General features: G+C 36.0%; 2 long non-coding RNA genes across 2 annotated transcripts; one reads left to right on the top strand and one right to left on the bottom strand.

Annotated features, from left to right (window-relative positions):
* Nucleotides 1–41,646: 41,646 nt before the first annotated feature.
* On the top strand, nt 41,647–49,884 carry LOC111884705 (uncharacterized). Its single transcript, XR_002847863.3, has 2 exons — nt 41,647–41,846; nt 49,563–49,884. It is a non-coding gene; the product is annotated as an uncharacterized LOC111884705 (long non-coding RNA).
* A 1,275-nt stretch (nt 49,885–51,159) lies between these two features.
* On the bottom strand, nt 51,160–54,710 carry LOC128132053 (uncharacterized). Its single transcript, XR_008229981.1, has 4 exons — nt 54,467–54,710; nt 53,765–54,361; nt 51,649–51,926; nt 51,160–51,316 (listed from the first exon to the last, which is right to left on the bottom strand). It is a non-coding gene; the product is annotated as an uncharacterized LOC128132053 (long non-coding RNA).
* Between the last annotated feature and the right edge of the window lie 17,379 nt (nt 54,711–72,089).

Here is a 72,089-nt window from a genome sequence, read left to right as displayed (position 1 = left end):
TATTATCTTTTTAGGATATTTTATTAATCCTAATTTACGATCTTTGCAGGATATCTAACGATCCTGTCTTATTATTTTTTAGGATATCTAACCATCCTATCTTATTATATTTTAGGATATCTAACGACCCTACTTATTTTCTTTAGGATATATAACCATCCTATCTTATTATCTTTTAGGATATTATATTAATCATAGCGTATTTTATCTACCATTCTAAGGCGTCACTAATTGTAGTCGGGTCTTTGTAATGTGTTACCATGATCCCCCATAATCGACACTATTCGACTAATAATTTCCACACCACGACGCTTCATCGGACGTCAAAATAGTGATTAATAAGAAATTTATCCTACCGGGATTGTAGCTAGCAATCGCAGGTGGGGGTGTTAATCACTATATAGATCTATACATATTTGTATAGATCTTGCAAGATTAACGATTATAGGTACCAGGGAAGCTGAATTTAATCAAGACTATTGGATGAATATTAACAGCTCGCTAACGCATTAACCTTAGGTATTTATCGTTTATCTTTTATCTTTTATCTTTGATATTTCATATAATTATCCTAATATAAACATATTTAGTTTTATATTTGTTAATTATATCTTTTGATCTCATAATTATTTTGTATATATATACCTTAATTATGGTTAATTTTATAATTGGATATTTGGACAGAGTAACAATTGTGTACATATCCCTATATTTGACCATCATAACTTCTAGGTACTATATTATCCTACGTATGTGGTTATTATAACATCTAGGTATTATCTTTTCCTAGACTATCGGACATCATAACACTTAGGCATAATATCATAGCTTACAACTAGGCATAATATCTATAGCTATCTTATGCTAAGGCTTTAAGCTTTATAAAACGATTGATATTTATAGATATAAATAAATTTTGATAAAACCATTTGATAAGCATGTATTCCCACCGTAAAACATTTAAAATAGTAAAATAGGGGCCATGTACTCACTCAAGTAGCATATTCTGAAGCATCAAAGCCATTGCATCCAAAACTTTGCACTATCAAGAGGACTTTCGAAATAGCTTGAGAGATATAGAGACATTATTGGGGATGAGAAAACCAGAAAGTGAGCACCTCTATTTATAGTGGTTTTTTCACGTGGCTCCGTCCAGATCTTGCCATGTGTCACACTTTTGATGGTGTACGTCTCCATAATATTGACGAATCTGGGTGTCAGAAGTGTGCGACGAGCATGGCGCACACTTGGCGTGCACCTTTAAAACTTTTATAAAAATTCACATCTTCCTTATATGAATGTTGTTTCTTAACCTCTTTATATATTTGTGTAGCTCTCTACTAGTATTTCAACTTTCCTTAAGGTTGCATTGCCAAAGTTAGACTTTCATTTTTAACCCGTATTTTATATTTTTCTAAAAATCGTATCTCCTTCATACGAACTCCGTTTTTTTTTTTTACCTTTTTTCCTTTCAAAGACCTTATGTCTCAGAGTACTACGATTTTCCTTTTATTGACTTTGGCCAAAACTCAGCTGATATCTTTATGCTATTTTGACGTTAATAGCGTTATTAACGCGGTTGATTTTTATCGTTTATAAAATCATAACTCCTCCAATCGGAGTCAGATTTTTACAGTGATTATATCCTTGGGATCAATTTGTTGTGTACTTTCCGAATATAGTGACCATTATTAAAAGTGACATAACTCTTTAGTCACTCATTTTTACCCTATTATTATCATTTAACTAATCATATTTTCCTTCAATATGAAAAGTTCTATCATTATCATCGGTCGATGCTAATATCTAGTGACGATTCGTGACATGTAATTCCCAATTGTCACAATGTGATTGGAGGAAAGAAAAAGAAGAAGGACACGATTGATCTCCAATCTTTGATGAGGTCATGATCTCCATTCCAAGTAAACCCTAAGCCCACCTGCACTTGATGTTTGATGAGCCTAGGATACCCCATGTAGCTGTGAATAAGGTTGCTTTCTTTGAAGTTGTGAGGAGTCGTTGTTGTAAGTATGTTAGATCTTTCGTGTATTTGTTTTTTTTCTTTTATGATCATTTTGATGTAGCACGAAGTCCATTGATTTTGACGTTACATATAGATGCCGAGGTCGGAGGTCTAGTCTCGGTGTAGGAAACTATTTGACGCGGGTGGAATCTTGGTAGATGACTGCATTTTCCCTTGATGTTGATTTCCTTTTGGAATCTAGTCATTCGGTGTTGTCGTCAATATGTATTGGCTTTCTGCCAACCAGACTGAAATGCTCGGTGTTCAAAAGCATGTGTGTATTCCGCTTGTCAAGGGATGATAGGTATGAGGGAAGAAATTTCTATTTTAGAGTATATTCCTATAATTTCTATGATGGAGGTACTCAAGTCCCTAGCAAGGTGATGTGAGGTCATCTTGACTCATGCCATTGAGAGTTCAAGGAAGATATTAAGTCTCTCTGATATAAAGCTTGTTAGGGAATATAGCGATGCTTTTCCTTGATGAGTTGTGGGGTGTATAAACACCACGTCAGGTAAAAATTCAATTTGACTTTTTTCATGGTGTGGCTCCTAAAGCTAAAGCATCTTTTAGGTTAGCTCTTTTGAAACTAAAGGAAATTTTGTCGTAACTTCAAGGTTGAGAGATCGAGAGTTTACTGAACCAAGTTCCTCCTCTTAGGGAGCGTTGGTCCAATTCGCTAAAAGGAAAATGATGCATGCGGTTGGGTATAAACTATTTAAGGTTCAGTAGGATCAATATGAAAACAAATAGACATGAACATCCTATTATGGTTTGGGGTGTGAAATGATGCAGCAATGGAAGGTGATTATGTATGCTTCCCAGTAGTCCAAGAGTGTCAAAGTGAAATAATAGGTTTATTTAGTAGTGGGTAGTCGAGGGTTGAGACCTTTCGGGGGTGACTTTGGGTCCATCAGGTTGGTGGTGTTTGTTACACGGTGTTATGAGGAATGCATAATTCGAAATATTTGGTTCACCCTAGGACAACTGAGATGTTTCATGATTTGAACCTGATTATTGGTGGTCAGGGATGAAATGAGACATAGTGAAGTATGTGATTTGATCACAAGACAAGTCATAAAATCAGGAACCGTATGGTAGTTTCCATCTATTGAAAATGAGTTAGAATCAACTAATGGTGTTATTATGGGTATCTACTAATACTATGAAAGCACACATGGTTAAAGTGAGTAATCGAAGTGGTTGAGTTAGTTTCCATTATTCCATTGATGGTGTTTGTTTTCGGTTACTCGAATAACTGTTTCTACAAATAATTTCAATTTTTTGATATTAAATGGAATAAATTAAAAAAGGTGTTATTTAATATCTAAATAAATTAATTGATATTTAATGGGTATATAATTTAATAAATTTGTTTTGAGGAAAATGGGATAAATATAATCTATTTAGATGGAATAAATGATGTTGAGGGGCTGAACTGTTCATAAAATAAACGTAACATGCCGACTTATTAGGGTTAGTGAAAGGAGTACATGGCTGGAAGTTATGGGACCAATTAGCAAAATTTTGGATATAACCCCCATGAACCTAGATCGACAGACATTAAATAATTGAGTCCGTTTGTTTTACTTTGGCATACTACGTATTCATCAAGAGAATCTTCATTTCTCTTGGGCTGTTGTGTAAATCGCAGAACGAGAAAAGAGGGAGACGAGTGGGTGAAATAAGAACGAACCCAATATTTTGGGCTATCTTTTTTTTTTGTTACGTCGATCATCACAAGATGGAACAAAAAAATTGATGATCCAAATCATGCTTGGTTTTTGTTGTTCTGCGTTGACCATGAAGCAATCAAAGAAAAAACGATCGTTGTCATTGGTTTGGTACCCTTCGGCGACAACAAGAGGACGTGAGGAGAGAGAGAGAGAGAGAGAGAGAGAGAGAGAGAGAGAGAGAGAGAGAGAAGCTACGATTAGAGGAAAGAAAGAGACGAGTAACATGATTGATCTTCTATATTTGATGAAGTCATTATCTGCATTCTAGGTAAAACGTAAACCTACATGCGCTTGATGTTTGTTGAGCCTAAGATGCCCCATGTGACTATGAATAGGGTTTCTTTCTGTGAAGTTGTGAGGAGTCCTTGTTCATGTTCTTTTTCTTGTTAAAACACAAATAAGACGCTTATAATACTCCTCTAACCCCATTAATCACATCATGTATATTGGAGGTTAGGAAGGATAAGAGAGTGCATGCAATATTTGGGTTATTCTCTTGGTTTCACACAACAAAAAGAAAAAGAGAAAAGAGTTAATACAAAAGTATATTGCTATATGGTATGAAAAGTAAACAAGTATCTTTAATTTAAAAAAATATTATGAGAGATTGGATAACTTGTGAATTAATTCTTAGACTTTAACATATAAGAACACATATGCTAGTGTGCATAAGAAAGTAAACAGTAGCTATGTATGAGTGTATATATGTAAACACAAGAGAAGAAATTAACAAATAAATAAATCTAGGTATGCATGATGGGTAAATGGTTAAAAAAAGAATTATATGAATATGGTAGAAAGTAATATGGTGGAACGTTATGAACTTACAATCCTTGTTTAAAACCTTAAAGCATATGGTGATGTTTGGCTCAAATTACAAATCTGGATAAACTTGTTCACCTGTCTTGCAAGGTCTGTAGAGGCTATTCTGCTCCAAATTTGAGAAAAGGACCACACGAACAAAGTTACAGGAAATCAAGCCTAGTTTTCAGAAAGTTTGAATATGCCATATTTGGAGTTGTAGATTCTAATTTATGCCCAAACACTAAGCGGGGGTCAATTTGGGAAATCCTAAAATGTTAATAAAAATGGGCATAAGCATAATTGTATTACTAACACCATAGTTGCCAAAGCATTAAACTTGAAAATACTAAGTAATGTGCTTATTTGTGTTGTATCAAGAGGGGGGGTAATGTGCTTATTTGTGTTGTATCAAGAGGGGGGGGGGGGGGGGGGGAGTAGGGCACCTTAAACGCTTATAAAACCTAAAGTGGAGAAAAATGATTACGAGTCAAAGATGATTTAATCTTTGTGGATTTTAAGTACATTGTTAGGGACTTCCATATCTTAGGTGTATTGGAATGAACCTAGGCTGTATAGGTTGAATGTAGCCCTATTGTGTATGATTTGCTATTGGTAGAATTGAATTCCTTACTATGTATGAGAATTTAGGATGCATATATGCTAGCTTCTTATTTTTGATGTTAGAGGCGCGTCATGTCCAAGATATAAAAAGCGTTTTGTGTTGATTATATGTGATGTATGCATGCCATGATTTCTTGGAAGAACTTTTCTATGATGATTATGAAAAGCATGATATGTGCATGGCCTTTTATGTGTTGTAAAATGTATTAACTTGTATTTACTAGTTTGATTGTTTACATAAGAAGTAACTTGGGAAGTAATATGCCCTCAATTATAATCACATTGAGCCTGATTACTTAGTGAGGTTTAAAATGTACCCTTGACTGACAAATAAATAATTAATAATTATTAATAAAAAGGGGAATACAGTTACCAGGTGTGACATCCCCATTTTCACAGTCAGAAAAAAGCTTTTTATTTATGCTTATTTTAAAATAGAGTATTCTTTATATTGCGAAAGTTGTCCCATAAAAAGTATATCTGAAGAAATGTTTTTCATTGATTATTAAATACTTGGGATGTCATAACTGATACAAGAAATAGTGTAGTCGTTACATGCCTTAAAACATAATATTATACTATGGCCTAGCCTCCTCGAATCTCTCATAAGATCCAAACATTACTATCCATGTACCTTCGTACCGCTACCTGTGATATAAAAAAGCTGAGTGGGTCAGGTTGTGAAACCTGGTGAAGAAATATGTTTTTTAACCCACAATATGATTATTAATTTGTTTTAATTGTATATTTCACATCAAACAATTAACCCGATTACCCACTCCTGTTACTTTCACTTCTTGATCCTAAACCGATTATCTCAAGCGATATATCCTAAAGGATCTCTAAGTGGACAACATTGCATCAGGGATTCGTTAGCAATATGTGTTAATAAGACAACCATGGAGTAAACAGACTACCCACATGAATAACTCATTCAATCCTACAGGTTGTAGTCTTATCCGTATGTGGTTCCTTAACGTCAACAAATCGGAGACCTGCCCATGTACAGTTCTGTAACACCTACAGATCGTAGACCTTTCCTCATATAATTTATCGATGCCTACAAGTAATAGAACTATCACAATCTATTAATATCTATAGGTAGTAAACATGCACATGTATGATCAATTAACACCTACAGGTTGTAAACCTGCCTGTGTATGACTTATAAACATCTACCGGTTGTAAGCCTGCCCATGTTTGACCAAAATTGTCTAGAATAGTCAGTGAACCATCCTCTATATCATACTAGATGACTAATTCCTAGTAGTATAATAATACAATGTTGGCTACAACCCCTTATCATATTTAACTCTCTATAACCCTTAACTACCCAATATACTTTACGCAAAATCAACAGTTCAATACTTTATTTAAATATAGTATAACCAAGTAATCCTTATTAAGTACAAGTATTGGAAAATATAGACAATAGGCACACATAACATATAAGTAGTTAAATACTTCATATTTATGTGTAAGATGAAAGTAACTATTCACTTACTTGTTAAAGGTGGTTGACTCGTGAATTCGGCAGCGCTTCGCCTAGCACCTTAGCTTTTCCTTTGATATGACCTAGGTACAAATATCACTAAGCCTTAGTCTTATATTCATTGCGACTAATGATATTCTAGATTAATCAACAATCCCAATATCTACCAATCTATAACTGATAAGGAGAAACCATATAAGATAATATCGAAGGTAGGGACCATTTGGTATACAGAGTATACTGTTTGGAAATCCCACTTTAAACACCTCACTAAATATGGCCTAGACATCACCCCGATAAGTAGATCAATCAGTATTATGACATGGAATCACTAATAAATCTTATTTATAAATTCATAATAATGACTATGAATATAAATATAAGTTACATTTGAATTAAGATGAGTGCAACTTAACTTACATAGGTTTTAGCGAAAATCGAGAAATTTTACAGGCAGAACTCTGAAACTGAAATCTATATTTCTTAAGGCTCCTAGCTACTCTAGATCCTTGCTAAAGTACCACAAGAAGCCAGAAAAAACAGATCTTGAATCAGAAGTGTATGCAAAGAGAATGGTAAGAAAAGGTGTGAGGAAATGAGAAATTTTGCAACATATACATACGGTTCAAGGAGGGGGGGGGGGGGGGCACGCTTCGTTATGGGCACGCCATGCCTCATGGTTGACATGCTTCCATCAACTGATTTCTAGGTGTCATATTCCTAGTGGGCCTTTTTAGTGCGTGCCAGGAACCGCAAATGCTCAAACACGCTCAAATTTTAAAAACTTTGAAAATTCGCATCTTCTTCATACGAGCTCCATTTTCAGCGTTCTTTATATCCACACATAACTATCGATGAGATCTACGACTTTCATTTTAGACTTTGTCGGCTGATTCTGAATTTATTTTTAAAGTTATATTTTTAATTGGCTTAGACTGTTAAAGTCCGTATAAAATTCATAAATTTCTCATACGACATCCTTTCACGATTGTATTTATATTGACGAAATCATATTGATGAGATCTTTAACTCCCATTTAGATTGTTTTGGCTAATAATGACCGATCTAAAATTCGGTTTCTTTGTTAACATAATTGCGCTGAAACTTCAAAAAATCACAACTTCCTCATATGAAGTCAGATTTGGACGTTCTCTATATACATATTCTTGATTTAATGAGTACTATGACTTTCGTTTAGATTACTTTGGCTAATAATTAATTGATACCCCACTCACTTTTCTTGACGGGCACAACCGTTTTAGTTTAATCGCGAAACTTCAAAAAAGCATAACTTTTTTATACGAAGTCGGATTCGAGCATTCCTTATATCTATGGAATCCTTATTACACCTACTATAACTTTGGGTAATATTATTTATCTTAAATAACCAGCCATTGAAATGTCATTTTATGGCTTATCAATAAATTCCCAAAAAGACTTATAATATGTAGTCTGCAGCGTGTAAGTATAGCGATCTCCTTATTCGAGGATTCAGATTATAATAATTATCAGTTATTATATTTTTGATTGTCTAGCTTGAAATTGTGGATGTTTCATCAGGGGTTAAGGGCATAAACCTAGACGTAGGAGTGTACCCTATCCAGATTGTGAGGTGCATATTAGGTTGGAATATACCTATAGGATAAGTGCTTTAGCTAAAAGAGGCATTAGGTGGTTTTTCTAGAAAACCACTCAGGACATGGTCCTTGCGGTGGGTGGACATGATTGATGTTGGTCATGTGGTGGGGGGGGGGGGGGGGGAGGCAACACAAACCACACGTAAGATAAAGGAGGTGTAACACGGTGGAATTGGCATCGCTTGTACCGATCCTTAATGACAATGCATGTACTAGTATATGCAACATCGGATTTGCGAACATAACGAACAGAGAGCAATGTTACGGGTGAGAGTCACGCCTCATTTAGTGCATTGGGTCATTCTAGTCACGTTAGAAGGGAATCTGTAACACCATGTTTCAAATTGTTTCATAATTCAGAGCTGTGATCCAAAGACTAGTTATCATAAGGCTTCGGGCATTGGGGGAAAGAGAGATTTAGACCCATTTGGATGTGGGTAATTTAGATTAGGTGATCCGAGAGTTCGGTTGGTGCTTTGGAGCCCAAGGGTATAACCATAAAGTGATAGTTCGAGCCTTTTATGAATTTTGGATTTAAGTTCATAAAGTTTTAAGGAAAATAAGAGTTTATAGGGTTGTAGATCTTCTTAACACCTTTCTGTGGATATAAAGATCGTCGAAATCAGAGTTGAAATGAAGAACTTATGACCATTTGAAGTTAAGGCAATTTTGGCGTGAGCCGCATACGCTGGGTGTACTCAACATGTACGTTGGGCATACTAGGGCATCCCTAGTACACTAAGCATAACTTCAGTACGCCGTGTATACGCGATCAGTGCCCAAAACCTATTTTTGTGGTTTGAGCCCTATTTAAGCTCCTTAATTCCTTAGACCCATTCCATTCTCAACATCCACCTCTCCAACTCCCTCTCTTGAAACCATAACCCAAGTTTGAGCCTTGTGAGCAAAACGTAGGTGTTTCTAAGTGCTTTGGAGTATTCTTGGTGCACCTTGGAGAATAATGAACTCATTGTAGAAGTGTTGGCTGCATTGGATCTTGTTGATCTAAACTTTGTTCACCTTGATCTTTCTTCCAGAGGTATAAATCTTTAATCTTGATGATGCATTTGTTAGATCTAGCTAGTTTTGGGGTGTTATGAACTTTTGGTCACTTTAGTGCATATATTTTAGATCTTGGAAGTTTGTGACCTTGTTATGGATAAATTTGGAAACTTTATCCATCTAAACATCATATTGATTCAGATCTAAAAGCTTGAGACTTGGACTTAATGGATTAGGTTGGAAAAGATTCACTGGTCCCTTTGAGACCTAAAGACTAGATCTTCGTTGGTTCGACTATTCTAATGTGTAACATCCATAAAAATCATGCTAAATTTAAACTTTTTAAAAACCAACCCAATTCACAAATTGTTACAGACATAGTTTTCAAAAACATTTCAAGATCAGAGTTCCCAAAATCATAAGTCAAAACATGAGGATGTGTGCGGTAATGCCTTCCCCTTCCCGCGGTCATATGAAGTACTTGAAACACAACGTAAAACTATAAGTTAACATTTAGTGAGATCCCCCAAAGTACCAACACACAAACAATAACATAAACAATAACAACATGTCGGGTCTAATCAACCATCAGGTTGGAATACCCCAGTCCCCTTAACCATCGGGTTGGAATGCCAATACACTGTAGGTCCAGTCAACCATCAGGTTAGAATACCCCAGGACCATCAACTATCAGGTTGGAATGCCAATATATAATGGGCCCTGTCATCCACAAGATGGAATTCCCTTGGGCCCACTCAAGCATCGGTTTGGAATGCCCCCAGTCTGTTGGGTCATGCACAAAGCAGTGAAGTCTCAACAATCCACCAAATATGTGCATATATACATAATAGATAAACATATATTCAGCCAACATACAACAGAAAGATCGACCGATCACTAAGCATAGCAACATCCAATATACCAGGATACCGATCTAACAGATTGCTACAACACTATAACATACATAACAAGATATCAAATCCAAAGGGTCGTCCTTGGTGCCTTCGACTCGCAAGTACAGTGAGGAAAACTCACCTCACAAACTGAATAAAAGGTAATGAGGTCCCGACTCCGAATCTCAGCTCTCTAACCGACACCTAATCCCACCAGTGACTAATTTCCATCAAAATCTAAAATACCCAAAATACCCTCAAGGTCAAACTTGGTCAAAGTCAACTAGTCAAACCCACTATGTCAACTGAGGACCCCTCTTAGGGTTTGAAAGGACAACTCAAATCGTCAAAAACATGCCATGCTAAAGATAAGACATTTGGGACCAAAAAGCATCACTAAAATACCCATTTCTAGATCTACATGATTGAAAGAAAAAGTTGCGAGCTTTATACCTTTGAAGGGTTGCAAATGAAGAGTAAGTCCCAGATCCAAAGTGCTTCACTCTTCCAGGATGAGTTTGGCTTCCTTCTTTCTTCTTCTAAGCACACAACCACACACTTTAAGGCTAGAAATGGCTTCTTAAGGTGACCTAGGGTCATAAACACGAATGAGAGGGTGGAGGCTGATAAGGTGAAGGGAAATGAGGCCATAAGGATGCTTAAATACCAGCAAAACCCTAAAAATTAGGGTTTCCTCTTTTTGAAAGTACAACCACCATACAATGTTGTACACCCAACATACTAGGACGCAACCTGGTACGCTCAGCTCAACGTACAACATATACGCATGGTGTACTATGAAGGCTCAAATTACAATAAATGCCATTAAGGCCCTTTTGCGTCTACTTCTTGAACTTTTGGATCAAATGCAATATAAATGAATTAAAGGGGTTTAATTTGGAAATACCTCACATCTAGAAGTTACATAATGGATAAAGTTGTAAACTTTATCCTAGGAACTATAAAAATGTCTATTGATGGGTTTTGATGAATCATGCGGAAGATGATGTTCATATTATAAGTTTAAATGGATCAAAATGGGTTTTAGGTCTCATTAACACATGAAAAAGCATAAAGTTGGCAATTTTATGGATTACTACGTTTTATGGAGCCTAGATCTGAAGTTGGACGTTATGTCTTAACCGATTAAGACCTAAAAAATGGAAGTTGATTATCTGGGGCGTACACATATGTACGCTGCGCGTACATGCCAAAGGTCCCGATGTTGTGAGGGTTTTGAGTACGCCGGACATACTCAAAACGTACACTAAGCATACTCATCAGAGGGAAGACTTGGCCTTTATTTTAGGCCATTTTGGGGGTTAAGGACTTTGGGCCCTTGTTGGACCGTGAGTTTTTCTATGATGGGCTTTTAGACTTGGACCCATTTTTGACATGACATATCTTTTGGGCCTTGGGACTAATTATATGTGGGCCTTGGTGGGTTAGGCCTAATAAGGCTAGGATTAAGTAACTTTTTTCCCTTAAAGATATGATTTAAGGTTGGGACCCTCGTGGTGGGCTATTGACCTAATTTATAATTAGGGTTTATTTTACTTGGGATTTAGAGTGAGAGGATTTGCGAGTCTGGAGCTTGGGTGTAATTTGATACCTTCAGTCTGATGTGGGGTTCCTTCACTGTATTCATTGGTCAAAGGCAGTAATGTCAGCCCACTAGTTTATAATGTAGTATGATGATTGTCTTTGGGACATTTTTTAGTTATGCCTGTATTTGCTTGATAACTCTTTGATTTTTTTTTAATGATACTATGTGGTAGTGAAAGGGGTGAAATAGACTCGATACCAGTTAAAATAGACCGAAGGGGATTGCAAGCACCCATATATGATTGACTGTATCCGATTGAAATTTACCGAAGGGGATTGCAAGCTCCCATATATGTTTGACTATATCTGGTTGAAATTGAAAGAAGGGGACTGCAAGCACCCATATATGCTTGACTATATCCGGTTGAAATAGACCGAAGGGCATTGGAAGCACTCAAATATGCTTGACTACTATGTAGGTATGGTATATGGTATTTTGGGGGAGATCACTAAGCTTTGTGCTTATGATTTTCAGTTTATGTTTCAGGTACTTCTAGTCCAAAAGAGAAGGGCTCGACTTGATGGCACCACATATGCCCATGTTTTATGCATTATGTGATTTTGGGATTTGTACTCTGATATTATTTCACTATGATACACTTTTGGTTGTTTTGACATGGTTACTGGGTGCTTTAAAATGAATTAAAAATGAAATTTTTGTTGGATAAGGCGTCTAAGTCCATAACTATATTTGGTATGTACTTGACCCGACCCGGCATGGTCCATTTGGGTTGCATGGCATCATGCATTTGGATAGACTAAATGAGAGAAGTAACACTTGTGGTTTATTAATATATTATAAGTTCTAATATATTAATAGTATTATTTAATTAGTATTGATCAAGAATTAATTCAGAATTAATTAAGTGATCAAAAGATGACTAATTAAATATATGGGTTGATTATGTAAATCATTCATAACTTACATAATGGGCTAAAGGCTACATGGATTATCAAGTTGAGTTAAAACCCATAGGATGCTCCATGGATGCTCCATAGGAGTTACAAACCCATGGGTCATGGAAATGAAGAGTCATGTCACATTTGGGTTTACATGGTGTAACCCTAGATGTGACACACTATATAAAGAACATAATGCACACCAAAATCAGCTACACTAAGAACAAGAGAGGGCAAGCCGATTTTCACAAGTGTTATAGATTCTCTCAAAGTTATTCCAAAGCATTTGGTGTTGTGTGAAACATTTGAGGCATTACACTTGGGGTGCTAGGCTCTTAAGGTTTTCAAGGAATCAAATCAACTGCAAGGTATGTAATTCTAGCCATCTTTTATATTAAAAGTTCCCCATGTATGCTAGATAGGATTATGAACCTTGGAAATAAAATTTTGCATGTATTTTAGACAAACATAGATCAAAGGTTTTCTAGGGTTGCATGTATACTTAGGGATGTTAGAATGCTCGTAACCCATTAGTGGTATCAGATCCTAGGCTTGTTTGTTAATACTTGATGCAAAATTGCATAAAAAATCGAATTTTTGAGCTTTCTGCACTGGGGACTCGACGAGTCCATGGGGGGACTCGACGAGTCCAAGTGAAAATGCAACCAACTCGGCGAGTCAGTTCGTGCACTCGACGAGTTGGCCAAGCAGAGTGCAGAATTTCGATTTTTGCTGCTGGAAATGGACTAGAAACATTACCCTAAATTGTTTTGGTGTTGTAAAACTTGTTTTAGATGGTGTAATCGTTGTTCTAATCCATTTACAGTGGCTAATATCAAAATTACATGATTATATGTGTTCATATGTTCTTGAAATTTTGATATGAATATTCGTGTTCTTATGAGTTCTCTATAGATCATAGGAATTACTTGTTTAATGCTTAATTCATGGTCTTTATAGGTTGTAATGGAGTCCATAACTTGTCCTCAAGTTATGGATAACCAAAAGTCTCTTTGTGTTAATCCCATTAAAAGAACACATAAGTTACAAAAAATGAAGAGTCTTCATTTTAATAACTCAAAAGAATCTACGAATTTCTAAGAACCAATTAAAACCTAATAATTTATATTTCGGTATTTGGTGGAAATTGGTGAATCGTCATTCACTTACCTTTCAAAAATGTTATAGCTTAGATTACGACGTACCTCTTCTAAGTTATGATCTATTGTGATTGCTTCCTAACCTTAATATTACATTTGGGTGTTTTATTAAGGACAATCTTTATATCTAAACTAAATTTGTTCTCTTCTTTTTCAGATGTCTTCCAACAACACTGCTTCTGGCTCAAACCCTACTAGCTCACTTTCCCTCATGAACTTATGTGGGAGGGTAATCTTCGATGGTTCCAACTTTATGGATTGGATCCGGAACATCAGGATGGTGACTTGCTACGAGGACAAGGAATATGTCCTCGATAAGGAGCTAAGGGAGATCGATGAGTCCACTGTTACTCCCCAGGAGATCGCTGACTTTCGGACTCATGAAAGAGATGCCACCAAAGTGGCATGCATCATGATGGTCACCATGACAGCTGAACTCCAGAAGTCCTATGAGGACTACTACCCTTTTGAGATGCACCAAGATATGATGGAAAGATACCATCAGAGTGCTCGTCAAGAGCGGTATGAAATAATCTCCTCCATGATAACAACTAGGATGAAGGATGGAGATTTTGTCATGAGCCACATGTAGAAAATGCAAAGGTATGTGGATCGTTTACTGAAGCTTAATGTGAACTTCCCCGAGGAGCTTGCAATAAATATTATTTTGCACTCTTTACCCTCGTGTTATGATCAATTCCGCATGATATACCACATGAATAAGGAAGAAGTCACACTCATCAAACTTCAGGGACTCCTAAAGACCGCAAAAACAGGTCTTAAAGGTAAGTCGGTTGTTACCACTCCTACACCTACTCCAAAATCCGCCCTTGTCTTGGCTATCGGGAAAGGTAGAGGGAAGAAGAGGAAGAGCGCTTCGAAGGGTACCAAGGGTAAGAACCTTGATGGCTCTTCTTCAAGTGGAACGAAGAAACGTTTCGTCACTCCTTCTTTTGACCCAAAAGAGGCTGAATGGTTCTATTGCCATGAAAAGTTGCATTGGAAGCGGAACTGCCCAAAGTACCAGCAAGATGTGAAGGATGGGAAAGTCAAACCCAACCATGCAGGTATTTAAACTATTCTATCTAATAACTCACCCTATTCTAATTCTTGGGTCCTTGATACCGGTTGTGGTATTCATATATGTTCTGATTTGCAGAGAATAAGAAGAAGTGAGAATGTGGAGCATGGAAAGATAAACTTGATCATGGGGAATAGGAAAGCTTCACCTGTCACCAAGATTGGAGTTTATTCTTTGTTGCTAAGTAGTGGGTTTACTTTAGATTTGAATAAATGTTGTTATTCGCCAGAAATGGCAAGAAATATTATTTCCTTTCATGCTTTGTACAAACAAGCGTTTACCTTTTCTTTTAATAATGAAATTGGTGCAATAAATGCTTTCTTTAATAATATTCTTTATTTTAAAGCATTACCTTGTGATGGTGTGTATGAAGTTGTATCTGTTGTAGATAATCTAGGAAATAATGTGTTGTGTATTGATTCGTCTAGTAATAATAACTTGGATAAAGCATCATTATGGCATTATCGTCTTGGACATGTGAGCAAGAAACGCATAGGCCAACTCAAAAAGGATGGAGTCTTGGAGTTATTTGACCTAAAGTCAGATGATATTTATGAATCATGCTTACTTGAAAAAATGACAAAGTCACCCTTCACTGGTTCTTGTGCGAGGGGTAAAGGTTTGTTGGATCTGGTACACATGGATGTGTCTGGACCCTTCAAATCTGCCACAAGTGATGCTAATCGTTATTATTTGACTTTTACCGATGATTATAGTAGATATGGATATGTCTATTTAATCAAGCATAAGTCAGAGAATTTTGTAAGTTTCAAAGAGTTTAAACAGGAAGTCGAGTATCAATTGGGCATGAACATTAAGATGCTTCGATCCGATCGTGGTGGTGAGTATCTTAGTACAAGGTTCCTCGACTATCTTAAGGAATGTGGGAGTATCTCACATATGACACCTCCCAGGACACCACAGTTGAATGGTGTGGCTAAGAGGCATAATCGAACCTTGTTAGATATGGTTCATTCCTTGATGAGCCGAGCTTTGCTACCAATCTCATTTTGGGGGCATGCCTTAGAGACAGCCGCCCATATCCTTAATCTGGTCCCTACAAAGAAAGTTGCCAAACTCCTCATGAGATGTGTACTGGTAAAGGTCCCAAACTAGACCACATAAATATTTGGGGTCGCGAGGCTTTCGTGAGGCGGGAGACGCATGATAAGCTCGAACCTTGAAGTGAGGGGTGTATTTTCATCGGTTACCCATCTAAATCCTTTGGTTACCTCTTCTTCAGACCTAGTGACAATGTGGTCTTTGTAGAAAGGAGGGGTGTCTTTCGATAAAGAGAGTTCATAAGCCAAGTAAATAGTGGGAGGCAAATTGACCTTGAAGAAATTCAAGAGTCAAGTGGTTAAGGAACTTCAAACCCTAGCACTCAACTTGAGAAGGAAACTCTTGTTGAGCTAATTGACAATTTTGTACCTCTGAGGCGTTCCACAAGGGTTAGGAATGCACCTGAGCATATTATGGTTTCCATATTACTACAGAAGGTGAGACACTTATCAGTGATGAGACATTGGTAAGTCTGGATGAACCTAACAGCTACGCGGAAGCCATGGCAGGCCCTGAGTCTGCCAAAATGGAAAGAGGCAATGGACAGCGAGATACAGTCCATGTATGACAATCAAGTTTGGAACTTGGTTGACAATGTACCAGTTCGTAAGACAGTTGGGTGCAAATGGATCTTCAAGAAGAAGACCGACATGGATGGTAATGTACACACATAGAAGGTGTGACTAGTTGCAAAGGGCTTTTCTCAAACTCCAGGAGTTGATTATGATGAGACCTTTTCACCAGTTGCAAAGATTAAGTCCGTTAGGGTTCTATTAGCCATCGTTGCATTTCATGATTATGAAATGTGGAAAATGGATGTCAAAACCGCCTTCCTTAGTGGAAGCTTGGCTAAGGATGTTTACATGAGTCAGCCAGAGGGTTTTGTCAGTATAGAATACCCTAATAGAGTGTGTAAGCTTGAGAAATCCATTTATGGATTGAAACAGGCACCTCGCAGATGGAATCTTTGCTTCAATGAGAAATTCAAAGAGTTTGGCTTTTCGAGGAGTGAAGAGGAATCTTGTGTCTATGTCAAGGCTAGTGGGAGTATAGTTAGCTTTTTGGTACTGTATGTGCATGGCATACTACTCATAGGAAATGACATCCCAACCTCGCAGGAAGTGAAGTCCTAGCTTGGGAAGTGTTTCTCTATGAAAGACCTAGGAGAGGCTGCCTATATTCTAGGGATTAGGATTCTGAGAGACCGGAGTAAAAGACTAATTGGACTTAGTCAGAGTACCTACTTGGATAAGGTGATGAAGAGATGTAGCATGAAGGATTCCAAGAAAGGAGAATTACCCATCCAGAGTAACGCCAGACTGAGTAAAACTCAGAGCCTGAGTACTGAGGCTGAGATAGCAGAAATGAGTCAAGTACCTTATTCTTCTGCAGTAGGCTCGATCATGTAGGCTATGACCGACACTCGTCCTGATGTGGCCTTTGCCTTGAGCATGGTTAGCAGATATCAGGGGAACCCTGGCAAGGCTCACTGGACTGCGGTAAAGAATATCCTCAAGTATTTGCGGAGGACTAAGGACTGGGGTCCTTATCCTCGATGGGAGTGATGACTTGAGAGTTGTAGGGTATATTGATGCTAACTTTCAGACTGATAGGGATAATTCCCGCTCTCAGTTAGGCTGGGTCTTTTCCTTAAAAGGAGGAGCAATCACTTAGAAGAGTTCCAAGCAGGAGATAGTGGCTGATTCAACTTGCGAATCAGAGTATATGGCAGCAGGCGAGGCAACAGAGGAGGCGATATGGTCTAGAACTTCATTGGATACCTTGGAGTTGTACCGGCTATAAAGGAGCCAATGGAAATTTTCTGTGATAGTGAAAGTGAAGTTGCCTTAGCCAAGGAACCAAGGGTTTACGGGAGATCCAGACACATCGACATAAAATACCATTTCACCAGACATCGAATAGAAGAAGGACTCCTCGTGGAAAATAGGGTATCATTGGATGAGAATCCGGCAGATCCCTAACGAAGGGACTGATTCGGGTTAAGAATCTCCAGCATGCTCGGAGCATAGGGATGAAGGATGATATTAGTTTTAGTAGTTAGATAATTTTGAAACTTGTAAAGTGTAATTGACATTTGATGATGAATAAAAGTTGTGTTTATTTATGAGTAAAGTGTTGCTATCTTTTGTCAATCGTTTACTATATTTTTTTGCATGTTTTGACTTCCAGAATAATTATGTTTGGTATATCATATTATTCAAATTCTCCATAGTCTGTCATATGTTTGAAGTAGGTATGAATCAAGACTGTCATGAGATGGTTCTAGAGGTCTAAGTTGTTGGACATGACTACAACACTCATGAGTGCTCATAAGTTCTGAGCAGTGGATTCAACCCACGCTCACTGATATCACTTCATGGAATTTATATCGAGTGATCATGAGACGGTAATATAATATAAGTCTTCAAACCTAGAGATATGACTTTGTTGCCTATGAGTTGGTTATGCATTGATCGTACGAAACCGCATTGGTAACTCGATGTTATAAAATGTACTTTTGTGTGTGATTCAACAAATAGTAGAACAAGCATATGACTCGAAGTTTATCTGTTCTTTCTTGGATTAGAAGCGATATTTGGGCCCCTCGATGATTTTGTTTTGACCTATGTACCAGGCCCGGTCAAAACTAAGTTGATGGGTTCAATTAAGTTCTTTGTCAAACAAATCAAAAATCGAGAAACAAACTGTTGGACAATAAGAAAGACATTGTTCCACGTATTTGTCCGGCTGATATCTAGAACAGAGGATTATATGATCACTTATCTTAAATGGCGTATCATCATCTTCTCAGTTCCGAGAGACCTTGAAAGAGCTACGATTGTTGATCGGTTCCTGAAGTCATACTTGCAGATATAGTTATTAGACTTATGCAAGTTGGAGACTGTTGGATAAGGTGTCTAAGTCCATAATTATATTTGGTATGTACTTGACCCGACCCGACATGGTCCATTTGGGTTACATGGCATCAAGCATTTGGATTGACTAAATGAGAGAAATAACACTTGTGGTTTATTAATATATTATAAGTTCTAATATATTAATAGTATTATTTAATTAGTATTGATCAAGAATTAATTAAGTGATCAAAAGATGACTAATTAAATATATGGGTTCATTATGTAAATCATCCATAACTTTTATAGTGGGCTAAAGGCTCCATGGATTATCAAGTTGGGTTAAACCCATAGGATGCTCCATGGGAGTTACAAACCCATGGGTCATGGAAATGAAGAGTCATGTCTCATTAGGGTTTGCATGGTGTAACCCTAGATGTGACACACTATAAAAGGAACATGATATCATCCAAAGTCGGCCACTAGAAGCATAAGAGAGGGAAAGCCGATTTTGCAAGTGTTATACATTCTCTCAAAGTTATTCCAAAGTATTTGGTGTTGTGTGAAACATTTGAGACATCACACTTGGGGTTCTAGGCTCTCAAGGTTTTCAAGGAATCAAATCAACTACAAGGTATGTAATTCTAGCCATCTTTTATGTTAAAAGTTCCCCATGTATGCTAGATAGGATTATGAACCTTGGAAATCATATTTTGCATGTATTGTAGACAAACATAGATCCAAGGTTTTCTAGGGTTGCATGTACACTTAGGGGTGTTAGAATGCTCATAACTCATCAATAAGAGTATGGGTAACTTGGGGTGTACTTTCTTGCTCCGGCTGATCGTACACATCGCATCCTTCCTTGGTTACCTTTGAAAACCATTTTAAAATTTTTGCAGTTCCCAAGTTTGAGTCTGGATTCACATGAATGTTCCTCCAATTCTCTCAAACCAAGGCCTTGATACCAAATTGTAACGTCCCCAAAAAAATAAAAATTTAAAATTTTCAAAACAACCCATTTCATCCATAAAGTGTTTACATAACCACTGTTTCAAAAGTATTATTGAAAAAAGTGATCCCAAGGTCCAGTGTCATAAAATCAGGAAGATGTGCACGATCATGCCTTCGCTTTCCCCCGATCCTCTGAAGTACCTAAAACAATAAACCGAAACTGTAAGCCAAAGCTTAGTAAGTTCCCCTAGAGTACCATCACACAACACAACAAACAATAGCATGCAAAAATAAGCATTCAGCCTAACTGAACCGCCTCGTAGGGCCTACAAACTATCTGGATCGCTCTACGGGTCTTCGGCCTGACTGGATCACCTGGAATGGCCTACAGCCTATCCGTACCACCCCGGGTGTCTTGGCCTTTAGCACAAAGCAGGACCGCCTCAACCTAACTACAATATGTCAACACATGTAATAAATAAACATAAACAGAGTACCAACAAATACAGATAATCATACAGATCTACTAATGAGTCATATACTAGCATAATACTATCCTATAACCAGGATAAATAATCTAGTGGGTCAGCATTGGTGCCTTCGACCCACAAGTACAATGAGGAAACTCACCTCTTAGTCCGAAGAGTAGTAGAAAGTACACAACATCGAATACAACTCCAACATCGACTCTACTAATCACCTTAACAAAACCATGACCTAATCTTAGTTAATAATCCTAAAAGACCTACAATACCAAACTATCCTTACGTCAAATATTGGTCAAAAGGTCAAGGTCAACAAACCAGCCAAGTACTCTGGGCGTACTCACCTGTACACAGGGCGTACTCCGCTTGACCAATAAGTCATGGATTTGACCAAGTATGCACAACATACCATTTGGTACACCTAGCGTATGCACCTGGTCACCTTAACATCTTATTAAGAGCTTAATACATCAATTCCTTACGTCCAAATCCAGATCTAAGCCCAAAATATAATTATAAGTCATAAAGTTTCCAACTTTATGACTTTGCATAGTTAGAAGTGCATAAATCTAACAAACCCAAACTTCTTAATCCATTAGGACATCCTAGCACATGCATGGGGAAGAACTAAGAGCCAAGATCATATTTTTATTCTTCTAGACCTCTCAAAACGTCTCAAAGGACAATTTATATGGGCTAGGGCATGCCATGCTCATAAAGGTCAAGACTTGGGACCAAAATGATTCAAGAATCAAGAGCTAACAAGATCTAAAGAAATACATGCCAGGTTCAAAACTTTTTACCTCTTGGAGGTTGCTATATTGTAAGTCCCTAAACTGCCCGTGTATCAGTCAGATCCGTTTGATGGTGCGGAATCCCAATCAAACGGATGATGTAAGATCAAAAATAGAAGAGAAGGAGAAGAAGAATATGATGAATCTATGTATGAAATGATTAGAATTATGATCCGGATACAAAAGATTCACACACACAATTTCTCTCTCTCTGGCCGTAAACTACTTCGTGTTCATCAATCATCTACTCCTCACCCTAACACCTCTATTTATACATGTTGGATATGGGCCGGAAACATATGGGCCGTAAATGAGTTTACGGCCGTAAGGTGTTTACGGCCGTAAACTCAGCCGTAAACTAGACCAAAAACTCCACAATTATTACACAAAAATACAATGCCCAGAAAAGTAAAGTATAAACCATATTTTGACCCAACAATCTCCCCCTTGGTTTATAGCTTTTTTTTCTTAATGACCCAACAAGCTCCCCCTAAAAGGTAGCTAGCTCTTCTTGTCAATCTTTAATGAGAACTTGGCTTCAGCATTAAGCTTCAAATTCTTCACAGCATCAGGATGAACATATGAATCTTCCATGAATGACTTCATCTTGAGCAGTTGGGCTTTTCTTCAGAGTTTGGCTTTGAACGCACGTCGGGTGAGGAGGCTTCTTGTACTGATTCTTGAAAGATAGTGCTTTCAGCTTGAAAATCTTTAGAGAGAACATCAGAGAGAACAAATCTTCTAGATCACTTCAGCAGGTTCATAGATAGCAGCACACTGATTGAGGAGGCTTCAATGCAATCCGTCACATAATCTTCAATTGCAGCTTCACCTTGCTTCTGGGGTTGAAGGATTGAATGTTGAAAGAATAATCTTCATTTCTTGCTCCTTCGAATGCGAATTCTTCGATGCTCACGGACGAGGCTTTGGCTCAGAAATCTTCAACACAAACTCCATGAGTCTTATCTATACCTGAAATCACTATTCAAGACAAAACAAAACTAAAAGAAAACTTAGCACACAAATTAAAACAGAAACAAAAATATTTTTGGATTTTTTTTTTAATTTTTCTGAACAAGAAATAAAACAGAAATAACACTATTTTTGCATTTTAATTTTGAATTTTTTATTTTTTTTATTTTTTTTTATTTTCATTATTTTTAATTTTTTTAATTCTCCCCTAATATTTAAATTAGAAAAAACTATGACAAATTTAACAAAAACAAAATTGATATATTAACTTTAAGAGAGATTTGGGATCAAAGTTTTTAGACAGCCTTTATCCACTTGTCGGTACCTTCCATATTCACATCTTTGTCTGGTCGATCGTCGGTATTGTTGTCCACTTAAACATGAAAAATTGTGACAAATTTAGGACATACTATTTGTTACAAGACATGTGAACTTAAGTTCCTAAAAAATTATATCTGATCCTAATTTCTTAGATACTATATCTTAAGGTCCATTCATCTGACGACGACCATGGATATTGTTGTCCACCTAAATTGAGCAGCGAGATCTATAGACAATCTGTATGAGTTCAATTTTAAGTGTACTGGAACGTGTTTCCCGCTTCCTGATATGCCCCAGCCATCAAGAACTTCCAGAGTACTCCTTACACCAGGTTAGCAGACAACCATTCAGAGAGAGAAGAGATTCAGAATTCTATTGCTAACTACTTCAGAGGGGTTGAGAAGAAGAACGTTGCATATGCTGTGTACCAGGTCGGATTAGAAGTCGCGCAAAGGAGACAGCATATGGCTAACAGATGAGAAGTTTTTCACACATATATTTCACACACATATATATTTCCTACATAGAAATGGAGTTGCATATGTTGTGTACCAGGTCGGATTAGAAGTCGCGCAAAGGAGACAACATATGACTAACAGAAAGAAAGAAAGAAAATGATATTCTACAGACCTAATTTATCGGAATTTACCAGTCGCCCCATCCAACCGGAATTAAGGACAGAATCCGCACATCGGGGAAAAGTTAAACCACGGTTCCAAGTACGGGTTCATTTAATGTGACGAGTAGATTCCCATATATATCTCCCTGCTCAACCTATCCGAGCGTCGTATTGTCAGGCTGAATGGATCTAACTAGGTCAAGATTTGTCAAGTCTATAAATTTCCTAAGTTCAAATCTGCCTAGTCAAGTCCATTTAGAATCTTTTCGTGCCTACCGACACATCAAGTTAGAGCATAGACCCTTCAACTTCGGGTACGTTACGCAGAATCAGGTTGCCTGTTATCACTTGCTAATTTCATTTCCCAAAACATCACCCTCAAGCACATTTCATAACCAACATTATTTTTTTTTTCTGATTTTCTAATGTTTTTTGATTTTTTTTAATTTTCTAATTTTTGTTTTTTTTTTATTTCTCCCCCTAAATTTGTGCATAGGAGAGAAACGAAAGTAAATGCGCAAATTTAAACTATCATAAAACAAAAATTAGTCTTTAAAACGAATCAGGTTAAGAAAAACTTAGGAGTATAGAGAAGAAAACGCAAACCGTAAGTCACCGATTGAATTTGCATCCAGAAGGTCTGAGAATAGCATGCGTAATCTCAGAACAGATCCGAAAATTCTTTACGTCATTAAGCACTAACCCCGTGAGTGATCACTTCTTTTCTTCCCTTCCCGCAGAGGACACATTCTCTTAAACAATGTTCTGAGTGTTGTACAGTTGAGAGATGTCTCCTATCATGTGCCTGGAACAGCCACTACCAACAAACCGAAGTATGATGATATACCTCCATGGCTGCTCTGACACAGAGCGGGATTAGTTGGTCTTTGGAACCCAGTCCATTTTGAAACTGGGTCGACCTTTGTCATCCACGCACGATACTCTCTCCCATGACATGTCCTGCTTATCACAAACAGAAGATGTATAAATATTAGAATCGTTAGTTGATTTGGGAGATTGAGCCTTTGGAACCCATTTGTAGTTGGGTTTAACCCATTTCTTTTTGGATCGGATGGGTGCCTCGACACTTGCTTTGGAAATTGAAGCCGGTTGCTGAGATGACTTTGACCTAACCGGTCTTTGTTTCACTGGAGCATCTCTTGGATTGGACTTCTTGGCCGACATTTCCTTCTTTCCCTTGGGATTCGGATTCTTTGCCTTGTGGGTTTGATGCTTGGCCTTGGGAGTTGAATTCTTGGCCTTCTTGGCATTCCAGTCGTCAATGTCTGATCGTGATCTCGAGGGGTATCTTTTGGAGTGTTTCCCTCTTGACACGTTCTGCCAGCCTTGTGCGTAGTAGGGAACATACGCGCGATTAGGACAATTTCTGGCAATGTGTCCAGGTGTTCCACAGTGAAAACATGTCATTTTCTTTACTGGGGAGTTGTCTCTTCCTGCCCCTGGTGGCGTATCCTTGCCTTGTCTCTTGCTTTTCCCACACGCACAGTTGCGACAGGCACTCTGTTGCGTTGGAATTGGAGGCCTGTATTTCTCAACGACAGGTTTATCAGAAGCAGCTGAGTTCGAAGCAACAGATTTAGAGTTCAAGGAGTCATTGGTTTTTTCAGAAGAACTCTCCTTGTTCTCATCCTCTGCTACTTTACCTGCACATGTAACAAAAACATCAATATTTTCAACATTAATAACTCCTCCTGACACAAATCCAGCTGGTTTTCCGTATTTAAGATGTTCCTCCCTGTCAATTTCTTCTTGTTTCATAGGGATGGATGTGTAGTTATGATTGAAAGGAGGAGGTACACTATCATACCCTAGACCCTTGTGTTGATTCCTTTTAAACTGCATGCTTTGGTCTATCATATTTGCAACCACCTCACTTGAGAAATCATATTTTCTAACATCAAGTTTGGTGGTTTCAAACTTTCCTTTCAAAGATTCAACTTCAGTCACTAGCTCAGCATTTTGTTTGACTACATAATCATAGTTTTCACATTTGTTACTGTAGTCTTCCTGAAGTTTCCTAAAGTCCTTGGTTTTTGCTTCTAATTCAACCTTCAGGGGTTTCTGTCCTTTCCTGAGTTGATATCCTTTATATCCCAGGTCCTCAACTTCCCCTTTTAATAAATCAATTTGTTCCCGAAGAAATTTAATCGTATCTTCACATGATTGAGAACATGAAACTTCACATGAATGAGAACACGACACTTCAATGACCGGAAGGTTTGCTGAACTCATTGTTTTTCGACAATTCAAAGCGTTAAGTTCTTCAATTATATCAGCCAGACTAAGACGATTGAGATCTTTTGTCTTCTTGATGTCAGCCATGTCCATGTCCCACAATTTTGGAAGTGAATTCAACAGCTTTTTGTTGATCTCGGACTTAGTCAAGAAGATCCCGGCTATATTCATCTCAGTAGTAAGTGTAGTAAATCGCTGCAACTGAGCTTTCAGGGTTTCTCCAGGGATAAAATCGAAAAAGTTGAAATTTTGTCTTAACGTCTCCTGACGTCTCTCTTTCATGTTTTCAAATTCCCTCGTAGACCTTAAAATCAATTAATTAAAAAACAACTAGAAGCAAACGTCAAATTTAAAATGTTTTTTTTTTTTTTAAACCTTAAAAGTCAAATTAAAAAAAATCAAACTCAAAAGTCGAACTTGAAAAGTCAAACCGAAAAGTTAAATTTGAAAAATTAAAAATTAAACGAAAAAGTCAAAGTTTAAAATCAAAATTTGAAATAAAAAGTCAAAATTAAAAGTAAAAAATAAAAGGTCAAAAATAAAGAAATAAATAAAAACAATTTATTATTATTATTATTATTATTATTATTATTATTATTTATTAAAAGAAATTTTATTTATATGAAAGATGAATTTAAAATTAAAAGGAATTTAGTTTTGGGGTAAAAAGTGTAAAAAATGTGAAATTGGTACCGAGAAAAACGGGTTATATTTTTATTTTCGAAAGAATGGAACAAGGAATCAGCTAGACGAGTTGGTAAGGCGCTGGGTCAATGACTTAGAGTTCAAGGGTTCGATCCTTGCAAGACGCGAAGCTGTTCTTATTTTTATGAAGCGCATGCAGGAGCCGCAATCCACTGACCGAGCCGTGATCCGAGCCGAGCCGTTATCCGAGCCGCACACGTTCGATCCGCAAGCCGCCGAACCGAGCCGAGAACTTCCAACTGAGTCGCAAAGCCGCCAAGCCGTAATCTCAGAAACCCTAGCCGTAAACTCCGGCCGTGAACAGTTTCCGACCGTAAGCTCCGACAGTAAACTCTTCCAGATTACGTGAAAATTCGACTTTGAAGCTCCAAAACTCAATCAAAAACCTTTTTTTTATGAAAAACACAAAGAACAAACCCCCCTTATTTTTGCGAGATCTATCCAAAAACGTAAAAATATCTAAGATCAAATAATGCCCCAAATAGAGTTTACGGCCCAAGAACTCGGTGTTTACGGCCGTAAGCTTGGACTGTAAACACAGAATATTCAGATTCCAAACGAAATGTAAAACTTTTTTACTGATACAACTTGGCTCTGATACCAATTGTAAGTCCCTAAACTGCCCGTGTATCAGTCAGATCCATTTGATGGTGCGGAATCCCAATCAAACGGATGATGTAAGATCAAAAATAGAAGAGAAGGAGAAGAAGAATATGATGAATCTATGTATGAAATGATTAGAATTATGATCCGGATACAAAAGATTCACACACACAATTTCTCTCTCTCTGGCCGTAAACTACTTCGTGTTCATCAATCATCTACTCCTCACCCTAACACCTCTATTTATACATGTTGGATATGGGCCGGAAACATATGGGCCGTAAATGAGTTTACGGCCGTAAGGTGTTTACGGCCGTAAACTCAGCCGTAAACTAGACCAAAAACTCCACAATTATTACACAAAAATACAATGCCCAGAAAAGTAAAGTATAACCATATTTTGACCCAACATATATAGATGAAGATTCCAGATCCAAAGCTTCTTCAAGCTTCCATGGTGGTTCTACTTCTTTCGTTCTCCTCCATGGCCACTAAAAATGCACACTAAAGGTCAAGAATGCCGAAACAAGGAACTAGGGTTTACTAAGGTCGAATGGTACGATGGAGGCTGGTGACAGAAGAGACTTGGAGGCCATAAAGATGATTAAATAGGTTCCAAAACCTAAAACTTAGGGTTTGAGACCTTGCCACATATGTACAACATAGTATATGTACGCCTAGCGTACGTGCCCTACGCCCAAAGATTACAAAAATGCCACTATGAGCTATCTTGCAACATTTATCATACAAAAGGGATAAAATGCAATAATCTTCATACTTAGGTTTAAAATTTTAAATTACCTCAAAATTAAGATGTTACAATTCTCTCCCACTTGAACTAGACTTCATCCTCGAATTCAACTATCATGAACAAGTTAGGGTAATTATCCCGCATCTTAGACTCGGGTTCCCATGTCCATTCGGAACCCTTCTGGTGTTGCCATTGCACCTTGACTGAAGACACCACCTTGTTGTGCAAGGTCTTTTTCTTCCGATCTAAGATCACCACTGGTCTCCATAGTGCAGGAGATCATCAACCTGAATATCCTCTAAAGGAACAACCGCTGAATCATGAGCCACATAATTCTGAAGCTGCAAAACATGGTATGTGTTGCGGATCTGGTTGAGCTCCTCAGGCAAATCCAATATGTATGCTACCTTTCCAATCCTAGCTATCACCAAAAATGACCCAATATATTAGGGCCCCAACTTTCCCCTCTTCCTGAAGCGTATTACACCCTTCCAGGGTGATACCTTCAGCAAGACCATATCCCCGGCCTAGAACTTTAACTTGGATCGACACTTGTCGGCATAACTCTTCTGCTGACTCCTAAGCTGTCTGAAGTCTCTGCCTAATTTGTTGAATGAGCTCTGTCTTCTGAAGAACTACCTCGGTCCTTCCCTTGACTCAATGACCAACCACTCCCCAACAAATCGGGGTACGGCACTTCCTCCCATAGAGAAGCTCGAAAGGCAACGCACTGATATGGCAATTGGCACACTACGATCCGCCTTTCTCGATTTGGACCTATCACATTCTCCATTTAGTGGGTTTCTCCATTGATACTATTGGAGCGTGGAAATGCTCTACAAATTGTGAGTGATAAGTTAGGTTATTTTATTACCCTTTATTGTTTGTAAGGTACCTCTCTTTATAAATAGAGAGGGAGTGGTCATTGTTTTAGTGTGCACCTAAAATGTAGTCTTTTGTTTTAGTTAGAGAGAAAATCTTGGTCTCTCCCACCGAAGTGTTCTTCAATCTTCATACTGTAACCTCTATTTCTATTAATATCATCAGATTACTCATCTTATGTTCTTCATTTATATTTTTTTTATCTTTAAATCACAAGATCTTATTATTCCGCACCTAGTTGATTATCCAAATGGGCTCCTATAATTTGTATCAGAGCTCTACATTGAAGATCTAAGCGATTATTTCAGTGGAGCGACTCCCGATCGACTACTTTCATCTTGTATTTTTCAATTTTCATACAAGAATTTATGCGTTCGCAATCAGAAATTGTTTTTGATGACTTTTTGACTTTTGAAGTGTTGATTCAAAGCTTTTTCAATCTTTCAAGAATAAAATGGTGTTTCTGTCTCATTCATATTTCTACTGAAAATTCGGGTGTATGAAGACTTTCTCTTGCTGTTGAATAAAAAGAAAAGAAAGATTATATTTGTGGTCTAAAACTCTTGAAGATTTTACTCCAGTAATTTTTTTTTACTTTGGAATCAAGACAAAATATCATTGATATTTGTAGAAGGTATCTGCAAACCTTTGAAGATCATACTACGGATATTGGAGGTATGCTTCTTTTTCCAAATTAAAAGAATGATAATATGCATGTCCATACGTCACCATAAAGTCTTCCCATACTCTCCTGAGAACTCCATGTGACAAGAAATCTACACTCATACTTTTAATTTAAACCCATACCTTATCCATACTTTTTGTCTTTCTCTCTCTCACACTTTCTGCCACTTTTTCCGATTCCCAACACCCTACCTTATCCTCACATGATTTAGAAATTATTTCCATAAATTAACACAAAGTTATAGCCTCTACAGTATCAAATTTACTGAAAAATGTCCTTTTTCGTCGTCATCATGCTCCACCTCGGTGCCCAACACCGAAGACCAATTTCTAATCAAGAAACTACCCATACCGAGGAGCTGTGTGTTACCGGAAAGCTGTTGAATTGCTTGCACAGCCTCTGCGGTACACCTTGCGCAACATTGGTGGCTTCGATCGCATACTGAAGACCTGTTATTACCCTTCCGTGTACCGAAGACTAAAGCATACCACAGATCTCTTCGCAACCTCCGCTCCTCGCTATTACCTTCCGCGCATACCGAAGACCCCCTTCTCTTCATAAATCCCTTCACTCTTTGCAATCCACCCGCCTAAGCCTCACTACAGACCCTAATCAACTTTCTTCAGTAGCTACCATCTCTTTGACATCAACTCTTCTCATTCAATCCTCTCACCAGAGACCTGCCCTTCTCTCACCTCCTCGGGTTTTACCCTCCTCAGCCTTATCTCTCATCGTAGTCCCCCATTTTCTTTTTATTTTAAAGCCTTTTTTTTCAACACTCCTTTAACCTATTTTATTCATCAAAATTTTTTTATTAGCCTTTTTTTCTGAAACCAAACAAATACCTTAACATTTTATTTTATATTTAAAAAAAAATAATTATTTTTTAATGCTGATGTTTTTTCACCAATTTTTTTAAAAATCAATTATTTTTATTAACATCAATTTTTACCACTGCAACCCATGATTGGAAACACTTTTATGAAGAATAATTTTTACAATACTCGATTTATTGTTTTCGCAAAAGAGATTATTATTGGATATTTATTCAAGCTTTGATCATCACGATGGATTACTTCTTGTTGATTATATTGTAAGAATTTTATTCTTTCCATGAGGATTGCCCTTTAATAAAGGTTTGTCGACCAAAATTCCTTGGATCATTGTCTTAGGACCAATGATCCTCCATATTGCAGTCGGAGATCATATTCCTCTTCGCGAAGTTGGCAACGTAGTTGTGTCTGATCAACAAAATTGTTTCGCAATCTTCGCTCTACGAAGACCTTTTATGACTTGTCACTCTTGATCTTCAGTTAGCGAACCATGTGTCTTGAGCAAGTGGACTTTATTTATTAAAGACCGCTTGAGGAGTTCCGACACTGTAGTTTGGTTACATCAACATTTTTCAGCAGAGCAGAGATTTTTCACAGAGAGTTCTTATTTTTTACTACGGTACTTGTTCAAGAAATTTCCAGCAACATGATCAACCGGCTACTTATGACCTTGGAGGTATTAATATACTTTATGTTTTGTATTTTATCGAGACCCTTCATACATCTAAGGAGAGCATGCGAAGCTCTTGGTATCTAACACTCTTCATCATGACTGGTTTATTTATTTTTGATATCCGAGCATTGGTTATCAAAAATAGGGAGAGAATATTATGAGCATCCAAATTATTGATTATGTTTTTCAGAGTGTGGATTTTGAAGATATTTGGGAAAAGGATATTATTTAGTATTTTGAGGTGCTAATTGATTTTGGCTTATCATCTACTTGTTTAGTCAAACTGACACCATGATGATAGTTCTGATTGAAGTTTAAAGTCCGATCCTTGTACGAATCACTACAACTTCTATTCCTGGATCCAAACTTGTTTATTATTCCAACTCTACCACATGATTTTTTCATGTTCTTAGCAAGTTATTCTTTTGAAGAATTTTGGGTATTATGATTTGAGAACAAGAGTTGTTTCAGACTTTTGAAGTCGAAGTGTGACTTGATTGTAGGACGTTCAGTTCAAGAGTTATTGGTACACTTTTTAAGTTGATCAGCTTGGTTTACTGATCACATCTGTATATTAGAATCTCACTCTTCAACACCGGAGTTACTTGATCCTCAATGCTTAGAAGACTTTGACTATAGAGATTTCATTCTCCAGTTTCAGACATCACAGACACTTTAGAGTTTCAGAGAAATTTCAGCATTTGGTTCTCATTATGTATCATTTTATTACCACACTTGCTAGTTGGTTACTATGTATATTAGCCTTTTATCACTGTATTTGTATCCCTCATCATTTGCGAGCATTTAGGGAGAGATTGTTGGAGCATGCAAATGATCTACAAATTATGAGTGATAAATTAGGATATTTTATTACCCTTTATTGTTTATAAGGTACCTTTCTCTATAAATAGAGAGGGAGTGGTCATTGTTTTGGTGTGCACCTAAAATGCAGTCTTTTGTTTTAGTTAGAGAGAAACTCTCGGTTGGGATCTCCCCTACCCAAAGTGTTTTTCGCTCTTCATATTGTAACCTCTCTTTCTATTAATATCATCATATTACCCATCTTATGTTCTTCATTTATATTTTTGTTATCATTAAATCACAAGATCTTATTATTCCGCACCTAGTCAATCGTCTAAATGGGCTCCTACAGATACTACACCCAAGCACTTATTTTTTTTTAAAGCAAATGGATCTAAACCCACCTCTAGACTGACATCCATGACAATCAAAATTTCGTACTCCTTCTCATGATAAACTCCTTTGGAGAAATAAGACTGCAATTTCTTCCCATCTTATCTGTTGGGGTGATTTATCTTAGTACATGTTGACTAGCATTATCGTGTATGGTTCTTCCAAACCATACCTTGTATGAGTTCATAATATGGGTGGCCCTAAAATAATGGCTCAAAACACATGATGAAATCGATATCTAGGAGCCAATTCATAATCTCACATATAGAATCTCCAATCATTTCCCTGACTCTCTCAACAATCTATCTCTTCTTTCATTGTTCCTACCCTTCTTTTGTTGGCAATATACGAAAGCCGGAATGAAACTTAGAAATGTTTTCGACAACTAAATTGACATAATCAACATCTTAAAACAAGATACTAAAGGTAAGTATGCGTGTTCTATTATTCGTATGTTAGTGCTTACAGGTACCGTCTACCACCTATATTGAAATAAACAACATGATCTTCAACAATAAATAATGACCCATAATACATTGGTGTAACAACGGAAATTTTAAAACAAAATTTTCATTTCTAAAAATGTATTTTTATCCAAAACAAGGCATAAATATCCAACGTATCATGTCATAATACAATCACATAAATCCCAAGATCATAAATCATCCATCAGTGTGTACAGATCACGTCGGCGCCTTCCCACGGTCCTCGCTAGTACCTGAAACACATACGCAACAACTGTAAGCATAAATGCTTAGTGAGTTCCCCAAAATACAACTTACGCACATACGCCTTTCCAGGCCCTGACCTTCCAGTCCATGTGTCTCAGGGGACTTCCGTCCCTGCTGGGTAAACCTTCCGGTCCTATCCACGCCAACCTTACGGTCTACATTACAACGCCTTCCGGCCCATAACAAGCGTATCATACATAGCACATATAACAATTAACTTATCACACATACCACATACGTCTCATACCATATCCGACCTTCCGGTCACACAGTCAAAACCCTTCCGGGTATAGTATAGTGAGAAGACTCACCTCGTGAATATCGATAGCTAGCGAATCCCGAAATCACACGTGCTCGATCCTCCAAGCTACAATCTCCCTATATCATCATACGTCTCTTATTAACATTTTTACCACTAAGGTTGACTACCCTTTTAAGTCAACACTAGTCAACTCTTGGTCAACGGTCAACGGTCAACTTTGACCGGACTCGACGAGTGCACTAGGGCGACTCGGCGAGTCTAGACGTTTTCACCAATCTTTCTAGGATTCCCTTTTGACACGTCGAGTACTCCCCCTGACTTGACGAGTTCCATCTGGAAGAATCGCGGGGCCACCCCGACTCAACTCGCCGAGTCTCAAGAACAACTCGGCGAGTCCCAGCTCAACTCAGACCACCTGCCAACCCTCTCTGACTCGCCCTGACTCACTGATTCAACCTATGACTCGACTGGACCACTCACTGGGCGATCTGAAGGCAATCTTCAAGCTACTCGCCGAGTCTGATTATCAGACTCGGCGAGTCCATGCCATGCAATCACTCAAACTTGCTTCTAAGGTCAGATCTGTCCCAACAATTCATAGATCTGGCCTTCCTAGACTGAATCAACACGTAAAGTCCTTATCTTGGTGTTTAAAACACACCCCATGGCTCATAAATGGCATTTTGACCTAAGGCATAAGGATTCCAATCCAAAACCTCCATTGATTCACAAAAAGCTTGGGCAAAGGGACACTCTAGACCTCCAAGGGTCCAGATCTATGGTCTAAATCGCTTAAGGGACCAAGGGAGCACTAGATCTAGCCACAAAAGGGCTCAACAAGCCCTAAATCAATGAAAACATCAACATAGCAGAGGATAGCTCGAAGATATTACCTCAAATGCGGTGTTCTGGACCCCAAACTCTCAGGAAGTAGCTCCTCTTGCCTTTCCTTAGCTGATCCTCCCTTTCCCTTGCAAGATGACACCTCCAAGATCAATAATGGCCTCCTTCTATGCTCCAAACGCTCACACTCGATTAGGGTTTCACTCAAGGGACTGGTGAGCACAAATGACGGCCATAAGGCCCTTTAAATAGGTCCCAAACCCGAGAAATTAGGGTTTCATTTAAACAGCGCGGACTCACCGAGTCCATACCTTGGACTCGCCGAGTCCAAGCGCGAACCCACGTCCCGACCCGCGATCCTACTCGGCGAGTCTGAGCTCCAACTCGCCGAGTCCCCTCTCAAAACACCAAAAACATAAACATAAAAGATACCTGGAAATCCAGGCTGTTACAACTCTCCCCCACTAGAATTAGACTTCGCCCTCGAAGTCTTGCTCTGAAAATAGTTTCGGATGCTGCTCACGCATCTCACGCTCCTGCTCCCAGGTCATCTCCGATCCCTTCCGATGTTGCCACTGAACCAACACCAGAGGTACCTCCTTATTCCTCAGAACCTTGATCTTCCGATCTCTGATGGCCACTGGTCTCTCAGCATAATTCAGGCTCGCATCCACTTGAATATCTTCTAATGGAACCACTGCCGACTCATCGGCTATACACTTCCTCAACTGCGACACATGAAAAGTGTCGTGAATCTGCCCCAACTCTGCTGGCAACTCCAAACGATAGGCTACCCGGCCTACCCTCGCAATCACACGAAAAGGTCCAATATACCGGGGTCCCAACTTGCCCCTCTTCCTGAATCGAATCACTCCTTTCCAAGGAGAGACCTTTAGGAAAACGAGATCGCCGACCTGAAACTCAAGCTCGGATCAACGTCTGTCCGTATAACTCTTCTGTCGGCTTTGGGCGGTCAACAACCTCTATCTGACCTGCTGAATCTGCTCTGTCGTCTGAAGCACGATCTCTGTACTGCCCATCACTCTCTGCCCAACCTCTCCCCAGCAAATGGGGGTCCGACACCTCCTCCCGTACAACAGCTCAAAGGGCGGCATACCAATGCTCGAATGATGGTTGTTGTTGTAGGAAAACTCTGCCAAGGGTAAATATGCATCCCAGCTACCCCCAAAATCCAACACACATGCTCGGAGCATGTCCTCAAGCGTCTGAATCGTCCGCTCACTCTGACCGTCTGTCTGGGGATGATATGCAGTACTAAAATGCAGTCTAGTACCCAACTCCTCATGAAATTTCTTCCAGAATATGGAAGTGAAACACACATCACGGTCCGAAACAATCGAGATCGGCACCCCATGTCGAGATACCACTTCCCTCACATACACCTCTGCCAACTTTTCCGCTGAAGAACTCTCACTGATGGCAAGGAAGTGAGCGCTCTTCGTCAACCTGTCCACAATCACCCAAATTGCATCAACTCCCCTGGCAGTCCTCGACAATTTGGTGATGAAATCCATGGTGATTTGTTCCCACTTCCACTCGGGAACCTCCAATGGCTGCAACTTGCCATGCGGTCTCTGGTGCTCGGCCTTAACCCTACGGCAGGTCAAGCACCTCTCAACAAACCATGCGACGTCCCTCTTCATACAGGGCCACCAATACTCTTTCCTCAAATCCAAATACATCTTCGTAGCCCCCGGATGGATCGAAAATTTCGACCGATGAGCCTCTTCCATCAAAGTAATACGCATACCGCCCATAATCGGTACCCAAATCCGACCCTGAAAAGTCATAAGCCCTCGCCCATCCGTAACGAACTCCGGAACTAACCCAACGACTCGCTCCTTCTTCTGCATCTCCGATTGCACAGCCTCGGCCTATTCCCCAAGAATGGCATCCAATACCGGAGCTATCACGGTCAATCTCAAACATATATCCCGCAGTGGAGTGCTCTCCGCCCTGCGGCTCAACGCATCGGCTACCACATTAGCCTTGCTTGGGTGGTACAGGATCTCACAATCATAATCCTTGACCACATCCAACCACCTCCTCTGTCGCATATTTAGGTTGGGTTGATCCATCAAGTACCTCAAACTCTTATGGTCCGTGTATATCGTACACCGAACCCCATACAAGTAGTGACGCCAAATCTTGAGGGCGAACACTACTGCCCCCAACTCTAGATCATGAGTGGGATATCTCACCTCATGAGGCTTCAGCTGCCTCGATGCATATGCTATCACATGCCCCCTCTGCATCAGTACCGCTCCCAGCCCCAAAATCGATGCATCACAATATACTACAAAATCCTCCATCCCTTCCGGGAGAGCTAATATCAGGGCTTCGCACAACCTTTGGCGAAGTGTCTCAAAGGAGGTCTGCTGCTCGGGACCCCATGAAAAAGCAACACCCTTCCGGGTCAACCTGGTGAGTGGCACTGTGATCTTGGAGAAATCCTTGATAACCGATAATACCCTGCCAACCCAAGGAAACTCCTGATCTCAGAGGGTGACTTCGGCACCTCCCAATTCATCACCGCCTCAACCTTGGCCAAATCGACCAGTATCCCTTCCTGGTTAACATTATGTCCTAAGAACTGGACCTCCCGTAACCAGAAATCACACTTGGAGAACTTTGCATAAAGCTTCTCCGATCTCAGGACCTCAAGGACCTCCCTCAAATGCTCCTCATGCTGCTCTCTAGTTCTCGAATATACCAGAATATCATCGATAAATACAATCACCGATCGATCCAACATCGGCCTACATACTCTGTTCATGAGATCCATGAACACCGCCGGGGCATTGGTGAGCCCAAAAGGCATCACCACAAACTCATAATGTCCATAACGCATCCTGAACGCTGTCTTCTGGACGTCCTCATCCCGCACTCTCACCTGATGATATCCAGACCTCAAATCGATCTTGGAGAACCAAGATGTTCCCTGCAACTGATCGAACAAATCGTCGATCCTCGGTAATGGGTAACGGTTCTTGACCGTCAGCTTGTTCAACTCCCGGTAATCAATGCACATCCAGTGTGAACCATCCTTTTTCCTGACGAACAAAATAGGTGCTCCCCACGGCGAGCTGCTCGGCCTAATAAATCCCTTCCCCAGCAGCTCCTGAAGCTGCGAGGATAACTCTTGCATCTCTGGAGGTGCAAGATGATAAGGCGCCTTAGCGATAGGCGCGGCCCCCGAGACCAAGTCGATACTGAACTCCACTTGCCTCACAGGAGGCACACCCGGCAAATCGTCGGGAAAGACATCAGGAAACTCACGCACCACCGGAACCTCCTCAACTGAACTCGGCCTCTCGGAAGTCACTCGTGTATCCATCACATATGCCACAAAACCCTTACAGCCCTGCTGTAGACACTGCCTCGCCCTAGCGGCCGAACAAAAAGCTGATCCCGAACGTGTACCCTCGCCGTACACCAAAAGAACTCCCCCACTAGGGTCTCGTATAGTCACCAACTGACGCTCGCAGTCGATAACCGCGCCGAATCTGCTCAACCAGTCCATGCCCACAATGACACAGACATCACCCATCGCAATAGGAACCAGATCAATCGGAAACTCAACCCTGAAAATCTCTAACACACATCCACGGAGAACCTCCGTGGCACAAATCACTCTCTCGTCATCTATAGAAACTCTCAGAGGCCGACTTAACGACTCACGGCTAACACTGATATGCTGACTAAAGACCAAAGATACAAAAGACCGACTCGCACCCGAGTCAAATAACACTAAAGCAGGTACAAAGTTCACAAGGAAAGTACCTATACATAACATAACATAAGCATAATATCTCAACATCAAAATAAATACATGAAATAAAGCATACCTGCCACAACATCAGGCGCAGCGCGGACCTCTTCCGCAGTCAACTAGAAAGCTCTCCCACGAGCCCTCGGGGCCTCGACCTTCACTGGTCGAACCTCAGTAGCCCTGGCAGCAGGTGCATATCCCTGATGAAGCTGAGGGCACTCGGCCTTCCGATGGCCGGTCTGGTTGCAATGAAAGCAAACCATAAACCCCTTGGGGAAATCCCTAGCGATGTGCCCCTCCTTGCCACACTTGTAGCAAGTACCTGCTCGACATGTCCCCTCGTGACCCTTGCCGCACTTTCCGCAAGTGCGGCCCTTCGAACCTCCCGTCCTCGAATCGGCGGACTTAGTCCGCTTGGCTGCTGGCTGAGACTGAGCCGGCCGCCGATCCACCCGTTGAGACTCGGCCTCCTCCCTGGCCTGGGTCTCCAACTCGATCTCGCGCTTCCTGGCATTCGCCTGAAGCTCAGCAAAGGTATGATACGTTGAGTTCGACACGAACTCCCGGATATCCCTCCTCAACACACCCAAATACCGACTCATCCGAGCCTGCTCTGTGGACACCTGCTCGGGGCAAAACATCGCCCTCTCATGAAACTTCCGCGTGATCACCGCAACTGAAATCAGTACCCTGCTTGAGGGTCAAGAACTCCTGAACCAACCGATCCCTCTCCACCGGGGGAACGTACTCGTCTCTGAACATAGAGGTAAACCTCTCCCACGTCACAGCTGAAATCTCTGCCAAAGTGAAGTTTGCCGTCACGAACTTCCACCAATCCTTCGCTCCCAGACGGAGCTGGTTCAAGGCGAACCGTACTCTCAGATGCTCCGGACATGAACAAGTGTAGAAGCATCCCTCGATATCAACAATCCATCTCATCGCAGCGATCGGATCCTGCGTCCCGTCAAACTCAGGTGGCTTCGTGTTGCTGAACTCCCAAAACAGCAACGAGTCACCTCCCTGAGGTCTGACAGCGGCCACAGCTGCGGTAGCTGCAGCGGCTGCAGCCTCAGTCAACGCGGCGTACCGCTCATCAAAGGTCTCCATCAAAGTGGTCTTAATAGACCCAAACATCTCCGGAATCTCAACCCGGATCGCTACAGCCACCTCCTCATGAATCATCTGACGAATCTCCTCGTCACTCACACTGCTCGTACTCGGTCTGTGGCGTGGTCCAACCATGATGCCTCTGAAATACAACATAGAACTATCAGAGACTCTATCGAGCATAATCGCACTCGATAATGCAACCCTACTCAGTCTCCGATACCCAGGGATTCTTACTTGTGTCGCCCACTGACCCGGTGTCTTCGGCAGTACGGGCCCAATACTACCGACCACACCGCATCAGCGTTCATCCCAAGTCCTCCTCCCCAAACCCCGGATCCTGAGTACTCTACTCTTGTTATGCACTAACCACCCGCTCGCTCACAAAGCATCTCATAGCAACAGACTTCCCTAGACTAAGGCATCATAAATCAGGCCACTCTAGTCCTATCATGAATACCTAGTCTTCTAGCATGCATATCAATTCATATCATATCATATCTCTTAACACATCATTGTAAGGGTATTTTGGGGATCTTTACCGTTCGGGCGCTGGCTGATCGTACACACTGCTTCATTTTTGTTTACCACAAAATCCTTTATAAAAATTTTATGCCTTTGTTTTTTTTTTTTTGTTTTTTTTTTTAAAAGTTTTCCTCAAATCCTCGGTTTGAGTTCAGTTACGCCCGAAGGTGTACCCGAATCCCTTAAACCAAGGCTCTGATACCAAATTGTAACAACGGAAATTTTAAAACAAAATTTTCATTTCTAAAAATGTATTTTTATCCAAAACAAGGCATAAATATCCAACGTATCATGTCATAATACAATCACATAAATCCCAAGATCATAAATCATCCATCAGTGTGTACAGATCACGTCGGCGCCTTCCCACGGTCCTCGCTAGTACCTGAAACACATACGCAACAACTGTAAGCATAAATGCTTAGTGAGTTCCCCAAAATACAACTTACGCACATACGCCTTTCCAGGCCTTGACCTTCCGGTCCATGTGTCTCAGGGGACTTCCGTCCCTGCTGGGTAAACCTTCCGATCCTACCCACGCCAACCTTACGGTCTACATTACAACGCCTTCCGGCCCATAACAAGCGTATCATACATAGCACATATAACAATTAACTTATCACACATACCACATACGTCTCATACCATATCCGACCTTCCGGTCACACAGTCAAAACCCTTCCGGGTATAGTATAGTGAGAAGACTCACCTCGTGAATATCGATAGCTAGCGAATCCCGAAATCACACGTGCTCGATCCTCCAAGCTACAATCTCCCTATATCATCATACGTCTCTTATTAACATTTTTACCACTAAGGTTGACTACCCTTTTAAGTCAACACTAGTCAACTCTTGGTCAACGGTTAACGGTCAACTTTGACCGGACTCGACGAGTGCACTAGGGCGACTCGGCGAGTCTAGACGTTTTCACCAATCTTTCTAGGATTCCCTTTTGACACGTCAAGTACTCCCCCTGATTTGACGAGTTCCATCTGGAAGAATCGCGGGGCCACCCCGAATCAACTCGCCGAGTCTCAAGAACAACTCGGCGAGTCCCAGCTCAACTCAGACCACCTGCCAACCCTCTCTGACTCGCCCTGACTCACTGAGTCAACCTATGACTCGACTGGACCACTCACTGGGCGATCTGAAGGCAATCTTCAAGCTACTCGCCGAGTCTGATTATCGGACTCGGCGAGTCCATGCCATGCAATCACTCAAACTTGCTTCTAAGGTCAGATCTGTCCCAACAATTCATAGATCTGGCCTTCCTAGACTGATTCAACACGTAAAGTCCTTATCTTGGTGTTTAAAACACACCCCATGGCTCATAAATGGCATTTTGACCTAAGGCATAAGGATTCCAATCCAAAACCTCCATTGATTCACAAAAAGCTTGGGCAAAGGGACACTCTGGACCTCCAAGGGTCCAGATCTATGGTCTAAATCGCTTAAGGGACCAAGGGAGCACTAGATCTAGCCACAAAAGGGCTCAACAAGCCCTAAATCAATGAAAACATCAACATAGCAGAGGATAGCTCGAAGATATTACGTCAAATGCGGTGTTCTGGACCCCAAACTCTCAGGAAGTAGCTCATCTTGCCTTTCCTTAGCTGATCCTCCCTTTCCCTTGCAAGATGACACCTCCAAGATCAATAATGGCCTCCTTCTATGCTCCAAACGCTCACACTCGATTAGGGTTTCACTCAAGGGACTGGTGAGCACAAATGACGGCCATAAGGCCCTTTAAATAGGTCCCAAACCCGAGAAATTAGGGTTTCATTAAACAGCGCGGACTCGCCGAGTCCATACCTTGGACTCGTCGAGTCCAGGCGCGAACCCGCGTCCCGACCCGCGATCCTACTCGGCGAGTCTGAGCTCCAACTCGCCGAGTCCCCTCTCAAAACACCAAAAACATAAACCTAAAAGATACCTGGAAATCCAGGCTGTTACAATTGGACATGATTATTACCAATGATTTCTTTGGAGATTCTTGCTCTTGATCCATTCCCTAGAGCCCACACTTATTGTTGCAAAATCAAATGTCACTTAGAGTCTTCATTTTCTAAATAAAGATATCGCCACAAGACACCATGTCTTAACTTATCGTCCAAAGGTTAAATTTTGGTGTTTTTGTTAGTTTCTTTATGTTTTCGTATTTGGGATAAGAGCTTCTTCCAACCTCCCTTAGCTGGTTTGTTTAATGTGTATTTTGTTGTTTTGGCTCATGGGGCTCACAAGGTTTTTCATAAATGCAAAGTTTCCAATTTGTTATTGTATTATATATATATATATATATATATATATATATATATATATATATATATATATATATATATATATATATATATATATATATATTAAAAAGACAAACCCCCTTATGAACAATATTTTGATCCTATTGGTCTAAATTTATTTTTTATTTTTTATTATTTGATCTGCCGGTAAATTTTTTTGTTTAATAGTCTACCCCTTTCGTGTCCTTGGTTTGGGAGCCCCCTATACACGTGGTGGCGTTCGAAATTTGCTCCACTCCTTATCCTTCCATATTTTCATCATCACTTTCTTTTTTCTTCACCGCTTTCTTTACAAGTATCCTTCTTCCACATACTCCCTTCACACAGAATAAACCCTTTTCCCCTCTCTCTCTCTCTCTCTCTCTCTCTCTCTCCATGCTTCCTCGTCTCGCCACCACCTCCCCCATCCATGGACCGAGAGATTATTGTCGCCAACGGCGGTCACGTCCATGTAAGGTTTCTGATTTGTTGCACGATTTAGGTTATAATTAACTGTTTGTATTTGTATTTGGGTTCGATTTTAAGAATATCAAGGTCTATTATGTTGGTGGTGTCTAATTTTAGTTGTTGCGTGTTTTGATGTTGGTTTTGGGTTTTTTGTTAGTTGTAGCTATGGGGCTTTGTCACTGGTGCATAAAAATCCCGATGGACCATCATCGCCATAGTAGGTATCTCAATTTGGATTTCAGGTGCGTTTACCATCATCACTTCTCCCCCTCTTTTCTGAAATTTCGATTAAAATACATGGATTCGATAGATAATAGAGTAGGGAGATAGTGGAGTGTAACATGTCGTTGTTTTTAAACCCAACTTTGAAGTCCAGAGAAGGTAAATTGGAATTTAGCATTCATACATCCAGCACTTCAAGAGCATGGTATTAGAATCTGATGGTCAACAAATTGGATATTTTTTCTCCGAATTATTCTTCTTCAATTCTCTGTTTTTAGTTGTTGCTTCAATTTAGACATTGTATGTGAGTTCGACAATGTGGAAGAATCTAAACGCCATGTTTCCTCATCATCCATAGAACCAAAGAGGTATATCTGTAAAACCTAACCCCAACTCTCAGTTCTTAGTTTTGAATTCAAATTCAGGCCTGTTTAAATTGGATTTTTTTAATGTATTTTTTATTATTAAAGAAAACATTAGAAATCTAACATCTTTTTCATTCGTTGTTGACAGAAACTGATACCTTTTACTTTAGTAGGACTGAACTTAGAACATGAAAGATGCTAATAGAATTGCCCATTTGCCCTTCTCATATTAACCACTAATTATCATGAGTACAACTCGTCTTTTATTTTCTTTATTTTATATGGTTTGGCTATATCATAAGGTTCTTTTACTCTTTATTCATTTAGACAACTGATGCAAGGATATTCTACAAATATTTCTGCAACTTTGCAGCAAATTCAAGGAAGAACTCACTTAATACAGTATATTCCTATAAATCGTAGCATATGGTAAATTTTTATCTATTGCAAACTTCTCATCAACTTTTATATTTTTCACATGGAAATTAATGGTTATTTTAATTTATATCTATTTTCCTACTTATATTCCTACATAACAAGGAGTTAAAATATCTATTTTCCTACATATATTCCCACATGGTTCTACACCTAAGTGTCATGGGCTCCCCCATGGTCTTTAGCTGGAAAGCCATGGGCTCCCCCACATGGCCTTACATCCAAGTGCCATGGGCTCATCCCATGATCTTTACTTGAAAAGCCATGGGCTCCCCCATGGTCTTCCCTACAAGTATCACGTATATAGCTAGAATAACACTAAGCATAACTAACAATCATAACACATATCTCTACAACAACGAGTGTACCATATATCACAAAATGGGCCGACTTTGGTTCCTTAGACCCATTGGTATGGTGACGAGACTCACCTCTTGTGAATGCTGAACTGACAAGCTAAGATCAGGTAAATCCCATGCACTGCTCCAACTTAACTGCCTATACTTATCATGTGATTAACTTGTCACATTCCCGAATTACCATAAATATCCTCAAAGTCAACCTTGGTCAAAGTCAAGGTCAACAGTCCATGTTTCGCTCAACTCATCGAGTGCATCCAGCAACTCGTCGAGTTACCTGAGTAACTCTTCAACTCGCCGAGTTACCTATGTAGAGCTCCTCAATGTCCAGAAGACCAAAAACCCATGCAGACCGAAAACCCCAATCCTTCACAGAAATCACTCGGAATCTCGAAAACAGGTAAACCCTACTCGACTCGTTGATTTGGCTAAGGGACTCGACGAGTTCCTTTAGTCCTTTTTGTGTTCATACGTTTTTAGGCTACCCTAAAGCTCCAGATTGCAGATCTAGCCTCCTAAGGCATGGTTTCCACGTAAAGTTGCAAACTTTACGTGCATGGAAGCTCTTAATCGCCAAAACCAAGCTAAGTGTAACGCTCGCAGATCCGGGCTAGTCAATTTAAAGACAATGAGCATCAAAAATGATTTTTTGATGGAAGATTATTTAGAAGGAATAATCTTAACCAAATGGTAGTATATGTTACAAGGGTTACATACATATAAAGAACGCCGAAATCCGAGTTATAACGAAGAAGTTATGGCCCGTCGAAGTTTTACGGCAAAACCGGCACGACACTGGGAGACGTAAATAGTGAATTTATGATAGAGGACTTTTTAGCCTTAGTGATCTAGACAAAAGTTGTAGTATACGTTAAACCGAGAACATACAAAAAAAGAATGCCCAAATCTAACTTCGTATGAGGAAGTTATGAATTTTCTAAGATTTGGCACAGTAGTGCACGACCCGAAACTCGAATTTTAGTTCGAGTGGTTTTTGGCCTACGCGACCTAAATGGGAGTTGAATATCTCATTAATAGGAACTCAACGATAAAAATACAGACAAAAACAGAGTCCGTATGAAGGAGTTACGAATTTTTCGCGGTCATTTTACAATCTAATCTCCTCCAGCTGTTAAATTTAAGATCGGTCGAGAATTAGCCAACGGAGTCAAATTGAAAGTTGTAGATCTTATTTTTACCTACGCATTGATATAAAGAATGTCGAAAACGGAGATCGTATTCGAAACTTACGAATTTTTGAAAATCGGCTGATTTACACCATGTGTGCGATGCCACGTGTCAACACCAGGCTCAAACTTGGAGCCCAAGTTGGCTCACGACGTGAGCATTATAAAACTCACGACATGAGTGACCCTCCAGCCCCCTATAAATAAGAGGTGAAGCCCTCTTCATTCCTCACACCTCCTATCATTTCCCCCTCTCTCTAGAACCTCAATCTAGCCCCGAACGCAGATCTAGATCCCGATCCAGATCTAGATCCCAATCCTGATCCCCCTGCTCCAAATCGTGTCACCACCATACTCCTCTGAAAAACCATAAAACATAATGATCAGGATGTCTATAGAGGGGATCCTCCCACACCGTTCCTCCTTAGAGCTTCCAGGTCTAACATTGGTTTGGGTACAGGTCCTCTGCTTTCAGTAGTACGAACTCAATACTACCTTCCACACCTACATGTACCTTCCCAAAGGTTCTACCTGATAACTCTAATTAGTTCCAAAACAAATCCTATCTCACAAACTACCGCATAACTCAAATCCTAGGCTAACCTAAGATTTCCTCCATCCATATCAAACTAGAACTCAATCATAACCGGTTGCCTTATGCATACAAATTATACATAAAGTAGGATCAAATACACTTTTGAATAATAGACTCTACCGTAAGACCACAACTAGACAAGGAACATAAAATAAGGCAAAATCAATCATTCTGAGGCTATAGGACCCCAACCGTCAACAATTTTGAAAGCATACACATATCAAGATTCATACGATTATCATAATTCACATATCAGTATAACATGGCTAACATATTGGGGGAACTATTTACTTGGCTCGGCCGATCGCACGCATTGCACTCTCCTTTTTCTCATTCTAAAAAGTTTTTAACCTTTATTTTTGAAAACAATTTTGCCATTTCCTTAGTTTGAGACCTGACACACCTGAGAGTGTGCCCGAATCCCTCAAACCAAGGCTCTGATACCAACTTGTAACAACCTACTTTTCAAAAAAAAAATATTTTTAACTAGACAAAACACTTTCCATAAACCATAAAATCTCAATACATTTGTTTTCAAATTCTCAACAATAACAATATTATTCCAATCATCAGAGTGTCCCATAAAAATGCCTGAGAGAGAGTGCATGCTGCGCCATCAAGCCTTGTCCTTGCCCTTGGGCTCAGATGTACCTGAAACAAATCCACAAACTATAAGCTAATGCCTAGTGAGCTCCCCAGAGCGTGCCCCACATACAATCCACATAAACACATATCATATTAGCTATAACAGCTGCATATACCACATAATTCATGCATACAAACATATAAGGATGTCATGGGCTCTCCCATAGTCTTTAGCTGGAAAGCCATGGGCTCCCCCACATAGCCTTACATCCAAGTGCCATGGGCTCATCCCATGGTCTTTACTTGAAAAGCCATGGGCTCCCCCCATGGTCTTCCCTACAAGTATCACGTATATAGCTAGAATAACACTAAGCATAACTAACAATCATACCACATATCTCTACAACAAAGAGTGTACCATATATCACAAAATGGGCCGACTTTGGTTCCTTAGACCCATTGGTATGGTGACGAGACTCACCTCTTGTGAATGCTGAACTGACAAGCTAAGATCAGGTAAATCCCATGCACTGCTCCAACTTAACTGCCTATACTTATCATGTGATTAACTTGTCACATTCCCGAATTACCATAAATATCCTCAAAGTCAACCTTGGTCAAAGTCAAGGTCAACAGTCCATGTTTCGCTCAACTCATCGAGTGCATCCAGCAACTCGTCGAGTTACCTGAGTAACTCTTCAACTCGCCGAGTTACCTATGTAGAGCTCCTCAATGTCCAGAAGACCAAAAACCCATGCAGACCGAAAACCCCAATCCTTCACAGAAATCACTCGGAATCTCGAAAACAGGTAAACCCTACTCGACTCGTTGATTTGGCTAAGGGACTCGACGAGTTCCTTTAGTCCTTTTTGTGTTCATACGTTTTTAGGCTACCCTAAAGCTCCAGATTGCAGATCTAGCCTCCTAAGGCATGGTTTCCACGTAAAGTTGCAAACTTTACGTGCATGGAAGCTCTTAATCGCCAAAACCAAGCTAAGTGTAACGCTCGCAGATCCAGGCTAGTCAATTTAAAGACAATGAGCATCAAAAATGATTTTTTGATGGAAGATTATGTAGAAGGAATAATCTTAACCAAATGGTAGTATATGTTACAAGGGTTACATACATATAAAGAACACCGAAATCCGAGTTATAACGAAGAAGTTATGGCCCGTCGAAGTTTTACGGCAAAACCGGCACGACACCGGGAGACGTAAATAGTGAATTTATGATAGAGGACTTTTTAGCCTTAGTGATCTAGACAAAAGTTGTAGTATACGTTAAACCGAGAACATACAAAAAAAGAATGCCCAAATCTAACTTCGTATGAGGATGTTATGAATTTTCTAAGATTTGGCACAGTAGTGCACGACCCGAAACTCGAATTTTAGTTCGAGTGGTTTTTGGCCTACGCGACCTAAATGGGAGTTGAATATCTCATTAATAGGAACTCAACGATAAAAAGACAGATGAAAACAGAGTCCGTATGAAGGAGTTACGAATTCTTCGCGGTCATTTAACAATCTAATCTCCTCTAGCTGTTAAATTTAAGATCGGTCGAGAATTAGCCAACGGAGTGAAATTGAAAGTTGTAGATCTTATTTTTACCTATACATTGATATAAAGAACGTCGAAAACGAAGCTCGTTTTCGAAACTTATGAATTTTTGAAAATCGGCTGATTTAGACCATGTGTGCGATGCCACGTGTCAGCACCAGGCTCAAACTTGGAGCCCAAGTTGGCTCACGACGTGAGCATCATAAAACTCACGACATGAGCGACCCTCCAGCCCCTATAAATAAGAGGTGAAGCCCTCTTCATTCCTCACACCTCCTATCATTTCCCCCTTTTGGCTTGGGAACGTTGCTCCAGCGGAGCCCGGTTTTGAGAAAAAAACCCGCTGTAAGTAAGCTACGCCTAACCTATCTTTAGTATAGCTTATGTTACAATATAGTAATATTATTAGGACCTTATAATAAATATTTGGTCTATTATTACGAGTCATATAAGTGTCGTTATAATATCTTTTTAACCACTTGCGGTACAAGGAATCTGGTTTGGAGGGTCACATGGGTTGCTGAATTCAGAAGTGCTATATGCCAAAAGGATTCTGCCCTCCGGTGTTCCATGTCTGGCCCCTGTCTGTACATAGTGGGTGAAGAGTATTTTTAACGCTTATATAATAATAATAATAATAATAATAATAGATAGATAGATAGATAGACTATTAATTAGTCTCGTCAAACATTAGACTAAACTGTAGTGGTAATGATACTAGGTTTTGTCCGAAGGAAATTGTTTTAACAGTAACGAAGTGCTGTCCGAGTGGCGAGTCACCACCTTATCAAGTGAGTGCATAGTTACTTTTATCTTACACATAAATATGAAGTATTTTATATAAACTATGTGCTATGTGTGCATATTATCTGTATACTTGCTATCTATGATGGATGAACGATTTTATACAAATTTTAAATGATTTAAACTGTATATGTATTTTATATCTACAAATATATTGGGTAAAACATGGGTAGATGAAAGATGAGAGATGAAGGATGATATGAGTGAACATAGGCAGCTATAGACTTAGTGCCTAACAAATAACATTGGCAACTATGGACTTAGTGCCAATTGAATAAACGTTGGTAGCTATGGACTTAGTACTTATCGGTAGCTATAGACTTAGTACATATTTGATAAACACTGGTAGCTATAGATTTAGTACCCTATGAATGAACTTTAGCAACTATGGAATTAGTGCTTTACTAACACTGGTAGCTATGGATTTAGTACTCGATGAATGAACTTTAGCAGCTATGGAATTAGCACTTTACGAACAAGCATTGGCAGCTATGGACTTAGTGCCTATCATATAAACCCTAGAAGCAATGGGCTTCAAAATGAACGAATGCAGGATAGATGATTCTTAGGGTAGATCCTTAAAAGTAAAGAAGATAATGGGGATGGGTAGTTAGGTTGATTGATGATGTTTAAACATAATAATTATATTATTTAGGGTTGAAAACCCTATGTACTCACCAAGTTTCCCAACCTGACCCACTCAAGCTTATTTGAATAACAGGTGTCGATACGAAGTTACATTATACTGAGAGATTAAAGAGGTGTAGATCACTAGTGTAAATAAATGTATGTGTAGTTTATGCTTATGTTTCTGTATTGAAAATGACATCCCAAATGTTTTAAAATGAATAAAAATACATTTCTTCGGAAATGATTTGATAACGTATTTATCATGTTTTACTGGGAACAAATTCCACAACATTTTTATTTAAAGAAGTACTCTGGTTTTTATAAAGCATAAACAAAATCGGTATTTTCTGGCCGTGAAAATGGGGATGTCACACTAAGGGAGGGGTTTTAGCCAAAGAAAAGGACCAAGCCTGATAAATTCAACAACTTTAGAACTCTAAGGACTTAGAGGAGTCCAGATCGGAAGTTGCAACTCCAAATCATACCCTACACCCGAAATGCTTCACAAATATACTAGAAATGGCCTAAAAACCCAAGAAAAGGGGGATTTAATGCTAGAATGACCAATGTAACAACTTGTTACCTTCAAATGGGTGTCCAAACGTTGTAGATGCTGGATCTACAGTCTCATTCCCGCTCCAAGCTTCTCAATCTTATAACTCCTTCAATTAAATGCACCAAAAACTCTTTGTTAGCCTCTTAATCACAAGGAAACAACAAGGAACGACTTAGGGTTTCTTCTCTGGGTAGTGAGGTGGTAAGGGAGGCCACAAGAGGCGAATTAAGCCCATTAAATATGGTGCAAACCCTAAAAATTAGGGTTTTCCTTTACAACGCCTACTCGTCAAGTCGGGGTCTTCCGACTCGTCGAGTAGGATCTGAATCCCACGTCCTCATAAATGATCTCTACTCGACGAGTTGGAGCTCCCCAACTTGCCGAGTCCATGCACAAAACCCTAAAAATTAGATAAATTAAATGATACCTGGAACAGTTTATACCTATTTTTTTCTTTTTTTTTTCATTTTATTTTGATTTCTTTACATTAGCAGTTTGACGGTCAAGATTGAGGTGAACTAGATAAAATGTTGTGTTCATATTTTTGTTAAGTAAACAAATAATATATAATAACATTAAATGTAAGTAGGATGTTGTAATCAACAAACTTAAGAAATTATGTTGCTATTTCTCGCATTTAACACTTGATTTTTCTTCTTACAGCTTGCAAAATCCCATGTTTCAATGGAAAAAAAAACAAGAAAAAGTTTGAGGAAATGGAAAAGGCGCATCCAAAGTAGAAACTATTTTATGTTACTTATTACATTTTTGTTCAATAAAAACAGATAAACTTATACATCTATAAATGGAACCATTTGTTATAACTATGTTTTTAAATATAATCTTTGTTTATGTTAAATGACATTTCATATAAAGGCCAAAAACTTACCTTAGGGTAGATGCTATAGCATTGTACTTTGCTTTAATTTGGAAACAATATAATGCAAATCCAACCCCTGCAAAGCGGGGAATACTTCACTGGTTATTATTATTTTCTCTTTCTATTAATCATCTAGAGATGTTGAATTCTTTATACTTTTTCTTATTGATATGTGTTTTGTTTTTTTAGTACTAGTTGATACATGCAGAATTATTTGTTATTATATTCGTGATTCTTTATAAAAAAGAACAAAAACAACTAAAAGTTGTAAAATCTTATATTTATATTTTATGATCTAAACTATTTAGCAAGACAAAGATATTAAGTTCGTGATATTTTTTCATATCGATATGTATTTTCGTTTTGTGGTTTAACTAAAAATACAACTAGTCCAGCTATCTACCTTTTATTAGTGAAATATTAAAATTGTTTGTTAGGTATTAGGTTATACCACAGCGTCTTTGACCTATCAGTAAGGAGTGACTCTTAAATAAGAGGATATGTGTTCAAGTCTCATTAGGAGACATATGTGGTGTTTAGGATTAGATTAGGAGGAAGACAGTTTGACGTTTAAAAAAATGAATATTAGGTTATTATAATAAACTAATATTAATTAGTTTGACATTTTTAAAAGTTTTTCTCAATAAGTTTTAATATTTTATACTCGTACCATTTAATTTATACTTTTTGAATACAAACATATAAATACGAATGGTCATTGTTATTATATATTTATATTTTTTTGGGAAGCGGAAATCTTTTTGTACCATAAAAGTTATATAATTTGACATGAAGTTGCATAAGCCAATAGATATTGGGCCATATATTTTAAAGGCTATTAATTGTGAATTATTTGTTGTTATATTAGTCGTCCTTCATATATATATATATATATATATATATATATATATATATATATATATATATATATATATATATATATATATATATATATATATAGGGCTAGGTTATTTTGTTTTTACTAAGTATTGTGTGCCAGAATGCACAGATCTAGACCAATGGATGAAATTAATCAATTAATATGATTTGAGAGTGTATGATATTACAATGGGGTAACATGTACCATATAATCACACAATTTTTAGCAAAAGGGTATTTTGGACAATTAACTACATTTATAAAAGGAAATTTTTGGATTTTTAGGGATGACTAATTCTCCTAATTTAAAAAAATCTGAATTTTTTAATTAATTCAATTTCATTTTTTACCGATTATATTCTGTCAGAATATTTTTTGTTAGAATGATGCTATTTCAGAATTTTATTCTAATAGAATATTATTTTGTTAGAATGATGCTATTTCAGAATTTTCTTCTAATAGAATATCATTGAAGAAAAACGAAATCGTTGAATCAGATGTTGAAAAATAACAAACATTCTAATATATTCTTATACATCCGAACTTAAATACAAATTCATATATATATTCTTACAGACTAAAATCCTTATACATTTTAATATAATTATACATATTCTAAAAGAATATCAAGGTCTTCAACGCCTTCTTCCAGCCATTCCTATCACAAATACAACAAAAATTAATAATTGTTAAAAACATGTTACTTGCAATTAACTATCACTTAATATATTTTGGTAGAATAAATAGAATATGACAGAATACATATAATACATTCTGGCAGAATACATCGATTTTATTCTGGTAGAATACATAAATTCCAGCAACATATTTGATTTAGAATGCATACCACAAAGTTCAAAGAGTAAATTAATTTGTGTTGATGAAAAATAAAAAGCCACAAACAACTTAGAATTATATTCCTTGTCACTCTACTTTCTTCCAAATACCCAGAATAAAGATGATACATGAATAAAGAAGATAACATGATACCTGAGATGCCATTTACGATTCGTGGAGGGAAAACGAAGCAGAAGAGCTGTTGCAAAAAAGGAGCGGACATCTCTTCTCGTTGGTTGTCTTCTAGAACTCCGACAGGTAGAAGATAGAATAAGAAACAGGGACATAATAGACTTACCAAACGCGTAATATGCCTTAGACCTTCCAGCCTTTCTTCTCTCCGGTTGTCTTCTACAACTCCGACAGGTTGCTAAAGAAGGCCGCAAAAAAGAAATAGATGTGCTAGGGTTGGAACGGAACAATATGCACGCCTATAAATGAGAACACAAATGACTAGGTCAAATATATTACTTTATTTTCTTAATTGCAAGATTTAAATTAAATGATTTCCTTAATTAAAAGTATAAAATGTCCACAATACCCTTTAATGATTTATTATTTCTTGAATTCTCATTGGTGCATTTAGGCACACAATACTTACTAAAAACATTTGAACCTAACTCTCTCTCTCTCTCTCTCTCTCTATATATATATATATATATATATATATATATATACACTAGGTTATAACACGTGGACACCACGGATAAGAAAAATAAAATTAATTTTATATAATTTTAAGTTAATTATTGACCAATAGTAATAAAAAAAAATAATTTGTAAATATAGTTGTTTTGTGTGTAATTTAATAATGATATAATGATAGGTTGAAACATAAAATCATAATGGTTTGAATATCCGATCGAGAATTTATGTCTGTAGATATGTAAGAAAATTATGATTTTGTATAATGCAATAAATTATGAATATAGCTCTAAAAAATAAAAATATTCATGAAAATGACATTATATGCAATTTAAAAATATATTGTAATATAAGAAAATAAATACATAAAAAATTATATATTCAAATGGGGAAGTACTTTACCCATGTGTTTTTACAGTTTTAGTTAACTTTTCCATTCTACCCTAAAATACTATTCTATTTCATAGTGCATTGCTAAAAAAAATACAAAAATGCTCCCTATGTTAATCAATCGACAAAATAGCCCATATTACTAAATTTACAAAACAGCCCTTGTCTTAATAAATTAAGTGAAATCAGGCCCCTATGTTATTCAATTGACAAAACAGCCACTGCATAACTAAATTTATCAAAACAATCCCTATGTTAACAAAAATTACATAATAGCCCAATTACAAATTTAGCAAACAATTCAAATCACAATTCTACTAAACTTTTTGAACCAAAAATTTTCAAATTACAAACATTTTTGAAGCCTTTAAACAAAGTTTGAGTTTTAAGTTTATTAATATCTTATTTATATATAAGAAATGAATGAAAGTAGAATGCTATAATGCACAAAGTTGATAAACCAAACAAATAACTATTGCAATTGGAAAAAATAATGTTTGAAAGTTCGGTGATATACAAGAAAGGAATGAAAGTAGAATGCTATAATGCACAAATAAATGAAAGTACGATGCGATGCAAGGAATTGGCTAAAATTCAAGAAATTTGAAAGAATAAGAAAACAATATATGTGTTTATTTTTCTTATACACAATATTAATTGGGGAAAAGTATCGAACAAATAAACAAAGAGTGTTTCTTATCAACATCACGACATCAATTCTCCTGCATATATAAGATTGTGTTTCAACAAATAGGGTGATTCTTAGATAAAGAATTGAAGTAACATCGGTTCATAAATAATTTAACATGCATTAAAAACACTTGTAATTATAATATCATTGCTACTTAAATCTACAGTAAAATAATTTTAATAGATCAAAGAAATATTGACCTTGTTAAAAACCTATTGTTTGAATAGTAAATTCAATTGTGGATGAAAGCTAGTTTAATCAAACGTCACTAATAATATCTCTAAGACTATCTTTTACCCTATAAAGGAATAGTTTTTTCTAACTAACGGTGACCCATGAGATTCATGCCATGTTATTTGAATATGAAAACTAATATCCAAAATCAATGAATTTGCTTTTCTGGACCGTACTCAATTATAAAAAATGATTTTTTTTTAAAGTTTTTACTTATAACTGAATTTGTATTATATTTTTATTTTTCTTTATTAAAATAAATATAATGATGTATTTTGGACAACTAATAGAAAAGATGAAGAATGGTACCTCGGTAGCAACATTGAGTTCCCTTTCTCCCAGCTTTGATGTATTCAAACCTTAACTGAGGTGAAATTACAGGTGGTTGCTATGGTTAATCCTTGTTGGTCCGTTTCCTTCATACATACCTTATATCATCATTGTTGTTTGTGTTGCCTTTTGCTCAAGTTCAAATTTCATCATACACATGTTGCTAAATAGCAATTTTAGACATGCTCTCTTAAGTCTATTAGTAGAGATCAGATTCATTAACGTTTTCCATCAAAAAAAGGGATGCATCTCACTCTAGTTGTTTCAAACGGTCATATCTCATTATTAGGAAGAGAAATTAAGTGGTTTGAAAGGTTCAAAAGGGGACCAGTTTCATTAAGGCATTCCATCTAACACATGGTGTGCATCTTAATAAAGACCAACTATAAAACAATTAAAAACATTCTTCAAACCCAAGCTCAAGCATCAAGATTAAAAATGGGTAAAGGAGAAAAGAAACTGAACAATTAGAGAGAAAAACAAACATTTTAAGTGGATTAGCAAAGAAATAACCTGCAAACCATAAGTAGAAATCGATGGTGGTTTCTCTTCTTGGAAGCAGAGATGACCTGCAATCTTTAGAGAAATAAGGGGAAGAGTTCAAATTGCATGAAAAGTTTTCTTATTATTTCATAAAATTACTATAAAAGCTCTTCTATAAACAAAGATGAAAGAACTCACAAGGGGTAATAGAACGCAAAATATATGTAATCGTTGAAGCAGATCATAGAGGTTAGGATTAAACCCTTCAAATCTATGCGGGAATGGGGTGGAGGAATATTTGTAATCACATTACAGATGCGATACTGGATTATTCTTGGAAACAATTTTCTTCTTAAAATTCTGCTACGAAAATAACTGATTTTTTGGGTTAGACATAGAAAGTCTATGAGAATCTCCACGATATTAAAACTAATTTGCTTAATCTTAGGAGATGAGGTAGTGACGACTGAAGAATTGAATGAGCGGAAAATCAATGCAAGAGTTTCTTAGGTATTGACACATGGCATAGAGTAGAGATATAAGGCTACCACGTGGCTCTTTAGGGAGATATTTATTAAGAGTAGATATATAATAAAAAAAAACTAAAAGTTGTAAAATCTTACATTTATATTTTATAATCTAAACTATCTACGAAGCGCAAAGATGTTAAGTTCTTAATATTTATTTATATGATATGTGTTTTCATTTTGTGGTTTTAAAAAAAAATATTGGTCTGGCTGTCTACCTTTTGTTAGAAAATGTTAATGTTGTTTGTTAGGATATTAGATTATTATATAAAATCAATTTTAATTAGTTTGACATTTTTAAATTTTTTTCTTAATAAGTTTTAAAGTTTTATACCATTTAATTTATATTTCTTGAATACAAATATATAAATATGAATAGTCATTGTTATTTTTTTAGGAATCCATAAAAGTTATATAATTTGTCATGAATTTGCATAAGTCAATCGACATTTAGCCCAGCTTATATACTTAGATAGCTATTAATGGAGAATTATTTGTTATTATATTCGCCATCCTTTATAAAAAAGAACAAAAACAACTAAAAGTTATAAAAACTTATATTTATATTCTATGATCTAAACTATTTAGCAAGTCAAAAGATATTAAGTTCTTGATATTTATTAATATCCATATGTGTTTTCGTTTTGTAATTTCATAAAAAATAAATAAATAAATAAATACTGATCTAATTATCTGCCTTTTGTTAGAAAATATTACAACTATTTGTTAGGATATTAGGTTATTGTAAACAATTAATATTAATTCGTCTGACTTTTTTAAAAGGTTTTTCTCAACAAGTTTTAAAGTTTTATACCATTTAATTTATCTTTCTTGAATACAAATATATAATTATGAATAATCATTGTTATTATATTTTGGGAAAGGAAAATCTTTTTGTAACATATAAGTTATATAAATTGACATGAAGTTGCATAAGCCAATCCACATTGGGCCATAGCCCAACTTATGTATTTAAGAGAGCAATTAATGGTTAATTATTTGTTATTATATTTGCCGTCCTTTATAAGAAAAAAAAGAAAAACAGCTAAACGTTGTAAAATCTTATATTTTATATTTTATGATCTCAACAAGCCAAAAGATGTTAAGTTCTTGATACTTATTAATATCGATATTGTTTTCGTTTTGTGGTTTTACTAAAAAAATACTGGTGCAAGTGTCTATCTTTTGTTAGAAAATATTTTAACTGTTCGTTAGGATATTAGGTTGCTGTAAAATATTAATATTAATTAGTTTGACATTTTTTAAAAGCATTAGGTTTGGGTCACGTTATAACATCAAGTTCATATGCCACCTCATCTATAACACCAAAGGGGAAATGGTGTTCTCCATGTTATAAATGTTAAGAAGTAGAGAGAGAAAGAAAGAAAATGATTTGATTGGTTGATAAAGGCAACAACCAATTAAACTTCCCGTTGCATTTGTGCTCTTCACAACAAGATATGCCATAACATAATCTTAACAAGAAGGAGGGGTGGTGATCATCTTGTTATGATTAGGTTATGAGGTGCCACATCAGCAAAAGTAGCACTTCTCATTGCCCATACCGTATGCTCTAAACCCTCTCCACCTACTTCTTCGTCACAAATAGTAAACCTGATAATCTGTGTTTGCGTGTCGTGTATTCGTGTCAGACACGAATTTACACAACACGAATTTGCTAAACACGAACACGACAAGAATTATAAAACGTGTTTGGGATATCAAACACGAACACGACACGTAAAAAAATCGTTTGACACGTGACACGACACGAATAGACATGTTTTTTAGCCGTGTTATACGAAAACACGAAAAAAGATGAATAGACACGTTTTTAATGACTTTTTTTTAAGTTATGGCTATAGACTAGTTATTGACTTTTACAAAATTGGTCCATAATATATTATAAATACAAAATTTAACCCTAAAGTATATATGTGTATATACGTGTTTATATGTGTCACGTGTCAACACGAATTTCTATCGTGTCTTATACGTGTCGAAACAAGCAAATTCATGTTTGACACGTGTAAGACACGAAACACGAATTTAAAATACGTGTTAGACATGAATAAACACGAAACACGAATCTATAAAACACATACACAGAAAACTCGTATCGTGTCCGTGTCGTGTATGAAATTGTCAGGTCTAACAAATAGTCATTCCCTTCTTCATCTAATTTTCGTGTTGATTTGAATTAAAGTTTAGAATAATTTAAACTTGATTGTTAATTTATCTATTTGTTATGAGTGTTCTAAATATATTTTGGATCCAGAGTTGCAGGGAATAAAAGAAACTTAAAATACACGATTTTCATCATTATTTTTCATAATAACTAAATAAATGAATGAAAATTAATTGTATTACAATATAAGTATAAAATTTTTGATTACAAATAATTTATACATATGTGTGTTTATATATATATATATATATATATATATATATATATATATATATATATATGTATGATTAAGGTCGTGAAAAAAAATTATTAAAACCGTCTTTAAATCTATATTACCATAACACCATCCAATATAAACTTACTATCTTTAATTTATTGCTAACAAATTTAATTTTTTATAGTACACGTGTTTGATTTTTATAAGATAAAATTTGTTTTCGCGTTTCAGTAAGATATTTATGTTTTCACATGAATCTACTTATATATATATATATATACACACACACACACACACACATATATATATATATATATATATATATATATATATATATATATATATATATATATATATATATAGGTTTATGTTATTTTGTTTTTACTAACTATTGTATGCCAGAATGCATAGATCTTGACTAACGGATGAAATTAATCAATGGATATGATTTAAGAGTGTATGATATTACAATGGGATAACAAGTACCATATAATCACACAAATTTTAGCAAAAGGGTATTTGGGACAATTAACTACATTTATAAAAGGAAATTTTCGGATTTTTAGGGATAATAAATTCTCCTAATTTTAAAAATCTGAATTTTTTAATTAATTAATTTTATTTCTAACATAATTTGTAAACATAACCGATTTTATTCTGTCAGAATATTTTTTTGTTAGAATGATGTTCTTTCAGAATTTTATTCTATTAGAATATTATTGAAGAATAACAAAATTCTTGAATCTGAGGTTGAATAATAACAACATTCTAATATATTCTTATACATCCGAACTTAAATACAAATTCATACATATTCTTACAGACTAAAAACATTATACATTTTAATATAATTATACATATTCTAAAAGAATATCAACAAAAATGAATAAAATTCTTAAAAAATAACAACATTCTTAAATTGTGAGTATGATCAAACTTAATTCATTCTTCAAGTTATTCCTATTAGGTCTTCAACTTATTCTTCCATCTATTCCTATCACAAATACAACAAATAGTAATAATGGTTAAAAACATGTTATTTGCAATAACTATCACTTTATATATTATGATAGAATACATAGAATATGACAGAATACATAAAATACATTCTGGCAGAATACATATAATTTATTCTGGCAGAATACATTCTGATAGAATTATTAAAATACATTCAAAACTATCATATTTACTGCTAATATAATTTTAGATTCTAAATATACAATAACGAGAGACAATATAAATTTGAATTCAAAATCACAAACCAAACCAAAATAAACATCATAAAGTTGAATAACATTATGTGAGAATGCTTTTTATAACATGCATTACTCGTTCGTATAACCATTTAAGCAAATATACTTGTTTTTAACAAACAAAATACATTTATCTGTTCGCCATGCTTTCTTTCTTTTCCATATCATAATGAAAAAAATATTTCATTCTATGAGAATATAAATTATTATATAAAACATATGTTGTTAGTAATTCTGGTAGAATGTATATTGCATGGTTAGATTCTTAAATTCTCTTTCATGTATTTCAACAAACACTTGTTAGAAATTACCATGTAACAAATCGAACCGATAAAATATTACCGTATCCATGCTATAAAAAACATTTTCGCAAATCCACATAATGTTAAACAAAAACAATTATAATGTTTGTTTGAAACTATTGATATTAAATTGAGCCGCTGTTGAAAACAAATTAACTATTATTGTTAATTTCATTTATTGTATGAACTATTTTTGAAATGATGAACAGCCATCGACACTTTCTTGATGTATCAAATAAACCAAATTCATTATTATATTATAAGAATCCAATTACACATAACGAGAATTGAACAATTAAAATTCTTATTCTAATGGTAAAATCAAAATCGCATATCAATAAATATCTAGCAAATTACATTCTTATACCCATATACAAAAAAAATCGAAGTTGAGAAGAATTTATAACAAAAACATATTTTCTAAATCAATTCTGGTTTTAACATAGAAAAATAGACTTACTGTTGATGTGTTAACTCTTAATCGATTTGTTTGGAGATGGAGGCCAGAGACGATAGAAGATGGAGCGGGTGTCGTCAAAAATCACCACGGAGATATAGTCGTAGCCGACAATTGAAGATGAAGAGTGTAGACGTGATTTAGGGTTGCATTGAATATGATTCTTGCCTTTTTAAATAATGGATGTGAATCAAAAATAATTATTAGTTTCCTAATTTATAGGATATAATTATTAATATAATTTACCAATTTACTATACTACCCTTATTTATTTAATTAATGATTTAAAATTTTCTTGAATTCTTATTGGTCCTTACAAACACACAATAGTTGTTAAAAACATTTAAGCCTAACTCTTTCTTTCTTTCTTTCTCTCTCTCTCTCTCTATATATATATATATATATATATATATATATATATATATATATATATATGCTTAGGTTATTTTGTTTTTACTAACTATTGTGTGCCAGAATGCACAAATCTGGACCACCGGATGGAATAGAATCAAAGATCATGATTTCAGGGTCTATGATATCACAATAGGATAACATGTACCATATAATCACACAAATTCCAACATAAGGGCATTTTAGTCAATTAACATATATTAAAAAAGGAAATTTTCAGATTTTTAGGGATAATTAATTCCTTTATTTTTTAAAATCTGAATATTTTAAATTAATTCAAATTTAAAAATCCAATTTTATTCTGTCAGAATGTTAAACATTAATTAGTAAAGATATTTTCGATTTTATTCTTGCGGAATATATTTCCAACGCATATATTTTTTATAATTAACCTGATTTAGTAATTCAACATATATTCTTCATATACATTAGAATATGAATACAAAATCATACATATTCTTACAAACTAACAATCTTATACAATTTAATATAGTTATACATATTTTAACAGAATATCATCAAAAATGAATAAAAATATTAAGAAATACATTCTTAAATATACAATTATTAAGCAAATACACATGATCTTCATCAATGGTACAAACAATGCACTTGATTCAAACTATGATGAAAATGTGATATATCATCGTAAGAATGTACTTCTTCGCAAAATATACTTCTTGTTGAACTCGATTCCAAATCTTTCTCTTGTATGATCAATATTGAATTCCTTCTTCAAGCCATTCTGAAAGACTACGATGCATTGTTCGTCAGTATTACCAGTGAAGCTAACGTACTTGTTGTTAACAAACATTCTCAAAGACATTCTACAGAATGCATTTATACAAATAAATTCTGACAGAATACATACATTACTTATTTAATAGAAACTATATAATAGAGAATGATAGCATATTCTAACAGAATGTATTTCATTTTTCCTATCTTGCAATATTTTTTACTTTTCTTATCTTAACAAATAAGGATATTTAAATCGAATTCTATCAGAATAATAGACATTCTAAGAGTTTTGACAGAATACATACCATATGACCAGATGCTAACAGAATATATTTCATTTTTCCTATCTTGCAATTTTTTTTTTTTACTTTTCCTATCTTGACAAATAAGGAGAGATTGAAATCGAATTCTGTCAGAATAATAGACATTCTAAGAGGTTTGACAGAATACATTCTCTTTTAGGCATTTCCACAAACACATTTCGTGCAACATATATAGATAATAGAGAATCAAAGCTCCAAGTATAAAAAAACAAACATCCACCAAGTGAAGATTTCTATGTACTGTGAGTGTGGCTTGGCTTTCAATCACAAATAAAGAAAAGAACAAAATCTAAATTAAATAACACCAATTGAAGAATCGTTTGATAATGCATCTAAAGTGACAAAGAGGAACAGATAACAGTTGTGTGTATGAGAAACAAAAAAGATAGACCTGAAGAGCTTGAAGGGTAGAGAACTTGAAATCGAGTTTTTCGCCCGATTTAAAGTCAACATACGATGCTGAAGATGAATTGCGCTTGTGTAACCTATTCATCATCTTATGCTTCATCATCTCCTTCATTCTGATTAGCAGCCAATCTTTAGAATAGTTTGAACTTAGAATCTTCATAATCAGATGGTGATTTTAGGGTTTATTGTGGCTGTGGTGGTCATGATGTCCGATGACTTTCGTGATTTAGGGTTGGGTTGTGAAGAAGCGGAGCAGAAGATGAAGGCAGGTCGTTCTTCCTCCTTTTATTTTGGTGATTTTAAAATCAAATCCCCCATTTATCTCAATTACCATAAATTTAGAGTCATGATTTACTAATTTAACCTTTTTAATTTATTTAATGATTAAATTATTCCTAAATTCCTATTGGTGCATTCATGCACACAATAGTTGTTAAAAACATTTGATCTCTCTCTCTCTCTCTCTCTCTCTATATATATATATATATATATATATATATATATATATATATATATATATATATATATATATAAGTTCAATTGAAAAATAAAAAATGTTGAGAATTGAGGAATCATTCTCAGCCACTTATTTATTTTTGCCGCAAAAGTCTACAATGTAGCGGCAGAAATGGGAAACAAATGTACATGTGTTTTCCAACAAAACATGTTTCCTTAAATTATGATAATCATTACCTTAATATATACAAAAACGTAGTTTTTTTTTCGTTTTAAAAATTTTTAAGAAGCTATTTTTATTGAAAAATGATTTTAAATATATCAAAATTAATAATTTTTTGTTCTCTATAAATAGACATCCATATTGATATAGTTTTCAGATAAATTAAAATTTTTATTTTTCTTATAGTTTCGGCTATCGTTATTTATAAGTGAATAAAAATTTATAAGATTTTTACTACAGTACATTTCTTATTCATTTATGAGTAAAAAAATATGATTAATTTTTTTTATCATTTGTACTACTTATTCAAATATAAATAACAAATGAACTGTAACAAAAATCTGATAAATGTTTTATTCATATATGAATATAAAATATGACGACAATTAATACAAGTTTTATTCATATATAAATATAATATATTACGAAAAATGATGTAAAAAAAATATATTTCAAGTAAGAAAATTTTATTACCTTTTATATTCATATATTAATGATACTTCAACTATAAAAAAATTAACTATATGTTTTATTTATAAGTGAATAACGAATATATAATAATAATAATAATCTGATGAATTTTTATTCAATTATTAATAACGAGACTGAAATGAGGGAATCACTTTTATATATATATATATATATATATATATATATATATATATATATATATATATATATATATATATTTCTATGCGAAATAAATATTTATAAATCGCATTTATGTGAAAATGCATGCATTGCACTTATGTGAAATTGTTATTATACCTATATACACCTTAATTTTTTTTCAATATATATTTATTAACTACATAAAAACATTTAGATAAATATATAGAAATCCATTGTTATAAAAGAATAAATACAAACACATATTTTATAAAATATATTTATACAATACCTATTTTATATTTAATGTATTTGGATACAAACAAGTTATATATATATATATATATATATATATATATATATATATATATATATATATATATATATATATATATATATATATATATATATATATATATAAAACCGTGTTTGTATATATATATATATTTTATAAAAACGTTTTTTTTTGTATATATTTTTTTATAAAAACTTGTTTGTATACATTTTTTTTAAAATGTATGTTCGTATACTTTTTTTTATAAAACGTATTTGTATACAATTTCATTTACAACAAAATATGTGTTTATAAAGAAAATGTATACGAACATGTTTTTATAAAAAAGAATATGCAAAAGCTCTTTGTGTGCATATAAATACATAAATATATTCAAATACGTTGACTATGAAATAGGTGTGTGTGTGTATATATATATATATATATATATATATATATATATATATATATATATATATATATATATATATATATATATATATATATAGTTTGTAGCCCTTGACCTCCGTGGTTGAGAAATTGTCTTCCTCAAAGTTGCTTGGGTGAGTCAACCCAAACCAAAATCCCTCTAATGGTATCACACCTAATGAAACCAATGAGTGGAATAAAAATAACTAAGAGAAGGGTAAATTTCATAAACCCTAACAGGGTTAGAAATCGTTCCTTAAATGGGAAGGAAGAAGGGTTAGCAAAACTTCAAGCCAAGGTGCAAGGAAGAATGAAATCCCTAAGGCCCTATTTATTCTTGTTGTTTTTTTTTTCCAAATTTGTTTCAAAAACATAAAGATGGAAATGGAAGACTTTGATTTTGAATGAAATAAAACTAGTTTTATACCCACCAAAAGATCATTCAACAAGACTTAGAAAGATCAAAACAACCATAGAAGGAAAGCATTATAACCTTTGAAGGCTTTGGTTTCTTTTGGCAATTAGGAATTTGATGAAGATTGCCTTAAGATCCAACGAAGAAGCTCTCTAGAAGTATGCACCAAAATTTAGTCAACTTGATAAGATGCTAGTCTTCATCTTGTAATAAAAGAATCTCTTAAGCCTTTAAGAACAAAACAAAGCTTTTATTCTAAAGGTGAGTTTAAGTAAGGTATCATCTTCTTCCTACTTGATCCTAACACTTTAAGAGAAAAACCTAGAGAGAATATCGAGATGGGAATACATAAATTTCATGGTTTTAACTTGTGAAATAAGGGAGAAAACTAATTATTTTAAGTCCTTACTATAAGCCTTTATCCCATGGGTCTTAGCACTTTAAGACCCATGCTTTATCAAATCAACTAGCAATTGTTTCTAAGAGCATGGCATGTTGAATAAATTAATCAAAAGCAAGTATTCTTTCTTCTTTATGGCCTCCTTGAATATTTTATAAAAATAAGAAACTAGTTTTTTTTAAAAACACTTTTAAATTTTATAACTTATAAAACATATAAATCCATATAAGACAAAACCCCCCTTTTGGTCCAAAAAGATGTATATGACATAATAAAACATACCTTATGTGAAACGACCCAAAAATACTAAGTAAAAATTTTTGTTTTAAATTAACCGAAACCATCATCAATTCATTTAAAAAAAAACATCAAAGTATGTCCATGTAGAAAATAGTTGTCAGAGTGCAAGACAAAATAATAAAATGCAGAACACGGGTGGATGTTGTGTCATCATGTCGGGCCCTTCCCCTTCGAACAGGAAGTACTTGAAAAATGTTTTAAACATAAACCGTAAGTACAAAGCTTAGTGAATTCCCCAAAATACCACATACCATACATACAACAGGCCCCACCTGGTACAGATCTGTCAGTAACATGCAATGGGCCCCGCCCAACATGTCACACCCCAAACCAGGACGACGGAAACGTACGGGGTGGATGACTTCATTGTATAATATCATAACAATTGAATATGAATGAAACACAGCAACCAGACAACATATATTGAGATAACAAACTTACACTCTTTACATATTGTATTTGTCCATCAGTTACACAAAAGTGACAAAAGTAAAACTTCATAAGATTGCACCACTTGATCTCATAGCAGAGCTGGTTACTGTTACTGGATCCCTAAGAATACAAGTCGTTTTAAAAAGCGTCAACTAAAAAGTTGGTGAGTTCATAAGCATTTTTGTATAAAATAGTTTTTGTATTTGTTTAGAATAGTTCTCGTAGCACTATCAGAAAATTTGATATTTTCTATGAAAGTAGTTTGTAAGTCTTGTTCTAAAACCGTGGATATATGCATGCATGTCCTTTTTTTTTCTTTTGTTTGTAAAAGTAAAGCGTACGTTCTCAAAAAATCCAATATTTTTTGATGTAAGAAAAATTGTAGTCTTAAACCCTAAGACCGGAAGTGTAAGAGACTGAATACTTGAAAGATGAGTTGCAATTTTATAGTTTAATAAAACCGATGAAGTGTAAGATTTCCGTAAACAAAAATAGTATTATTATTCCCTATGTGAGTCGTTATAACCATGCTTGATATGACTGATATGCTTGTCATGACGTTCTTCAGGCGTTGATTTAGGTAGGATATTTGTCACCCAAGACTGACCCGTCTAGTTGTAGCGAACAACTGACGTGTGAGGGTGTCAATCCCGTATGGATCTATACACAATTACCCCGCTCTCCCTCCAGGAGACTCTAGTTATAACTACAGGACTTACGGTGTACGCTAGGTAGGTACGGTGAAGGAAAGTCTCGCAAGAGCCTTAACAGATTTACGCAAACTTTGACTCCCATTATTGAATAATGAAAATAAAATTATCAGTGTGAATTCATGACTGAAGTTTTATGAGACGCTTTTTACATCTTTACGACATACAACCTATAACTTGTACTTTTAAAAGCTTTATGATGGACAGATTATGACACATAAATTTTTCTATCGTATAATTATGTTTTGTATACCGTTTTGGTTAAATTATTTATAACACTTTTTATAAATAATCATTAATGGACTTGTCTATTTGTAATATATATGTTGTGTAAATAGCATAATCCTCTAAGTTTTCAAACCATTAAAATGGTGACAACATATTACGACTATTTTTCTAGTAAAAATTATTTTTAGTAAAATAATCAAGTTTTGTAACACAAAATATACTATTTTGTTGTGACTCTAACATGTCACGATTTTCACAAAAATGCATATAGAATCCTTGAAATTTATTATATTCCAATATTTGTGTAAGTATAAGTGTTTAAAAAGGTATATGTTCCAAGAGTTAACATGCTTGAGCCCAACACTCATATTTTAGCTATTTTTGAATGTACAACCCATAACCATAGGTTTTCATGCAATATTTATATATATGTTAACAAACACATTACCCACGATTTTTATGAAGAAACATAAGATAAAAACCTTTTGCACAAGTTCTAGTTCTATTTTCAACACAATATTTTAAGATGCATGCATATACCCAAAGGTTAAACACAATACACATAGGTACATGCAAATATCCAATGGTTAAACGAGATTTGACTACTATCCTCCCCCTAAACTATGAAAAATACGAAAGATATGGGGGTATGAAGCTCACCTTGAAGATTTCGAGTGGTAGAAGAAGAAGAAGAAGTTGTTGGACCTAGCTTGGTGTAGTTTTGAAGACCACTCGAAAATGGGTGGAGTTATAAGAGTCATACACACGAAAATGGTGGGTGAATGGAGTGATCTTTAACACAAATATGTAACAAAACACTTTGAGTTTCATAAAGAACTTACCTAGTTTATGAGTTTTGAAGAAGAATTCTTGAAGATGGCACACCCACACACAAACTTTAGAGAGAAAAGTGAGAGAGAACTTGAGAAAATGCTTGAATGGAAATGATATTTGGGTGTGGTGATGTCACACCCCTAAACTAGAACGGCGGAAATGTTCGGGGGCGGAGGACGTCATGTTTAGTATCACAACACATGCATCATAGTAATCATAGTAACAAACAACCATTGTATTAATATTAAGGTGTTTATAAAGTAGTGATTCACAAAAGATTGAATCCAAAAGTAAATAACAAAACAAGACATGAAGCTACTATACTTCATCTTCTGAATCCTAGTGCGCGTACCTGTTTAATAGTTTCCTGAGAATACAAGTTATTTTGAAAGAGTAGATCTACATTTAAGCTGGTGAGTTCATAAGTATTTTAGTGATGTAAAGTAAGTTGAAAGTTCTTTTTAGAAAAGTTCACCTGTTCCTTCAGAAAATCCTATATCTTCTGATGTAATGAATGAAAGCAAAAATGACTCTACAATTCCTTCTATGAGTACTAAGTGGATACAAGTTATATACAATTTAGAGTAAACAGACAATCGATTGTGTGAATCTGCCCTAAGCCCACAACCAAACAAGGAACAGGGAATGAGGCAGAAGTCACACATCCCATTGTTTGTTAGATCTTCACTGTATATAAACCTGACGTATTCATTTGGTACTTACGGAGTTAACTGTAATAGTTCTTTATATTTGATGAAAACATTCTTTAAGAAAATCATATATTTCCTTTAGTAAAAATAGTAACCACAATAGTTCCTTCTATAATCACTTAGTTTATACAAGCTATATATAATCTAATATCGAACGGACAATTAAATGGGTGAATTTGCCCTAAGCTCACAACCAAACAAGGAACAGGAAGTAAGGCGGAAAGCACACATCCAACTGCCCATCGGATATTAATTATACATAACCCTGATGTATAAACTAAGGTATTATAGAATTAACCACTAAAGGTCCTTTAAGTTATATTGGTTTAATAAAATGGATTAAATCCTTTTTCTGATAAGTTTCTAGTTTAGCCTACTAAATATTCTATTTGAAAAGTATGTTTTTGTACTAGAAAACGGTGTATTGAATTTGTATGCTATGATCTGACCCATACCTGGTACTCCTTATGATTACTTGGTGTATATGGAATATATATATATATATATATATATATATATATATATATATATATATATATATATATATATATAAACTAAGATCGGATAGATAGTAGACTGGGTGCATCTGCTCTAAGCCCACAACCAAACAAGGAACAAGAAATTAAGTAGAAATCACACACTCTACTGTCTACCGGACCCGATTAATATATATCCCTGATGTATGCACTAAGGAATCATAAAGTTAGCATTATAGGCCCCTTTCTAAATGAATGTACTAAGACTCGACTGTACTGTTTGTCTTTTGTAATTTTTCCCAAGTTTAAGACTATCTTTACTAGAAAATAGTTTGCATTACCTTTTATGTGAGAAGATCACAATATGAATGTAATGGGAAAATGAAGGTATTCAGTAATGTTGTAAAAAAAGTAACTACTAAACACTTACTACCTTAAAACTAGTTTGTTAATTAAGGTTAAAATGTGAGATGGTTGTAACCATACTGATATGACTAGTGTTTAACACGACGATCTAATGGCGCCGAAACTGATGTGACATTTGTCACCGTAGACTTGCAAGTCCCATTATAGCTAGCAGCAAGGTGTGGGGTGTCAATCCCATATAGATCTATACACAAACTCATGCTCTCCCTCAAGGAGACTCTGGTTACAAAACGCAACCTAGCAAGTATATTGCTAAGTTATGAAGTAGTGGTTACACATTATTGTTATCTTGTTCTTGTTATTGTATGTTCCTTCTGTTCTTTTTATTGTATGTTCCTCCCTGTTTCTCTTTATAGTATGTTCTTTCTGTTTCTCGTTATAGTATGTTCTGAACCCCTAAACTATACCTATTATAGTTTACTAATATGTTTGTTTTGAACTGTCTCTGATTTGTAGAAAAGACTCGATTATCTACTGAGTTATGCTCATACATTAAAAACAATTTTTTATAAACAATAAAGTAACATAACTTAAAAAGAGTTTTTGAAATGATTTTGATCACTTATAAAAGCATAAGAAATCCTTTAACGTGATGGTTATCAAAAATAACATGAACACAATTATCATTGTGTTCAACTTGTATTCCCCCCCTTAAAAGCATTTAAAACATTTAAAAGATTGATTATAGGGGTATGAACTCACCTTATGTGGGTGATTCAATTAAAGGCTTGTGTAAGGATGATAAGTTCCATGAATGAAGTCCCAAGACACAAACGAGTCCTAAATGACATATATTGATACATATATGCATGAAATTAGCAAATCTAACTACAAAGGTGATTGGGAAACAACCTAGGATGCAAGGATAACTCACCAAAGAAGTGTTGGAAACAAGATAGGAGGTTGAAGGAGTGTTCACGGCCTAAAGGATGGATGGTTCACGGCCCAACTTGATGAGTGGTTCACGGCCCAAACTTAAAGAACACTTGAAGATCTAGGTGTTTTGGCAAGTGCTTTGTAACAATTGGTAAAAATAGGAACGATCGTACGATGCTATGTTTTGATTATTAAACAATATGAGTATTTTATCAAGAATGGTTGAAAGAATTTAACCTCTTTTATTTAAATAAGTTCTTGTGAAATATAAAACAAGTAACTAATGATAATTTCGTTATGATGTATGACTACGAACCATCACCGGTTTGTGAAATTAGCATATAACATCATTTAAACGCAACAAACTTAATTTTTGTATCAACATGTCTCTAGTTGATAAGTAAGTTAGGTTCTATGTAAAACGTTTGCTTAATAGATGTGAAGGATCTAAATTTGACAAATATACGAACCAAAGTGACAAAACGTGTTTAACGATATGGTTAACCGGTTAAATGTCACGAAATTATACATTGCTCAATAAATTTTATCTTTAAATAAATTAAAATATAAAATGAATTATTATAAGGTATAATTAAAATGTATTTAAGTGTTTTTGAATAAAAAGAATAAAACATAAACATTAAAGTTCAAATACACAAAAACTACATTGTTATTTTATACTAAGTATACATGTATGTATTTGTATATATGTATTATTATCTAGTGAATGACTAGTTATGGGTCATGACTTAAAGTGATTTCATGTAAGTTTTATGATGTCTAAATCAATTAAGATAAGAGAATTGGTGGAGATAAGTGCCAACTTAACTAATAAGTGCTTAATCACTTGAGACATTTTACTAAGAATGCTTATTAATCCCTCTTCTAATTTTCGAGATTAAGACCTTCCCTCTCCTTAACTAGAACTCCTAACTAACTAAATAACTAGTAGTTAGTTAGTTAACTAACTCTATCTCTAAGCAACCAACCAAGCAAGTGGCTAGACAAGATCACATCACTTAAACTCACATCCCATCACAAGCTAGTCTAGGTTTTGTCCCCTTATCCTCTTCCACTCTTTCCTCCTTCATAATCACGAAATTTCATCTTCATTTTACCCTCATTTGACCAGCCAATACTTCAGGGAATTACTCTCAACCTTCATCTCATTTTCAAGCACAAAAACTTCCTTCCAAAGCCATCAAAACCATGAACTAAAGGGCTGCTGTCCCTTTTGTGTTTCAGCCACCATTTAACCCATATACACCTTCCTTTTGCTTGATATTTTTACCAACAAATACCCCTGGAAGTTACTTGTTATGATACTCAAAATTATTGATTCAAAACAGTGAGTAAACTACCCTTTTTCTTGCTCTTTTGCTGTGAAATTTCATGACAGCAACATAGCCAAAAGAGTGGCTGTTTTGGAGCATCAAACCAACAACCAAAAGTTCATCTTCAACCTTCCATTCTTCAAGTATTCACATAAGGTGAGTTCATAACCCTACATTTTCATGTTTTCTTCAAGTTTTAAGGGGGGGAATACAAGTTAGAACACTAAACATAACTTAAATTTAAATGACAGCTTTCTACAAAAAAGTTGAGTCCTGTTCACGGACTGTTTTGACCATCTTAAACTTAATATATTTCAAAACTGTACAATATGAAAATATTTCAAGTTTATACCTTTCTAAGGACTACTCGCACGCGTTCATACGATTTTTCTACAATTTATGGCGATTTTTATAAAACTGCCTGTCATTTCAGAAGTGATTTCAGACCAGTCTGTGAAGATGTTCATTTTCACACTAGTTTGAGACCACTAAAAATCATAATAAAACTTAGGAACAAAGTAGACTCATTTTATAAACTCTCAGAGGTGACGGATTCAGTTTTTACTTACGATGATTTTTCTATGAGTTTTCTAAAAACAGGGACAGTAAAGGGTAAAACTATCAAAAGTGGTTTATAGATTTATTAACACCTTCTAACATTTTTGAGCAATGTTTATACATTAAGAAAGTTAAAACACAATCATTTAAATATGTTTAATTACCATTTTTACAAAAGTGATAAGTACAAAAATGTCTTTAGTATCAAACTTAAGGATTATTTCATGCAAAGTTTCTAATAAAAACGTAAGAATATGAACAACAATTACGAAACATACCAAATCATCTTTTAAAATTTATACATATATATATATATATATATATATATATATAACCATATACATATATATGTTTTGCTTACAAACTTGTCTTCTACATCGAAAATATACATATATACGTTTTGTTTACAAACTTGTCTTCTACATCGAAAATATACATATATATGTTTTGTTTACAAACTTGTCTTCTACATCAAAAATTACACTTTTCATAACAAGTGAACATTTTACTAGGGATTACTATGCAAACGAGACACATTTTTAGAAAACTATAATAGGTATAGTTTTACGAGAGCATTACAAACTTTTACATACTAGAAAACACTATTTCAAGAAGTTTACTTTCATATACAAGAACAAACAAACATTTTTTTCACGTAAATCTGTTTTATACTAAGTTTTGTGAGACATCAACTTCACGTACGTTCGAGTACGCATTTCAAGTCCTATATTATATACCAGAATCCCTTGGAGGGGGAGCATGGTTTTTGTGTATAGATCTATACGGGCTTGACAACCCGCGCCTTGACTGTTAGCTACAGTCCACCATTTGGGGTGACAAACGTCAGAACATTCCAACGCCTGAAGAACGTTGTGTATAGGCATTTCTAGTCAATAGCATGGTTATAAAACTCACATGGCGTATTGAAAACACATTGATTTACAGGGTTTTTCAGACGTATTGGAAATTTTATACTTACATACATTTTTAGAAACAAACATTGGTCTTGAGAGAAGGCTACATTTATACTAGTAGAAAATATAGGATTTTCTAGAAGCAAACAAACAAGAACAAAACATTTCATTTCATACAAACATTGTCATTTAATACTTATGAAACTCACCAGCTTAAATGCTGATCTACTCTTTCAAAACTACTTGTATGTCCCAGGGATTCAGTAATTACAGGTAACAAACAGCTTTTGAAGAAGGGACGCTGCGGCGCCAGTTTAAATTCATATTTTGGCATCATATTGTAATTGGTTTTGAACATGTACCTTTTAACAATGTAAACTTTCAATTATA

This window comes from Lactuca sativa, chromosome 2, assembly GCF_002870075.4.
Source record: "Lactuca sativa cultivar Salinas chromosome 2, Lsat_Salinas_v11, whole genome shotgun sequence".
Taxonomy (NCBI): domain Eukaryota; kingdom Viridiplantae; phylum Streptophyta; class Magnoliopsida; order Asterales; family Asteraceae; genus Lactuca; species Lactuca sativa.
This window is presented reverse-complemented; position numbering and strand designations above follow the sequence as displayed.